This window comes from Syzygium oleosum, unplaced genomic scaffold, assembly GCF_021117445.2.
Source record: "Syzygium oleosum isolate NSW1041296 unplaced genomic scaffold, Sole_v2.1 Sole_v2.09, whole genome shotgun sequence".
Classification (NCBI taxonomy): domain Eukaryota; kingdom Viridiplantae; phylum Streptophyta; class Magnoliopsida; order Myrtales; family Myrtaceae; genus Syzygium; species Syzygium oleosum.
The window spans coordinates 2,049,689-2,121,777 of record NW_026607493.1 but is presented as its reverse complement, the minus strand read 5'-3'; the positions used below and the strand labels follow the sequence as shown (position 1 = coordinate 2,121,777).

The window sequence follows — 72,089 nt, the reverse complement described above, 5'->3', positions numbered from 1 at the left end:
TCCTCTCTCTCTCGATAACCTTTCTTCGACGGCGATTAACAATTGCGAGAAAGATCAAGAAGGAAGAGAGAACAAGGAATCCCAAGAACGAGAGAACAAGGATAATTAAAATTCTAGCTCCGCTGTGTCGATTGTGTTTCTTGCTCATGTTAGAAATATTGCATTTTTGTAATCCACTCACGCTCCCACACAGCCCTTTGTTATGCTGAACTGCTTCAAATGGAGCCTCCTTAAAAGCTTTGACATTTGGGAGAGGACCTTCCAATTCATTGTAGGACACATCAACAGAAGTTAATGCCAATAAGTCAGCAAAACTATGTGGGATGGTACCAGAGAGGTCATTGTGGGAGATGTTGAGAGTTTCCAGGACTCTCAGATTTCCTAGATCTGGTGGTATTCTTCCAGTCAATAGATTTTGACTCAAATCAAGAACGCTTAGGAATCGTGCGTTGCCTATCTCAGGAGGAATGCTTCTTTCGAATTTATTTTGGCTCAAGTTCAAGCTCAGCAAGTTGGTGCATAGGCTCAGCTGTGGCAGAATGGCTCCGCTCAGATTGTTTGATGCTACGTTGAGACGTTCCAGTCGAGATAAAAATCCAATTTCACTAGGAATATCACCTGTGATTCCATTGTTGTTGAGGATAAGATCTAGCAGTAGTTGCAAGCTTCCCAATTCCCTCGGAATCTTTCCGCTTAAATTATTTGAAGAAAGGTCAAGTACCTGTAACTGCGCCATCCTTCCAAATATCAAGGGTATTTCACCAGAAATGTTGTTGTTGGATATCCTTAAGCTCGTCAAATTGCAGCAATGCCCCCACTTCCATGAAAGTTCGCCGTGCAAATAATTGTGGCTCAAGTCTATAAAATTCAGCTGCGGATATATTCCAAATGCTTCCGTTACACTCCCAGTAAGTTTGTTTCCTTCTAGCCTCGCTCTAAATAATGAAGTACAATTCCTCAAGCTTTTAGGGATATGACCCGTGAAATGATTATTATGGACAATGAATTTTTGCAATGATCCCCCGAGGCATATATTTTCCGGCAGTTGCCCTTCGAGGGCATTACCAGCGATTTCAAAATACCTCAAATGAACGAGCTTATTAATTTCAGGAGGCAAGGAACCGTGAAAGTTGTTATCATTAAGGCCTAACCAAGTTAAATTGGCCATGGTTCCAATTGATGCAGGGATTGAACCAGTCAAAGTGTTCTCACTCAAATCTAATCTTACAAGAGAAGTTAGTTTCCCCATCTCTACAGGAAAATAACCTGAAAGTTGATTTGAGAATAGGTGTAAGAGATTCAGATTGCTCAAATTCTGAATAGATGAAGGGATATGCCCCACCAAATTATTTACAGAAAAATCTAATTCAATTAGAACGGTTAACCTCCCGATCTCTGAAGGTATGGATCCTGAAAGTTTGTTCCCCCATAAGTCAAGATACTTCAAACTTATTAGGTTACCTATCTCTCTTGGAATGGGCCCAGAAACGTAATTTTGTGCTACAATCAATTCCGTTAAGTTGCCTAATTTTCCAAGAGAAGGAGGAATGGACCCTGAAAATTGGTTTTGAAAAAGAGAGAGAAAATTTAGGCTGCTTAGGTTTCCTAGTGAAGTAGGGATAGGACCTGTGAGATTGTTTGTGCCAAAATGAACTTCCAAAAGAGAATCTAATAATTCAATCTCCCGAGGGATGTGTCCACTCAAATAATTTCCACATAGACCCAAAAAGTGAAGACTCTTTAGCATGCCTATACATGGAGGTATGTTTCCAGAGAGTCTATTCTCACAAAAATCAAGATGGTTCAGCTTGGAAAGATTACCAATACTCAAGGTTATCGGACCATAGATGGAGTTGTTGGAAAAGTCGAGGCTAACCAGGTTGGTCAAGGGCGAGAAGTCGAGACCATTTAAGGTTCCTCTCAGGCCAAGATTAGAAAGATTAAGATGGGCGACAAATCCGTAGTCGTTGCAAGTGACACCACTGAAGTGGCAAGAGTTGTTACCATGCCATGAAGATAGGAGAGACTGGCTGTGGTCTTCGAGACTAGATTTCCATTTCAGGAGAGCCTCCGCTTCATCCTTATGGTGGGTCGCATTGGAAGCGAAAAAAGTGGAGGAAGCAGAAACACCGATGCCATGAAATGGAGTGGAAACAAAGACGGTGATGTTGTTTAGGAAGAAGAGCGAGTAGAACAACAAGACGACGCCTAAAGAAGACGGTTTCCACAGAAATGAGGAAGAAACCATGATTTTGGGGTGGGTTTTGAGGACGTGAGATTGTCCAGGTTCGCATGTTCTCAGCAACAAGATTGGTAAGACATTTATAGATGGCAAATCATTATCTGATGGAGCCTCAATCGAGGTCACTATGTATTATGTAATCTTTTGTTTCCCTCGTGAAAATCTTTTCTTTAGGAGAAAAAGCGTTGGCAAAATGTTTAAATTAAATTTTCATTCTACGACATGCGGTTAATCAAAAATCGTGTTAGTGTTGCAATTCACATCAATTCCTATTGGCATAGGACTTCAAAATTTCGATGAAATAATTAACTTACGATGTTATCAATAAGTGTCAACGTGCAGATTATGCGAATCGTGTCATTTCATGTTAAGTCTTTCTTTGGATAATTCATGTTCTGTCTCTCGTCTCGGTTTACCATCAATTCGTGTTACGTAGAGTTGTTGGTTGGAGTATGCAAAATGACGATGCTGTTGAGAAAAGACTTGTGCTATGCATTATTACTAGCAGACAAATAATTCCCGGAAACGATCTTATCATCGCGGGGACCAAGAAGTTAACGGGTGGTTGACTCTGCATACTAAATTCATGACCATGTATATCGGTCTTCTTATCCGGTTTCATCGCATTCTGCTCAAAAGGCCGGCATTATCTCCGGAAGACTTCGAATAGTCTACACTAAACATAGCAGCCTTCGCCCAGACCAGGCGAGGGCACGACGGCGCTCGCCCAGACCAGGCGAGGGTCACCAGCCCTCGTTTGTGGCCGGCGATGGTCGGCCGGCGACCTCGCCGGCCACCGGTTTCTAAAAAAAGAAAAAAGAAGGAAAATAAAAGAAAAAAAAAGAAAAAAATATTTAAAAAATATGAAAAAATTGTTAAAAAATTATAAATTTTGTCCACGTCAGCGCTAGAGGTGCCATGTAGGACCGCTGGCATCCACGTCAGCGATTTCCGGCCTAAATTGGCCAGATGGATTGAATTGGTACCAATGCAAAAATGTTTATGACTAATTGGTCCAATTGAAAAGTTTAGGATTGAATTGGTACCGATGTAATAGGTTTAGGACTTTTGTGGTACTTTTCCCCATATGTGAGCATGCTATATGGCTCAACTTCGTGAGAGTTTTACCCACTTTTATACTAGGTTGATGCTCTCTGCTTGCACAAGAATGAATTTTACTTGGATTTTATTTGAACACTGTGCATAAGGCACTTGTTAAGTAACAAAATAACAAAATGTTACAAATTCTAATGCACTGAGTATCTCCGTGACATGCACAATTAATCATTTGAAAATCGAATGCTTCTACATTAAACATGTTTAACAGGTGTTTCCAAGGTAACTCATTAGCAAGATCTATTTTACTTTCACATGTTCACCGTCATCCATGTAGCTAGCGAAAAGTTACTCCACCTGTGGGCTTCAAGTGCCATAGAATGAAGGGGCAAATGGGGCCTTGTTCTGAAGAATTTTTTTCCTCATTGACAATATATTGCGAGAAAATCTTTCCTTTTTTTTATTTTTTATTTTAGCACACATTCAGACGTATGGGGATGATGAGTAAACAGCACAAAATGATGAACCTCAATCGTAGTAGTTATCTTGCTCTTCAGACCGAGAGGGAATTTTATGGGATCTTGATCATTTTCAATTCCCATGCTCGACTTACTTTAAAAATTAACCGATATAGTCAAGCGAATCTGCGGAAAAATCATCGATTTGAGTGTCGGTATGTTCAAACGACAAATTATTGATTTGCTCAGGTCATCAGTCGACGCGAGTCTATCAGGGCGATAGTCGGTGCCATCGGATGAATGATGATGCAAGTCTGGGGCCACACATTTCAGCTTGCCTTTTGTCTCATTTCCACACTATAGTACCTTCTCTCCCTTACGAATTGAATTCGGTTCAGTAAAAATTTATAAATTTCAATTGGGTCCCATGTAGGTTCTTTGCACACGTTAGCTGCTTACTTAACATAATCTTTCTTATATAGTAGTTTCATCAAGCGATTGCCGGATTAAATCACCATGATGAATGTCGTACCATAGAGAAGATCACATTTGCTCGTGCATCAAGTAATTTCTCATCAAAGACCGCACTTTGATTGTTACTTAATACTAGTATGTGTATATCTATTCCCACATGGTCGATGTATGCGTTGGATGGTCATGACCATCCGCGATTGATGTATCAATACAAGTACATCGTGCTAGTGATCAATTATCAATTACAACCATCCAAGAGATGGAAGAGATAGATATTATATTCCTAGAAAAAGAAAAATAGAAAGCAAGAGATACACTGTAAGATTGCTCCATGTCGAACTCGCCTAGCAAATATTGATGTCTATTCCGAAGAAAATTATTAGGTGCTCTCGACCCGCATTTCCAAACTTCCAACTTGCTTTTGGCCGCTCAAAAGGCAAGAACCATCCGGTCATCAATCAATAACCATCATGCAAATTCATTGTTGTTGAGCTACTATGCCAAACTACCAAAAACATTATCCTCATGTTACGTGAATCGATCGCTTATTGTTGTACTCCTATCCTCTGTTATAATCTTTAAATATTTGAGAGTAATTGTTGGCACACAAACTCGTGACATGATATGTAGAAAAACATTTTCAACAAGTTCTACAAATTATATGTAGAAGCAAAGCTACAAGTAGAAGGAAGCATCCTCAGATGTATTTGGACCGTTAGAGCTAGGAGAGTGGAGTAAGCCAGGTGGATAGGCCAAACCCCTACAGGTATGCTTCGCAATTCTTCTATATCTTAAGCTCCTTTATATTTCATTGATATAAGATCACCGTTTTGTATGTGCACTATTGTCTCTACAATACCAATGCACGGTCTTCGCTCGAAATTTTTTTATGTTTCCGTGGATTACGAACTCATCCCCTTCATGGTTGTCTGTGCCTAAATTATTTATCGATTTGCTCATATCCTATTGATATGTGAAAAAAGATAAATAATCCCATATCAGACTACACATTATTGTATCATAGTATTGAAACAAGTTCCATGGAAATTAATTCACGGAAAAATCAAGACGGTATTATATAAAGAAGAGTCGGATGAAAATGATAGCTCCATAAATATTAGTTCTAAGCGAGAGGACCAAAATCAACGGAAGGTTTCAAAGTTGATACTTTAAAGAAAATTTTTCATTGAAACATTATATCTTTTCCTTTTTCAATCAGTTTAGCATGTGTTTTGCTCTCAAGACAACCATGCTTGACTTACTTTTCCAAGTCTTCATTGAAATTGACATGTCAGGCAAATGTGTGGAAAATGGTCGATTTGAGTATCAGTATTCTTGAACCACTAGTTATTCAGGTCCATTCGTGAGTCTTCTCATCTTGCTCAAGTCTTTAAGTTGACGCCAAGTCCATTGATAATGATTCCTATACGGATTTTCGTTCCAAGTAATTTGATTCGCGGAATCGGATTCTCTTTTAATTATTTGAGTGATAAAAAATTTCAAATATTTAAAAAAAAAATTCTCAAAATCTTTCATCCATCCATTGGCTTGTTAAAATTGTGATTTCCTGATGGTGATGGGGCAAAAAAAATCTTTGGCTTCCCTCTTTCTGGGGGCTTTGTTATGAACTCTTCTGTTTGACAGAAATAAAAGCAACGGAATTGACATGAACCTTTCTGAAATAGGTCACAGCGTGTGAGATTCCATGTGTTATTATGTTTTCACCTTTGATTATATAAATTTATACAAACGCATTCAGTTTATATAAAAATCTCAAAATTAAAATAATCTTTACACTAAGAAAAGTATTATACAAAAAATTTAATTTTTTCCGCGCGCGTGCCATTTCTAGTTACCTTAGAAAGCGGCCAATTCAATTGGAGTCTTTGTAGGTTTCTTCTCGTATTATTCATGATGGAAAAAAAGGGAAGTCTGTGGTCACCCATTCCCTCTCAAACTCAATGAATGCATCTTGGCCGAAATCGCCCATGTGGTTGTTGGCCATCCTACGTGACACGATCGACGCTGACGTGGAGAACTTTTAATAATACTTCAATATTTTTCAAATTTTGTAATTTTTAATTTTTCCTTTTTTTCTTTTCTTCTTTTTTCCTTCTTTACTTTTTACTTTTTTTTTTCCTTTTACTCTTTTCATTTTTTTTTTCTTTTTCCCCTTTTCCCTCCTCCGGCCATGCTGGGCCTTGTTGATGACTAGCGCAGGCCACTAGCCTCAGGACAAGGCAGCCCTCGCTGACCTCGAGCGAGGGATGCCTAGAGCTGAGCTGGCGAGAGCAAGCCCGCACCCGATTTGGCGAAGGAGTGCCCTCTTAGGCCTCAGGTGAGGGTCTCCCTCACCTGGGCTAGCGAGGGCAAGCCTTACCCGAGGCCGGCAAGCCGGTGAAGGGCTGCCCTCACTAGGCCAGGCCCTGGTGTCCCTCGACTGAGGCCAGCGACCTCCACTGTCGGTGGACGGAAAAAGGGAAAAAGAAAATAGAAAAGGAAAAAAAAATAAAAGAAGAGAAAAGGAAAAAAAATAAAGAGAAAAACAAAGAAGGAAAAGAGAAGAAAAGAAAGAAGGAAAAATAAAAAAAATTAATAAAAATTCGAAAAATTATTAAAATATTATTAAAAATTATCCACGTTAACGTCGATCGTACCACGTGGTAGGGCCGGCGTCCACGTCAACGATTTCCGACCAAAATTGGATGATAGACCTAATTGGCAAAATGTGAAAAAAATTTAAGATTCAATTGATAAAAATACAATAAATTTAAAACTTTGTAGACAATTTTTCCTATTTTGTCTCTCGTCTTGTTTTACCATCTATTCTTGTTACCGTAAAATTATTGGAGCATAGAAAATGAGGAGGCTGTTGAGAAAAGTCTTGTGCAATGCATTATTACTAGCTGACAAATAATATCTGCAAAGGATGTTATCATCGCGGGGACCAAGAAATTAATGGGTAGTTGATACGGTACACTAATTCATGACCTAGAATTGATCTTGTCCTCCGGTTTTAATGCATTTTGCTTAGAAGACCGGCGTTATCTCAGTAAGACTTCCAAGAGTCTACACTAAACACAGCGACAGATTAGGATTCGTAAATCTTCACATATAAATTGACTATTAATTGAGTACGTAAGGTACATGATTGATCTTGGGTTCTAGATATTGTTAATGTTCCGCGTCTTGAATCCATCCCCTGCCATGTACATGCATTTAAAGAAGGGAGACAAATTGGACGTCGGAGACATGCACATGGGCCCTCGACTTACCTCTTTCTTTGACTAAAATAAATAAACCCATGTGCAGAAGATATTTTATCCTACTTCGTTTATTAGCCCCCCATCACAACTCTTAGTATTCTTGTTCGGCGATTTTAATTTTTCCGCGTTGGCAATAAACAACGGTTTGAGTCTCGTATATGGGCTTAAACTCGAGACATAATTTAATAGTTAAATTCTTTCAAAATCTCGCCGTGTGCAAATTTCTTTATAGTTAAAAAATGCTGGTTTTTCTTGTTAGAATCTATATATACGTAAAAATCTTTTTTAGAGCATTTATTACCAAAATATGCATAATTATATAAGAGAATTATGAATAAGAATTTATGAAAGTATACCAATAATAGATCAATCATCAATACATGCATAATACAACAGATGTAGAGTCAGAGATGTGTTAGGGTTAACTATTTGCTAAAGTGACCATTAAAAACAAATTACTGAGAGTTTCATACGTAAGGGTGCTATATGGCTTAACTTTGCGTGCGTTTTACCCATTTTTATACTAGGCTAATGCTTTGCTTGCACAAGAATAAATTTTACTTGGATTTTATTTGAACAATATCCACAAGGCACTTGTTAAGTAACAAAATAACAAAATATTGCAAATTCGAATGCACTGACTATTTCCATGACATGCGCAATTAATCATCTGAAAATCGAATATTTATGCATTAAACAGGTTTAAAAAGTGTCTTGAGGACACTCATTAGCAAGATCTATTTTATTTTGACATTTTCTTTTAAGTGGGTGGTGCAGTCAGATTTTCTCTAGTGGATCTGTCATCCATGTTGCTTGCAAAAAGTTACTCCACCTATGGGCTTCAAGTGCCATCGAATGAGGGGGCGAACGGGCCGGGCCATGTTCTGAAGATTTTTTTTTTTTTCTCATTGACTACACATTGCAAGATAAGTCTTTACTTTTTTTTTATTTTAAGCACACATTCAAGCGTATATGGATGATGAGTAAACAGTACAAAATGATGAATCTCAATCTTAGTAGTTATCTGGCTCTTCAGATTGAGAGGGCATTTTATGGGACCTTGATCATTTTAAATTCCCATGCTCGACTTACTTTTTCAAGTGTTCATTAAAATTGATCAATCTAGTCAAGCGAATCTGTGGAAAAACGATGGATTTGAGTGTCAGTATACTCAAACCACAAGTTATTGATTTGCTCAGGTCTTCAGTCGACGTGAGTCTATGAGAGTGATAATCAATGTTATCGGAGCACTAGTGATGCAAGTCTGGGGCCACACATTTTAACTTGCCTTTTGTCTCGTTTCCAGACTATAGTACCTTCTCTCCCTTAAAAAGGGCAGCAGTTCAACCTAATACTTGTACGAAGACCAAAAATTATGAATTTCATTTGGGTCACATGTAGGTTCTTTATATGCATTGACAGGTTACCTAACATAATCTTTCTTATACAGTAGTTTCATCATCATCGAGCGACTGCCGGATTAAATCACAATGATGAATGTCATATCATAGAGAAGATCACATTTGCTCGTGGATCAAGTAATTTATTGTCAAGGAGCGCACTTTGATTATTACTTAATAATAATATGTTTGGATCTATCCCCATATGGTCGACGCCTGTGTTGGATGGTCATGGCCATGGGCAATTGATGTATCAATACGAGTACATCGTGCTAGTGATCAATTACAATCATCCAAGGGATGGAAGAGATAGATATTATATTCCTATAAAAAGAAGGGTTAATACCACGAAAAACCCTAAACTGGTACACTTGTGACACATTTACCCCAAACTATTTTTTTGACCATAAAAAATCTCAAATTGGTACACCTGTGACAATTTTACCCCGAACTATTTTTTTGACTATCAAAAACCCCAAACTGGTACATCTGTGACAATTTTACCCTGAACTTATCACAAAAAATCCCAAACTGGTACATATGTGACAATTTTACCATGAATTAAAATTTTAATATTATTTTTTATTTTTTTCGATTTTTTATTTTTATTTTTTTCCTTTTATTTTTTTTTTCTTTATCTTCAACCTACGGCCGGCCGCCGGTCCCACTGTAGGCGGAAGCCCGAGGGCCGCCCCTCGCCGGCGTCGGCGAGGCGATCCTCACCGAGATCCGGCGAGGGCGACCCTCGCCGGCCGCGCGGCCGCCGCGAGGGCGACCCTCGGCGGTATCGGGCGAGGGCCGCCCTCGCAGGCGCCGGGCGAGGCCGTCCTCGCCCGCCCAAGGCAAGGGCGATCCTCGCCCGACTCGCCGCAGACGGGCGAGGGCGCCCTCGCCGTGATCGGCGAGGGCCGCCTCGCCGGATCTGGTGAGGGCGACCCGTCGCTGCGTCGGGCGACCCTTGCTCGCGTCGGGCGACGCCGGCGTCGAGCGAGGATTGCCCTCGCCCGACTTAGGCGAGGGCGACCCTCGCCCGACTTAGGCGAGGGCGACCCTCGCTGCGTCGGGCGAGGGCTTTGCCCTCGGCCCGCGAGCGGCCCTCGCTTGGCGGCAAGGACGGCCCTCGCCTGAGTCGGGCGAGGGCCGCCCTCGCTAGATCCGGCGAGGGTCGCCCTTGCTGAGTGGAGCGAGGGCGGCCCTCGCCAGCGGCTGCCGAGGGCGACCCTCGCCGGCTTTCGCCTCTGGCCGGTCGTCGGACCAGCGACCGGCCAGAGGTTGAAGTGAAGAAAAAAAAAAGAAAAGAAAAGAAAAGAAAAAATTCAAAAAAAATTCAAAAAAATAAAAAAATAATATTAAAAAATTAGTTGGGGTAAAATTGTCACATATGTACCAGTTTGGGGTTTTTTGTGGTATGTTCGGGGTAAAATTATCACAGGTGTACCAGTTTGGGGTTTTTTATGGTCAAAAAAATAGTTTGGGGTAAATGTGTCACAAGTGTACCAGTTTAGGGTTTTTCGTAGTATTAACCCTAAAAAGAAAAAGAGAAAGCGAGAGATACACTGCAAGATTGCCCCATGTCGAACTCGCCTAGCAAAGATTGATGTCTATTCTGGAAAAAAAATGATTAGGTGCTCTCGACCTGCATTTCCAAAATTCTAACTTGCTTTTGGCCCCTCAAAAGGCAAGAACCATCCCGTCATCAATCAATAACCATCATGCAAATTCATTGTTGTTGAGCTACTATGCCAAACTACCAAAAACATTATCCTCATGCTATAATCTTGAACATAACGATGTTATGATCTTTAAATATCTGAGAGTAATTGTAGGCATACAAATTGGTGACAAGATATGTAGAAAAACTTTTTCAATAAGTTTTACAAATTATATGTAAAAGCAAAGCTACAAGTAAAAGGAAGCACCTTCAGATGCAATAACATCTTAAGGATTATATAGTGGATTCCAGTATTTGTCTGGACTGTTAGAACTGGGAGAGCGGAGTAAGCCAAGTGGATAGGCCATAGCATTATAAATATGCATTGCAATTCTTCTATATCTTAAAGTCCTTTATATTTCATTGATAGAAGATAATTGTTTTGTATATGCACGGTTGTCCCTACAGCACCAGTACACGCTCTTCACTCGAAGTTTTTTGAAGTTTCCTTAGATCACGAACTCAGCCCCCTCATGGTTGTTTGTGCCTAAACAATTTATCGATTTGCTGATATCCTATTGATATGTGAAAAAGATATATAATCCCATGTCAGACTACCCAATATTATATCATAGTATTGAGACAAGTTCCATGGAAGTTAATTCACGGAAAAATCAAGACTGTTAAATATGAAAACGAGTGAGATGAAAAGTGATGGTTCCATAAATGTTAGTTCTAAGCGAGAGGACCAAAATCATCGGTTGGTTTCAAAATTAATACTTTAAAGCAATTTTTCATTAAAACATTATATCTTTTCCTTTTTCAATCAGATTAGCGTGTATTTTGCTCTCAAGATAGGCATGCTTGACTTACTTTTCCAAGTCTTCATTGAAATTGACATGTCAACCATATTTGTGGAAAATGGTTGATTTGAGTGTCAGTATTCTTGGACCACTTGTTATTCACGTCAATTTCATGAGTCTTCTCAACTTGCTCCGGTCTTTTAGTCGAGGCAAATCCATTGATTAAGATTCCTATACAGATTTTTTGTTCCAAATAATTTGATTCGTGGAATCGAATTCCCTTTTAATTATTTGAGGGATAAAAAATTTCAGATTTTTAAAAGAATTTTCAAAATTTTTCGTCAGTCCATTGGCTTGTTCAAACTGTGGCTTTCAGATGGTGATGGGGCAAAAAATATCTTTGGCTTCCCTTTTTCTGCGGGCTTTGTAAAGAACTCTTCAATTTGACAGTAATAAAAGCAAGTGAATAGACACAAACCCTTTCCGAAATAGGTCTCGGCTTGCAGATTATTTCTATTCAGTTGCTTCTTTTGACAGATGATATTCATGAGAGTTCGTTGGATTTGGAATTGGCGTTTCCATTTTCTGAGAGTCTCACGATTGTTGCCATGCTTTGGTGAAGCTCGACGACGACGGAAATGTCAATATGTCTCGATTTATGCCACTTAATCTCGGTAAATGATGGGTCTCGTTATAGTAGTCATTTTTTTTAATCGATAACGAAACATTTCATTCATTAAATATCAAAAGGATAACATAGGTCATGGGTTTCTGAACATAATAGATCCTATAGAGGTAAATATGGTGTTAACAACCAATTTTAGCGAAGGGCCTTCATTCTTTGGGTATTAGCAATCCAATCTGCGACCTGGTTGGACTCCCGTGGGCAGTGGGCCAACTCAATAGATTTGGACAAGCTAAACTTTTCTTTGCACTCTTCCAAGATGGCCCGCAGCTCCCATGGGCCCGAGTCCTGGCCCAGCACCCGAAATTGAATAATTGAAAAAGATATAAAACCCCAAGGGCATTTATGATGTTAGTGCTCTAATTAAGTTGTCATGTGGTTGACTAATGTTTTGGTCTTATTGGCCTATTCAAGTAAAGTCATCGTGAATTTTATTTCGATGCAAATCCCCAGTTTCAACGTGATGTGAGATTGGCCTTTCAGATCATAAGCAGTCCGGTCCATATGTTGGTTTAATCAAATTTTGAGGGCGCTATCAAGTATACATATTCGAAATTTTCATAAAGTTCCAACTTTAAAACTATCGCATCATCTTGTTTTCAGTTTTTTAAAACGTTTTCACAAGGTTTCTTACTCTCCATATTCACAATTCATTAAATGGTTCGATTGGTTTCGGAGTCACTATCATCCTTGTCATTCTCCATTAAGTTTTACTAAATCGGTGTCCCATGTCAGTTTATTAAAATTGTAGAGGGATTTGACAGAACCAATTGAAAGTTCGGTACTTATATTGCACATTGTACAAAAGTTGAGGGACTTAATTGAATCAACTAAAAGTTTGAATTGCACACTGGACAAAAAATTTAGAGACTAGTAGGGCCATTATTCCTTTCGAAATGAAAAACTACATTGAACGATGTCGATCCGATATATTTTGCAAATTCTTTTCTTATCTCATTGCGACAAAGCTGGAAATCATAGTGAAATAAGACCTGCAGAGAAGCCTTCCCACAATTATTTTTGGTGCCACGACTCCAAAGTACAATTGCCGACGCGGCCGTTTTCGAATAATGTTCACAGGTAAGCAGGCTCTGCATTGAAAATAATTTAGATGGCGGGATTGGTAACAACTAAGAAGATCATTAAAATTGTCGAATAAGATTGGCTCTTATAATCCTGATTAGCCCGCAAAAGAGGAGCAACTGTTCTTAGCAAGAGCACTAATTTTTTGCTAGTGACTTACATACCAAATAGACAAACAGTGCACCAGAAAAGCTAACTTCAAAACGTACAATCTCCTTCTGATGCTCAAAATTTCCTGCCTTTGTGGTCACGAAGTTGCCCCAACGTGACTGCACAGAATGGCATTTCCAGGGGTACTTGAACGCGGAGCCCGGGAAACTTGTCTCATGGCCCGTTGAAGCCACAGATCGGCTTGCAAACACTTGAATGCTAGCCGGGCAATAGAGACCACGTCTTCCGCATCTCGAAGTCGAACTCTAGAAGGCGAGAGACGTTGATCTAGCACATCTATCAACAGTACTGGCGACTCAATAGCGGCGGATGATGAATATTCCCAAGAGTCAGGATCTCCCAAGTGCTTTCCCATGATTGTTTCTAACGCGACGACTCCAAAGCTATACACATCATATTTTTCAGTTGGTACTGTAGAATAAGCCAGCTCTGCAAGTGAAGATTTCAAAACTTGTTCATAACCTCATCAGCTACACTTAAGTCAACGACATGGATTCCTCTTCATGTGATGGGCATAGGTAAAAAATTACGAGCAAATATCTTTTTGATTAATAAATTTAGTATCGTTGAACTAGCCAGATCAATTACTGTTAAAATATGTCTCGAGTTTGAGCCCAAAACAAAAATCTAAATATTCAGAATTGGATATTTTGTGGCCATCCGAAATTGAGCAAAGCAAAAGAGACGTGAGTTTCCTAATGAAGTTGGAGTCTATGGCTTGAAATAGGAAAGTCCATCGGAAAGGCCAACGTGGACCTTGAGATAGACATTGACCCAGTCAACGATGGATCAAAGAAAAGAAGAACGTATTTCTTCCCCTTTACAAGTTGGACTCGGTGAAGAAAGAAGACAAAATAGGAAAGTCAAAAGGTGGATTTTGGTTGACCGAATTATCTAGGTTTCCAATCCCATGTTGAGTCGGCCACGTTCTGTTCTTGGGCATGCGTATATTATTGTATTATAGGAAGAGAATTGGTGCAGCGCCACTTGTGCGAGTGCTTGGTGCAGAGAGCTTTCTCGTGAATTCTGTCCGGAAGTGCCGATCTCAACGAGTGCTTGATGCGAGTTTCTCTTCATGGAATTCGTGGAATCACATCAACAACTCAAGTGTTGAAGTCAAGTAAATTCTTGTGGTTAGAATATGTATATAATTCTTTTGCGAGATTGAGAGATTATTTCGTGAGGAATTATGGGGCTAAATACTGTGTGAGTTATTGAGTGTAATTAGAGCTTGGGAAACACTTAGAGTGTTTGAGTGTGGTTGTAATCTTCGTTGTATCGCTTGATCTATAGTGGAATTCCGTGCTGCTCTCCCCATGGACTTAGGTCACTACGACCGAACCACATAAATTTGGTGTCCGATTTATTTTCTTATTCTGTCAATTTTATTGTTCGATCGCTTGGCTTCCGCAACAATTACAATGCCTTTCTTGATCCTTAATGTCATTAAAATGGAAATAAATTCTGAAGGTCATAAATACCTGGAGCGATGTAGCCAATAGTGTCAGCTACTGCAGTCCAATTTGATGAATCTGGCCTCAATAGTCGTGCGGTGCCAAAATCGGAAACCCGAGCTTCATAATCAACATCCAATAGAACATTGTTACTGGTCAAGTCTCGATGAATTCACCGAGGAAAACAATCGTGGTGCATATAGGACAATGCATCCGCAACTCTTTGAACTATGTTTACCCTTTTGTCCCAGGCAAACTCTGACGCTTTCTCATCATCATTCAAAAGTTTTCTCAAGCTTCCTCTTTGGATGTACTTGTACACCAAAAAAGAATGTTGCGCATGAGAGCAAAACCCATAAAGTTTCATGATGTGGCGACGGCGGATATTTGATAAGGCTTGAATCTCCCTCTCGAAAGATACGAAGTAGAGGAACTCCTCTTCTGGGGATGAAGAAATTTTCTTGACAGCAACAATTTGACCTGTTGGTAGTTCCGCTTTATAAACAATGCCGTATGCTCCTTCTCCCACATAGAACTTGGAGTCAAATCCTTATGTGGCCTCCAGTATTTGCTTATAGAAAGCTTTGCCATCATAACTCAAAATGCGCAAACAGTCTAAATCATTGGATCGACCAATTTTCTCTCTTGATATTCTTTCTTGGGAAAATTCCAAATAAGGGCATAAAGTGGAACATGTTACGAATAAGGGCCCGAAGTAAGGCCCACCAAGTGAGTTTGCAATAAGAACATTATCCAGTGAATCACCGCCTGATTTCACCAATGATGAAATATTCCGACCGACGAGGTCAAGGGCATTTTCATCCAAATTTTTTTTAATTTTTAATTTAATTTAATTTTTTTCTTTTTTCCTTGTCTTTCTTTTTTCCTATGCTGTCACTCTCTTGCAACTGTCCATCAGCAGGAATTCCAGGAAGCCGCAAGTATATATCAATGAAATTTTGAGCAGAACTGCAGATCTTTACACGGTCCAGAATTTTTAGAATATCTTGATAAGCCACCTAGTATAGAAGGGCATTTTATTTCATTGTACATAACAAATAAATATTCAAGATAGGAGCAACAGAGCCATTGTAGTGCTATTACTTGTTTGTTGCTCTTCAAAAGAAACAGTGAACTCTCAGGAGAAAGTACCGGGTCAAAGTCATTCCGAATTTTGAGCTGCAATGCAGGACCAAAGTTAACCCTCAAAGAAGACAATTAGAACAAAGGAGCATCTAACAGTTCATATTCCTCCAAGGTAAATTATCTAGATGATAGAGCAAATTAGGAAAAATTCACTTAAAATTAAACATTTCGGCCTTATAATCCCAGATTCACTTACATGCGCATGAACAAGATGGGGCTCGATATGCTGTTGGAACATGGGGAAGACAGTCATCATGATCTCATTCTGAGACATGAAACAGCCCACTCTGCTTTTGTCCCTTTGGACTCGAGATATCAAATGTGAATGAAACGGAGTCTTAGTCCTAACGCTACGAGCCAGATAGACACTTAATCCGGATCGAAACAATAAGTACCCGACTGAGGTGAGCCAACAACCGATCCTTAGCCGCGCTGCTCGACCCACTCGACTTCAACAACGGCTTCAATCTCTCACCCGCGCGGCAGGCCCCAACCACTTGTATATCGAGCGCCTGTAGAACCCTATCCTCCCGATCGCTCCGCTGCATCAACAGATCTCCGTCGCCTCCCCGACGAAGACGTCCGTCAGCCTCTCCGCCATCCCAATCTCCTCGGCTGCCCCCTCGAAACCCTCGAGCTTGGCCCGCACTCCACCGAGGACGCATCGATCGACGAAGGATCGCCGGGCTCGTCACGGTCCGGTCGCGTCCGGCGGTTCTCGCCGTTCTCTCCATCGCCGGAGCTAGCCATGGCGAATCTCGATCGCACCTCGCCGAATTCAGGCAAAAACCAGAAAAAAAAAAAAGAAAAAAAAAAAAAAAAATTCAAAAAGTTAAAAGACGAAAATGCCCTCATCACAAGAAAAGTCAAGCCCTTATTTGAAATAGATATAGCCACTTCAGGTTCTTATTTGACACAAAATTCACTTCCAGGCCCTTATGGAGACTAACATGCAACTTTAGGTTCTTATTTGACACAAAGTCCACTTCGTGCCCTTATTTGAGAAAATGATGGCACTTCAGGCCCTTACTTGGAATTTTCCCTTCTTTCTTTGACAACATACAAAGATCAAGAGAATGATCATGATCGAAGCAAGAAGCAGAAATTCGTTGTCCACCATCTCCATCGCCTTTCTTGCTCATAGGAGAGTTGCATTTCTGTAAACCTACAACATTCCCACAGAGCCCTTCGTTATTCTGCATTGCCTCGAATGGAGCCCCATTGAAAGCCTCGACATTTGGGAGAGGGCCTTCCAGGTTACTGTAGGATGCATTAATGGAAGTCAAGGCCAACATATCACCAAAAGCACGTGAGATGGAACCAGATAGACTATTGTGGGAGACATTCATGGTTTCGAGGACTCTCAGCTTTCTTAGCTCTTGTGGCATTTCTCCGGTCAATAGATTCTGACTCAAATCAAGAATATTCAGGAAGCGCACATTGCCTATCTCAGGAGGAATGCTTCCCTCAAGTTTATTTTGGCTCATGTTCAATCTCAACAAATTCGTGCATTGAACAAGTTGCGCAGGGATTGATCCGCTCAAATTGTTTGATCCTAGGTTGAGATGTTCCAGTTTGGATAAAAGTCCCATTTCATTTGGAACATCACCTGCGATCCGATTATTGTTTGGGATGAGATACAACAAAAATTTCAAGCTTGCCAATTCCTTTGGAATATCTCCACTCAAATTATTCAAAGACAGGTCCAATGCCCGTATCCGAGTTAGCCTTCCTAATATTGAGGATATCTCACTAGAAGTGTGGTTGTTTGATATTCTTAAGCTTGTCAAACTTCGACAATGCCCCCATTTCCAAGAAAGCTCACCGTACAAATAATTGTGGCTCAAGTCTATAAAATTCAGCTGGGGATATATTCCAAAAGCTAGCGTTATGTTCCCCGTAAGTTGGTTTCCTTCGAGCCTCACTCTTATTAATGTACTACAGTTCCTCAAGCTTTTTGGAATGAGCCCTTTGAAATGATTGCTTGCGACAGTGAACTTTTGCAATAAATTCCCCTGGCATATTTCATCTGGCAATTGCCCTTCGAGTTCATTGTAAGATAGATCAAAAGCACTCAAGCGAGTAATGTTATTAACTTCAGGAGGCAAGGAACTAGAAAAGTTGTTGTCACCAAGGCATAATATAGTTAAGTTGATCAGGCTTCCAATTGATGAAGGGATTGCACCACTCAAACCGTTAATAGACAAATCTAATAGTCTAAGAGACACCAAATTCTCTATATCTTCAGGAATCGAGCCTGAAAGATGATTGGAGTATATGTGTAAGAGATTTAGATTGCTCAAATTCTGGATAGATGATGGAATGGGACCAACCAAATTATTTACAGCTAGATCTAATACAGTAAGACTAGCGAGCTTCCCTATTTCTAAAGGTATGGATCCAGAAAATCCATTTTCCCATAAATGAAGAACCTCCAAGTTCGTCAATTCACCTATCTCTCGTGGAATGAGACCGAAAGGGTTACTTTGTGGAATGCTCAATATTGTTAAGTTGCCTAAGTTTCCCAAAATAGTAGGGATTGAACTGACCAAATTATTTTCTCCCAAATCTAGTTCACTGAGAGATACTAAATTTCCTACTTCTCGAGGGATCAGGCCGGAAATTTCATTGTGGAAGAGGTTAAGAATTGATAAACGTGTCAAGTTTCCAATAGAAGGAGGTATTGAGCCGCTGAGATCGTTACTTGATAGGCCAAGTTCAGTAAGACAAGTTAGTCTCCCAATTTATGAAGGAATGGGCCCTGAAAGTTTGTTTCCGCAAAAATAAAGAAACTTCAAACTCCTCAGGTCACTTATCACAAAAGGGATGTGTCCACTAAGATAATTTTCACGTAGGTACAAATTGCAAAGATTTTTTAGCTTGCCTATACTTGGAGGAATGTTCCCATAGAGTTCATTAAGACACAAATCAAGATATTTAAGCCTGGAAAGGTTTACCGATACTCAAGGGAATTGAACTGTAGATCGAGTTGTTGCTAACATCAAGACTGAACAAATTGGTCAAGCACGAGAAGTTGGGGCCATCTAAAGTTCCTCTCAAATTGAGATGGGAAAGATTAAGATGGGCAATGGATATGTAATCGTTGCAAGTGACTCCAACAAAGTCGCAAGACTTGTTACCGCGCCACGAAGACAAGAAGAATTGGCTATGGTATTCGATGCTAGATTTCCATGTCAGGAGTGCCTCTGTTTGTTTCGGATTGTTGGCAGCAGAAGTGAAAGTTGAACGAGCGGGAAAACCAAAGCTGAAGGCTGGTGATAATTGAATAGAGGCTTGCCAAAGATTAAGGAAGAACCCATGGTTTGGTTGTGATTAATGTTGTTGAGACTTGAGATACTTATAGACGGTACCTGGTCAATGGATGACTCGATCAACTCTAGTGGACAGATTTCTGTGTTGTTTTCCCTCTCTGCATTTTGCACGAAACGAGGATATTAGCATTAGACTAATAAATCTTTTACAAAAAGTGGGAATGACGCGTTTAAAGAACCGTGAGTTGACTAGAAAACAAAAAGTGTTGGCCGAGGTCCGCCTCTGTGGGGCCCATGTAATTTGAAAAAGAAAAAAAAACGAGACAAAAAAGAAAAAAAAACGAGACAAAAAAGAAAAGTCAAAATGAAAAGAAAGAGTGGAGCGTTCGCGCGTGGATCCCGAGAGGAGGGAGAAGAGAAAAGTGATAGAGAGCACCGAGAAGAATACGCCGAGAAGAAGAAAAGGGGCAGCGATTTTGCGGTCCGAATCGATGGCCAAATGTGATCGGAATTGACTCAAATTTCGGAATGTTGGTTGTGAGACCGAAATTTACAAGTTGATTGGTTTCATTAGTTGAAAATCTTCTCCGAATTTTTTATTGTTTTCTTTAATTGCCGTTAGGATTTCTGGTTTGATTTGTGTTAATCTATGTTCATGGTGATGAAATACTGTTGTACGGTTGATATTAACCAACTAATGTGTGACTAAAGAAGAACCCTTTGGCTATATATAATAGTCAAGATAAAATTCAAGACTAGATAATTTATATCCTCTGTCCAAGATAGAATAAAGTCGAATATAAGAGCATTATAGTCCGGATAAAATTATTCCATGAGACAGGTGGGATAAAGGCATATATGATTTTTAATATCCATAATATAAAAATTATTTTTCTCGAATAACAAACTTCTTAAATTAATAAAGTTAAAATAATATTTGAACATAATTAATATTTGAATTCTAATATAAAAATTCAAAATATATAAATATTTATATTTAGTATTTATATTTATTACATATTTTAGGTATTTTATTATTTTAGGTATATTAGTATAGTTTACTATTTAATAAATTTTTATTAGAGAATGATGGAAGGGGAAAAAGAAATAAAAAAAGAAAAGAGATAAAAAAAGAGAGGGAAATAATAAAAAAATAAGCAAATAAAAATGAAGTAGGCAAAAGTATCGTGAGAGATTCTTACCATCTCCGTTTGTATAATTTTGAGGTTCATTTACATTGATATGACATTCATACCAAACAATGAACAAGACATGATGTGAAAATATCCGATTTTATTACTGCAATTCACCAAATAGTAAATATGATATAGCCAAATCCCTTGATTTCATATCATATCATATCATATCCAAACCTATCATGGCAAGAAATCCATATGACAAAATGCAGCTTAAGTATTCAAACTATCATTTCAATTACTTCCCATGACTCACATTATTTGCCCCATTTCACGCGTATCGAATAAGACATCATTCCTCTAATGAGAAGCATAACTCCCAATTAAAGTTATCCTCAGGGCAATTAGCAAGCATTCATTTCAAAACTCTTGTAAATTTTGCACGAACAAATCCCATCACATGCCAAATGGGAAATATTACTACTACGCCATCTGAAACCCTATATACCATCACAAAAAGGTTCTTGATAGATTAAGATATTTAGTGAAATCTCAAGTGTCAATCCATTGAGCGATAAATTTCAGAATTGATCTCTTTCGTATGAATTGGTCCGGATGACTAAGGTACAACCACGGTTAATGACTTTCTTCTTTATCAGTTTGTGTGGCAAAAAAGAAGGAAAAAGTTGCTCGGAAGAGAAACTCCAAAAGACAGAAAAGATGGTTAATGGCTTTCTTCTTGCTCAATTCTTACTCTTAGAATGTTTAAAAGAAAAGAAGAACTTGAAAGCCGTGCCTCTCAGGCCTTCACCGTTAGCTTGAAAAATGAAAAATCACAACATTCCTTATTGAGATAAGTTGAAACTTAGATCTATTACATTTCAATCTAATAGTGAAAGATTTTACGGGTACGGTATTTCTTCGAGACCATTGAATCATCTCATAAAATGATGTATTTTCACAATTCTAAACATATAACTATATCTATATCATTGACAACATAGATGAATTGTATAATCAACAACTTACATAGCCCGTGGTTAGCTATATAACTTTTTGACTACACAAGTCATGTTTGTTACTGTTCATTTGGTAGTTGGTTGACTTCTGAAACAGTATACCTTTTGACTTCTTGTAATTTTTATTTAACAGTCTCACACACGATAATTTTTTTATTATTTTTTCTTAAAGTGTTTGAATTATGGTTTCGATTTCTTCCCACGATGCCAGTTACTTGCCCTGTGTGGCGAGTAAAAAGCTAACGGTCAATTATTTTCTTCTTTATGAGACTTCGTGGCAAAGGAAATTTTTTTTTTGGTTTGTAGGGATTGGTGAGGAGGCCAGCTGCTTTGCCGGTGCCAACAGACCGACCGGCGACGACCGCCCAAGTCACGGTGACAAAGAAAAACGGAGGAGGTGGAGGTCGGTCCGAAAACAGAGCATAGAGAGAAAAAAAAATTGAGAGAGAGTTAGAGAGAAATAGAGAAGAGAGGGAAGGATTGGAGTGTTCCTAGGTTCCAGTAGCCTCGCCGTTGCCCGCGGATCAGCCGGAAATCCACTCTAGGCGCGGCTCCGGCCGGTGAGCTCTTCCAGTTCACCCCTGTTTTCCCCTGTTTGTGAACACGGTTTGACCGGGACTCGCGCCGACCGTTAGGCGCAAATCCCGGCCCATACCGATCCTCATCCCGGCTCATACTCACTGTCGGGAGTGAATCGTGGTCGTTGGAGTCGGCCGGAGCCTCGAAAGAGGTCAAAATTTCTTTGTTTCGATCGCGCACCCTAAGTGTTTGTTGAAATGCCTGAACGAGGCCAATTTAGTTTTGGCCGTTGGCCGGCGACCGGGTGGTCGAACGACGACTCAGGTGAGGTCGAGTCACGATCAGGGATGCCTGGGGTAACACCGGAGCGGGCGGTGCCAGGCTGAGACGAGTAGCGTCTCAACCGCCTTCGGCGAGCCCGTGGTTAAGAGGAAAATAGGGGAATGAAGCGGGTCTGTGAAGGGGGAGAATCGGGTCGGATCCGGGTCGGGCGAGGAAATCGATCTGGTCAACGACCCGGGTTGACTTCAACCCGGATCAGCCGATCCGACCCGGGTCAACGCCCTAGGTCGGATCCGTTGACCCGGGTCGGGTCCGACCGACCTGGATCCGCAGACCTGACCCGGTTTTATTATTATATTATATTATATTTTTAAAAAATTAATTATTACAAAAATTAATTAAAAAATTTAAAAAATATATAATTTTTTTTCTTTTCTTCTTCTTCAGTATTATTATTATTTTATTTTTTTTGAAAAAAAAATTCAATTTTTTTTAAAAAAAAGAAAAGATCTTTTTTTAAATTATGTGGTATATCTAAATGTTTTAATTTATTGTTGTATTATTATGCATGTTGTTATAATTGCATAAATTGTCATGTTTAAATTAAACAAACATATGAGGTTACGCGGTAGTATTTTGCATGTTACTTTTATTACCTGTTGACACCTATTTTAATTGACCCAAAAATTAATTACACAAAATTTAAGAGTTAATTTTCTTTAATTCCTAAAACAAAAAATATTTCTATTTCAATGCATTGCATATAGGAATTAGGCACATTTGTATCAATAGGGTCTACTAAAATTTTTTCAAAAAAAAAAAAAAAAATCGAGTCTGGCCGGGTCGGGGCCGGGCCGACCCGGCCCTTTTCTTTTTTTCCTTTTTTCCTTTTCGCCTTGCGCGGGCCCAGCCCGCCTCTTTTTTTTTTCCTCTTCTTTTCCCCGCGCGAGCTGGGCCTGGCCCGGCCCAGCTCCCCTTCTCCTTCTCTTCACCGTCCACGGTCGCTCTCTCTCCCCTGTTCACCCCTGCAGTCGGCCACAGAACGTGAGCGGCTGAGCGCCTTCGCGCCGTCGCTATCCGGCCAGAGGAAGGCCGAAGAGGCACGCCGACGGGACTGGCATTAATTGCCAGTCCCGTCCTCCTCGATTTCCCGGGCTCTTCCTTATCCCCTTCTTCCTCTCCTCCCCGTCTCTCGACACCTTCACTGAACCGGCCCCCCCTGCTCTGCTCTGCACCGGCCTGCAAATGGCCACGAAAGTCATGGGGTGGCGTAGGCCGGTGCAGGCCGTCGTCACGCCAACGCAGAGAGGCAGAGGGCGAGCGTCGTCGTCTATAAAAACCGGAGAGAGAGACTGAGAGGCGGTCGGCCGTTTTGCGAAAGAAACAGAGCAGAGAGAGAGAGACAAAGAGAGAAAAGAGAGAGAACGTGAACAGGGAGAGAAAGGGAGCTTCCGGCGGCCACCGCGCCTCAGCTTCAGTCATCCATCCCCGCCGCCGAGCCGACGGCGGCGACACAGAGAGCCAGAGAGCCTAGGTCGGCCGTTTTACGAAAGAAACAGAGCAGAGAGAAGCTGGGAGAGAAAGAGAGAGATTGAGCGAGACTGAGAGACTGAGAGCTCTTCCGGCGACCGCCGTGCTCGTACTGCGACCATAAAAAACCAGAGAAAGAGAGGAGAGGAGTCGGTCGGTCATTTTGAGAGAAAAACCGAGAGAGAGAGAGAGAGAGAGAGAGAGAGAGAGAGAGAGAGAGAGAGAGAGAGAGAGAGAGAGAGAGCGCAAACAGAGGTCACGCCGGAGCCAAAAGAGAACCAGTAGTGGTCGTCGACGTCCCCAGACCAGCCGTAAGCCCCTCAGAAGCGTCGCCAACCGGTGAGCCCCCAGCCGAGAACCGCCTCTGTTTTCCCCTGTTTTCCGGCGTGGTTGGGCTAGGACTCGCGCCGGCCGTTTCGCGCGAATCCCGGCCCATACCGACGTCGGTCCCGGTCCCTGCTCACCGTCTGAAGCGAACCATAGCCGTCGGAGCCGACCAGGTCGCCGGAAGAGGTCGAAATCTTCTGATTTTCATCGCGCATGCCAAGTGCTCGATGAAATGCTTCCAAGAGCCGGGTTTGTCTTTGGCCGCCGGCCGGCGATCGAGCAGTCGGACAGCAAGCCTAGTCGTCGGAACAGGTAGGTAGGGCTTGTGGGGTGAAGACCCAGGCCATGGGTGGCCTGGGTCATCCGGCGAGATCGCCGGATTTCGCCGGCGAAGCTCCCGCGTGCCTAGACACGCGGGAGCCATCCCCGGACCAGCCTGCAGACCGGTCTGACCGGTCTGCAAACCGGTCCAATAGGTCTGCAAGTAAATAGGGCCGGTTCGACCCGGTCGAACCGGCCCTATTTCGTCTTTTTCCACCGGACCGGGACCCAACCGGGCCCGATCCGGTCCAGACCCGGGTCAATGACCCGGGTTGACCCTTGACCGGGTCGGATCCGGAAATCCGACCCGGTCAAAGTAATCGGTCAGGTCCGTTGACCCGGGTCGGATCCGACCGACCCGAATCCGCCGACCCGACCCGGATCCGCCGACCCGACCCGGGTTTTAATATTATATTAATATTAATATTTTATTTTATTTAAAAAAAATTTAAATTTTTTTTTCTCTTCTCTTTTTTTTTTCTTCTTTTTTTTTCTCGATAAAAAAAGAAAAGTTTTTTTAAAAATTATGTGATATTTCTAATTGTTTTAATTTTTTGTGGTATTATTATGCATGTTATTGTCTTGTTTAAATTAGACAAGCCTGAGGTTGTGCGGTAATATTTTGCATGTTATTTTTATTACCGTTATATTATTATGCATGTTTTTAATACAATCGCATTAGTTGTTGTGTTTTGAATGTCATCTGACTTAGTTAAGGTTAGAACCTTAGGCTGCAAGAATTGTTGTGTTTCTGACTGCTGATCGTTTCTGATTATGCACTCGCTTGATCACCTCACATGTTAGGAGAAAGATCCTAAAATCAATCCAAACTGCCTGATAAATGTTTTCAAAAAATGAATAGGGTAAAATGGTACCGAAAGGGCATTAGTTATCCAACTAGTGTAACCAAGTTTCCGAACTCAGTTAATCTCTAGTTCGCAGGAATAGGGTGATTCTCCCATCACCCTATTTGGATTTCTAATCGGCCCACCCCAAATCGATTAGTGGCGACTCCTTGATATAATTCACTTGCATGTTAAAAACTTAAACCCTAAGTCGCGATATGGTATGGGCTTGGGAGAACCCAAGTTAAGTCTCAAACCTAGACTTAGCATGTACCAGGCGAGCCCCCCCTCTTTTGTTAAAAAAAAAGCGGGAGGTCGGTCGCGACAGACTGGCGACTCCGCTGGGGACCTGCATTTTTTTAAAGTGGACTTAGGCCAAAAAATTTTTATCCTGTTCAAAATGATTTTTATTTGGCAGCAAGGACTCTAGGTATGATCCTGACATTAAGGTGTTATCTGTGTTTGCAGGTTCAAATTGATTGTTTATGAATTGTTGTGCATGCTCTAATGATTTAGCACTACACTATTGCACACACAACCACGCTGCCAGACCTGGGCCGCAATAGGGCACTTTAGGATGGTGTTAAGAAAGATACGACCTCGAACGCGAGCCCGCGATGTAGAGGTTGCCTTTCTTTTCTCCGAAATTTATTTCTAAAAAATCGTAAAGAAATATCTTTAGCCGCTATTCGCGTGAATATAAGATATTCCTTTCGATTTGGCCGAGGTTAAAAGGACTTGACACCAACGCGAGGCTGCGACGGTCAGGCACCCTTTTAATTTCATTTTGCTGAACCAGTCTAAATAGAAATCGAACCTCACTCCTCATGCGCATGTCTCTGTGATTGCCATGGTTCCTGGTAAAGTAAGTTTTCTATTCATGCACTTTGCAATTTATTTATTTTTATATATCCCGGTCGGTCCATGATTAGTCTAGGTTAGTTGTGGATTTAATACCGTAATTGTTTTGGAAGAAATAGTTACTAAAACTTTTTTAGAATACTTACTTCCAGTTCGTACCTTTATTTTTATAAGTACATTACAAATTACTGTTCTCCTATACGATTTCTTGTCATTTTCAAAAGGGAGAAAATTTGTTATAAATATTTGTTTTGCGCTTTAATGACACCACCGTGGCCTTCGGCCCAGTGGTATCCGGGATGAGCGAAACGGTCCGAGGCGACCGGGGTTCGAACCCTGGGGATGCCGTTTGTAATGTTAATATAAATAAAAACCTTTTTTGCTTCCCTTATTTTTTTGCAAATAAAGAAAATACGTGATAGACAGATGCAATACTAGACTCAGTCATGGACTGATCATTTATGAGATTTTATACTCATTCGTTGCCATTTTTTTAACAGGTAATTACGAATTATACCAACCCGCCAAGTAAAAATGGCTGAAAAAAATATGACAACTCGTGTGGCGGACATGGAGACCGAAATGAAGCAAGTCTTCGCCTTTTTTCGACAACTCTCAAAACAAGTGGAACATCTGTCAGTCCTCTTAGACCAACTCACCATGACTCCGCTTTGCTATCCAAGACCAGGGATGATAATTCAAATGGAGCCCTCCAGTGTCAACCAAAAGGGTAAAGACGTCATAGCTGATAATGTCCACGAGTCCCCTGATCCTAAGGAATTGAGCACCCTATGCCCAAAGTTCATGCAATGTGAACAATACAAAACCGGTATCCCTCCACCCCAAAGGCGAAATAACAAAAAGCAGTTCACGCCACTTCCTTGGCCTATGTCTCAGATCCTGCTTATTCTCCTGGAAAAGAGGTTGCTTGCTAAGGAGCCAAAGCGTGAAAATCCTGAGCGTTTCCCCAACTACGATCCCTCTGTGGCATGTGACTATCATTTGGGAGAAACGGGGCATTCCGTCAATGACTGTGTTGTCTTGAAAAATAAGGTCCAGAAATTATTGGATGCAAAGATGTTTTCATTCCGCAACGCACCACCCAGTCAAGCAGGAGGCGCGGATGTCGTCATTGAGTAAACTGCAGACTCAATTTTCCTCCTTTAGAATAGAGGCATATTTAATAGTTTGAATCCTCCTATGTGGGAGCTTTTCTTGCTTTCTAAAGTCTCAGCTGTTTTCTAAGATTCCCAGTTTTTTGAATTTTTAATTATGCTTGGAATTTTAGTACTGCAATTTCCATTCCAACAAATGTAATTCGCTTGAATTATTCAAAAGAATTACAAATGTTTTGTTTTGAGGGCCTGAGGAAGTATCCCAAACCGGCCCGTTGATGATATCCAGCCACGAAAAGGAAAGTGTTCTGAGGCCCGGGCTTCCTCATGCTTCCTCGTTTCTAAGCTTTTGAAAATAAAACAAACGTTTTATCATTTTTCAAAAGACAAAAAAAGAACGGTGGTGAAAAAACGTGCATGCTCATAGCCCTATTTGTTTTTCTAACTCGCTCACTTCGTGTCTTAGAGCATACTCCTTTTTGATTTGTTATTACAAAGGGGACATTTGGAAATGACACAAACTGAAGAGCACATCAGACCCTGGTAATGATCGCAGACCAACTAATCCAATAGGGACAGTCCGAGCAAAGATCATCCAACCTTCAAATGAAGCATGGGGCAAATCTCATTACTACCAGTGGGTGACATCAGCCCCATAGAGTCAAAGAGAATGCTGAGCATTCCTTGACACCATGATGAGCGAAACATCATTTCGTACAAAAGTCGGGGGCAGATCAAGAAAAGATTACCCCTTTTGAAAGAAAAAGGTATGTCTTATTCCTAAACAAATTTTGGAAATGACATTCCATCCCTTTTCTTTTGCAGATAATGAACTGGGGAACATGCTAGACTCTGACGTGCTAGCGAGCCGGATAGAGCACCAATGTTGGAATCTCTCGAATGAAACATGCAAAGAAATGCTTAATTGGGAGAGTAGACTAGGGGGCATGCAATCTCCCAGTCCATCAAAAAGGGTGTATTTCGTTCCTAAAGTTCATCCACTTTAGCATGGAAATGACATGTCTTTTCCGTTTACATAGGACAAAATTGAGTAAACAACACTCATGGTAGCAAGTCTAACCGGAAAGGGTTTCGCACATGACAAACTTGCGTCAAGGCCGATCCTAGCAACCACGAAAGTCTCAATGGTAGTCATGCCCATACCCGTCAAAGACCTTTAAAGCAGAAATTAGCTTTGCTGCGAAGATCCCCATGCAAGCAATTGCACATGCCTGTGCAATCAGGAATCGGAACATTCATGAGAAACTCCTCAACATGCTGGAACCGCATTGACACAGCATGCGCTAACGATAGAACCCTCTATTTGGAAGCACTCCTAATTATAGAGGATTTCATTCGAGCTTCAAGACCAAGAGTATGAAGGAGCAGACTGAGACAAAGAAGGCTGAACAAAGTAAAGAGGAGAAAAGACTTTGCTAGCTTTGAAGGCAAAATGGAAGAAGGGTAATTTGTATCGTTCTCAGTTTACCCTCAATCCTCTCATTTCTAATATAAACTCCTGCTTGTGTCAGAAGGGAATTATCAACATCCGAGAAAACTCAAGGAGTTGTCAATTTAATCTCAAATGAGGGGAATCATGAAGGGTAATGTTGTATCGTTCCCAATTCCTGTCCCTCAAAGAGCCGTTCATAAACACGGTCTTTCTTATTGCCTTACAGGTTTACCTCGTCGCTGCTGCAGCATAAGTAAGTATTTCTTTCCCTTAAAACTTTAAGAGTTGAAAGAATCAAAAGAAAGAGGAAACATGTTAAAGCAAATGAATGTTTAACCTTTCCCCAAGTGCATTGCATATCTTTTGGAAAGAATTTCGCATGATAATTTTACTTGTTTAATTCACCAAATTTCTGTGAAAATTTTGACAATTCGACGAATGGTGTCAAACTGCTCCGATGTATTGAACGAGGTGTGTCAGGATGATGAGAGGCAATCCTTAGTCTATACACATTCTCACATACCAAACTCTTGCAAGATGAGTGAAAAAGTTTCATTTCTACAAGGTAAAGGGATTTCTCGCATAAGGTACGATAGTCAAAATGACGAGAGGCAGTTCATTTCTCTACCCCATACACTATTGTTGATCCTTTGCTTGACCATTTGAACTCATACACTTGAAGGTTCCTTTTAAATCACCCCTGTCAAGAACTGCCCCACATTGGGGCAGCTTGAGGTAAACCAGCATCACAGGGAGAATTCAAATTCAGAGGGAGCAAGAAGAGCGTCCCTCCCTTTTCGGTCACCGCCCCCTTGGCTTCGGCCTCGTCGTCTTTACGAATCCGGCAGTCCTCGACAGAGTCTTCCAAGACAAGCACACCATCGACGGCCGGACAGTCAAGGCTAAGAGGGCTTTGTCAAAAGAGAAGCAGCAAACTAAAGCCTATTCAAAATGCCAACATCTTATTGATAACAGTGATGTTTTCACTTAAGAACTGAGCAAGACAAGAAGGATGAGGAGTTTGTAATATCTAAAAATTTCTATGATCATCAGCTATAACAGATCGCACAAGGTGAAAAGATGAATAGAAATTTTCTTGCTCTCACTTGCATTAATCTTTGAATGTTATTATTGAAGGTGAACTCTCACGATAATTTAAGTGCCCTAGGATGACGAAGAGCAGTTCTTCTTCTATCCCATACACTTATATCCCTTGCTAGCTCAATTGAGCCGGTGATTCCATTTCGTATGAACCCAGTTGGTGATCATCCCCCACACCGGGGCAAGGCAAAAGTTACCACAATTTGAGCATCAGGGTCCAAAGTACCGAATGAAGATGAAGACTCCAAGAGCCTAATAACATTGTTCTGCTCAAACTTGTTTAGGCTAGTCCTGACAACACCAAAAGAGCAGCAAAAAAATGCTAAAAGCTAGGGGCATGAAAAAGCAGTGAGCCTGGTAAAAGCAAGGCCAATGCCCATGAAAAAAACAAAGAAAAAGAAAAAGGAGAAGAAGAAAAACGATGAAAAAGACGACCCCAAAGGGTTAAACTTGAGTTCTTCTTCGATACAAATTCCTACTTTAGGAACTCTGTCTTGACAAAGATCTGTCACATGATAGATGAAGACAAACCTATTCTTGAGAAAGCAATTGGAACAGAGATAGAATGGTATCCAGGAAAATGCTTGACGCAGAAGCTCCTCAAGAAAAAGCACGGGATTACCTAGGGAGTTTTCCAAAAGAGTCCCGACGGTGGAGAAGAAGGCTGGTGACAACGCTAAGATGATCACCAATTTTCACCCTTACACACATTTTTGAGCCTAACGATCCTTTCATTTCTCAACCTGTGAACTGAGCCCACGTTACATCCCTCATGAAGTCTCTTCTGATTAGGGCACTTGATTTAACATGGAATTTCAAATGTTTATAAACAACGCTCGAGGAAGTGCAAGCAAGACTATTTCTATCTCGTTTTGCAGGGTTCTTGACTTGTAAATCCGGAGATGATTGCAGAATATTTTCTTTCATGGCCTTGACTCATACAGTTTCCTTCGTTAAGCCATTGACCAAGCCTACATTACGACCCTGAAGAAGACCTCTCATATTGGCAGCGTCGTACTGCTTGCGAGAAAACTCAGACCCTTGCGGATGTGATAACGATCAGATTGAGTGTTTTCGATGTTCCCGCATTAATGGACGGGACAAATAGCCCTTTTCAATGATAGCGAGTGGAAAGTCCTTTCTGACTGAGGATCCCTCGTTCAGCATCTCGAGAAGTCCACCTCCCAAGCGAAAATTGTCTTGATTGACCCTCGGTAGATGTTTGGTGATGCAAACATGGCAAAATTATCATGCATGAACTTTCAAATACACATTCTGGGATAGCCTAGCTTGTCTATCCTTGATGAATGCATGCATGTTTGCGCTAACCCTCTTTGACAGGTAAAATATCCTCAAAGACTCAAAGAACATATGACCTTTGGAGCGTCTCCAAAGATGTCACAGAAAATTTCTTCCGCTCCCTAAGTGGAATTGACACAGCATGCTTTTGCAGCTCAGAGTTCTAATCCCCAGTGATAGAACACGAAAATTCGGGCGCTGGAGAAGCCCTCATTATCATCACAAAAGAGATGCCTTGAAAAAGGTTGGGTATTCAGCAGATGATACATCAAACCTCCGGGTAAGAAATCCCAGGTATTTCATCAGATTTCTTTTCAAACTACCCAGAAGGTAAACAGGGTGTTTCTTTGAAAAAGAAAAGCATCTTGACTAGCTGGTCAAGATATTTCATACGATATTCAAGAATAGCCTCAGTTGTCTATTTCTCCGATGAATACGTATGTCTTTGCACAAAAAACTTGTCTGACAGGAGACACGCCCTTAAGAGGCAGGAACGTGCCCAGGTAAGTATATTCTACCCATGCCCGGTTCAAAAAATCATGTACCTACAATTGTTATGGTACCCTTTGAACATATGATTGACCCCTTTGTTCACCCTCTGAACATCGGATTGACCCCGTTGTTCACCCTCTGAACATCGGATTGACCCCGTTGTTCACCCTCTGAATATCGGATTGACCCCTTTGTTCACCCTCTGAACATCGGATTGACCCCGTTGTTCACCCTCTGAACATCGGATTGACCCGGTTTGTTCACCCTCTGAACATCGGATTGACCCCTTTGTTCACCCTCTGAACATCGGATTGACCCCGTTGTTCACCAATTGAACATTGGATTGACCCCGTTGTTCATCCTCTGAACATCGGATTGACCCCTTTGTTCACCCTCTGAACATCGGATTGACCCCATTGTTCACTCTCCTGAGCATGGGACTGACCCCCATGTTCACATCAAATCCTCGGGCGAGGACCCCCAGGTGCTCATCGTTTGAGCTTTTCAAGACCTGCTGGCGAGGACCCACCAGGCAAACCATCAAATCCTCGGGCGAGGACCCCCAGGTACTTTGTCAAAGCAATCCCCAGTCAAGGCGACCGAAGAAAGGTTCGGGTCCTAGACAAACAAAATCCAATCAAGGCGACCGAAGAAAGGTTCGGGTCCTAGACAAAAGCAATCCCCGTCAAGGCGACCGAAGAAAGGTTCGGGTCCTAGACAAACCATTTCCCCCCGTCAAGGCGACCGAAGACAGGTTCGTGTCCTCGACACACAATATCAATTATCTGGAATTACTCTACCCTTCGGCAAGGTAAGTAGCCCCAGGTATGTTTTTATTTGCTTTAACATGCATCATCTTATATCGCATCATAAAAATGGGACACCAGTCTCGCCAAAAATAGCATTCATCGAGCATGCATGGGCCAAATTTAGGTGTCATTTTTATCTTTGAATGTAACCTCTACGAGCGCAAACTCTACGAGCTCACCTTCAAAGAGAGGCAGCTGTTGACACCTATTTTAATTGGCCCAAAAATTAATTACACAAAATTTAGGAGTTAATTTTCTTTAATTCCTAAAACAAAAAATATTTCTATTTTAATGCATTGCATATAGGAATTAGGCACATTTGTATCAATAGGGTCTATTAAAATCAAAAAAAAAAAAAATCGAGTCGGGTCGGGTCGGGGCCGGGCCGACCTGGCCCTTTTCTTTTTTTCCTTTTTTCCTTTTCGCCTTGCGCGGGCCCAGCCCGCCTTTTTTTTTTTCCTCTTCTTTTCCCCGCGCGAGCTGGGCCTGGCCCGGCCCAGCTCCCTTTCTCCTTCTCTTCCCCCGTCCATGGTCGCTCTCTCTCTCCTGTTCACCCCTGTAGTCGGCTGCAGAACGTGAGCGGCTGAGCGCTTCCGCGCCGTCGCTATCCGGCCAGAAGAAGGCCGAAGAGGCACGCCGACGGGACTGGCATTAATTGCTAGTCTCGTCCTCCCCGATTTCCCGGGCTCTCCCTTATCCCCTTCTTCCTCTCCTCCCCGTCTCTCGACACCTTCACTGAACCGGCCCCCCCTGCTCTGCTCTACACCGGCCTGCAAATGGCCACGAAAGTCGTGGGGTGGCGTAGGCCGGTGCAGGCCGTCGTCACGCCAACGCAGAGAGGCAGAGGGCGAGCGTCGTCGTCTATAAAAACCGGAGAGAGAGACTGAGAGGCGGTCGGCCGTTTTGCGAAAGAAACAGAGCAGAGAGAGAGAGACAAAGAGAGAAAAGAGAGAGAGATTGTGAACCGAGAGAGAAAGGGAGCTTCCGGCGGCCACCGCGCCTCAGCTTCAGCCATCCATCCCCGCCGCCGAGCCAACGGCGGCGACACAGAGAGCCAGAGAGCCTAGGTCGGCCGTTTTACGTAAGAAACAGAGTAGAGAGAAGCCGGGAGAGAAAGAGAGAGATCGAGCGAGACTGAGAGACTGAGAGCTCTTCCGGCGACCGCCGTGCTTGTATCGCGACCATAAAAGACCAGAGAAAGAGAGGAGAGGAGTCGGTCGGCCATTTTGAGAGAAAAATCGAGAGAAAGAGAAGAGAGAGAATAGAGAGAGAGAGAGAGAGAGAGAGAGAGAGAGAGAGAGAGAGAGAGAGAGCGCAAACAGAGGTCACGCCGGAGCCAAAAGAGAACCAGTAGTGGTCGTCGACATCCCCAGACCAGCCGTAAGCCCCTCAGAAGCGTCGCCAACCGGTGAGCCCCCGGCCGAGAACCGCCTTTGTTTTCCCCTGTTTTCCGGCGTGGTTGGGCCAGGACTCGCACCGGCCGTTTCGCGCGAATCCCGGCCCATACCGATGTCGGTCCCGGTCCCTGCTCACCGTCTGAAGCGAACCATAGCCGTCGGAGCCGACCAGGTCGCCGGAGGAGGTCGAAATCTTCTGATTTTCATCGCGCACGCCAAGTGCTCGATGAAATGCTTCCAAGAGCCGGGTTTGTCTTTGGCCGCTGGTCGGCGATCGACCAGTCGGACGGCAAGCCTAGTCATCGGAACAGGTAGGTAGGGCTTGTGGGGTGAAGACCCAGGCCATGGGTGGCCTGGGTCGTCCGGCGAAGCTCCCGCGTGCCTAGACACGCGGGAGCCATCCCCAGACCGGCCTGCAGACCGGTCCAATCGGTCTGCAAGTAAATAGGGCCGGTTCGACCCGGTCGAACCGGCCCTATTTCGTCTTTTTCCACCTGACCGGGCCCGATCCGGTCCAGACCCGGGTCAATGACCCGGGTTGACCCTTTGACCCGGTCGGATCCGGAAATCCGACCCGGTCAACGTAATTGGTCGGGTCCATTGACCCGGGTCGGATCCGACCGACCCGGATCCGCCGACCCGACCCGGGTTTTAATATTATATTAATATTAATATTTTATTATTATTTTTATTTTTTAAAATAAAATTAAAAAAAATTAAAATTTTTTTGTCTCTTCTTTTTTTTTTCTTCTTTAAAAGTTTTTTTTTTAAATTATGTGATATTTCTAATTGTTTTAATTTTTTGTGGTATTATTATGCATGTTATTGTATTGTTTAAATTAGACAAGCCTGAGGTTGTGCGGTAATATTTTGCATGTTATTTTTATTACCGTTGTATTATTATGCATGTTTTTAATACAATCGCATTAGTTGTTGTGTTTTGAATGTCATCTAACTTAGTTAAGGTTAAAACCTTAGGCTGCAAGAATTGTTGTGTTTCTGACTGCTAATCGTTTCTGATTATGCACTCGCTTGATCACCTCACATGTTAGGAGAAAGATCCTAAAATCAATCCAAACTGCCTGATAAATGTTTTCAAAAAATAAATAGGGTAAAATGGTACCGAAAGGTTATTAGTTATCCAACTGGTGTAACCAAGTTTCCGAACTCAGTTAGTCTCTAGTTCGCAGGAATAGGGTGATTCTCCCATCACCCTATTTGGGTTTCTAATCGGCCCACCCCAAATCGATTAGTGGCGACTCCTTGATATAAATCACTTGCATGTTAAAAACTTAAACCCTAAGTCGCGATATGATATGGGCTTGGGAGAACCCGAGTTAAGTCTCAAACCTAGACTTAGCACGTACCAGGCGAGCCCCCCTTCTTTTTGCATGTTCGATAAAAAAGGGAGCTCGGGAGGTCGATCGCGACATTACCGTTGTATTGTTATGCATGTTTTTAATACATTTGCATGAATTGTTGTGTTTTGAATGTCATTTGACTTAGTTAGGATTAGAACCCTAGGGTTGCATATTTATTTTGACCATTAATCATTTCTGATTATGCACTCACTTGATCACTTCGCATGTTAGAAGAAAGGTCTTAAAATCAATCCAAATTGCCTGACAAATGTTTTCAAAATGAACAGGGTAAAATGGTACCGAAAAGGCATTAGTTATCCAACTAGTGTAACCAAGTCCTCGAACTCAGTTAATCTCTGGTTCGTAGGAATAGGGTGATTCTCCCATCACCCTATTTGGGTTCCTAATCAACCCACCCCAAATCGATTAGTGGCGACTCTTTAATGTAAACCACCTGCATGTTAAAAACTTAAACCCTAAGTCGCGATATGGTATGGGCTTGGGAGAACCCGAGTTAAGTCCCGAACCTAGACTTAGCACGTACCAGGCGAACCCCCTTTTTGCGATAAAAGCGGGAGGTCGGTCGTGATAGTTAGGGATCAATTCGCTGCTGTCACACGAGTGGATCGCGGGTGATTCCGCTTGACCACAAGATGTGTTGACGAATGATCCTAAATCTATACCAAACGATCGCGCCAGTCGGAACTAGCGATCGATCCTCGCGATTACATGACAACCGAGGTCGTCACGATTCGAGTGAACTTAACGTGGCTTGACTCAGTATCGAACACGGATCGAAAGTGCGAATTTCCCCAAAAGTCACCTGTTAGTTTGAGATACGCTCAAGGTACGTTAATTAAATTTAGTCATTAATTAAAGACCAAGATTGGGCATTGGAAATTATGAAGGTCACGACAGGATAACTGGACGACATTGTTATTGGCTTAGTCAGCCTCAGATTTGTCCGAATTCTTCAGAAAATTCGAATTCTGGCAAGAAATGGAAAATGACCGTTTTACCCCTAGGACTTTGTTAAGGCCAAGTATAATGTGAGAGGGGCATTTTGGTCATTTCACACTAACTTTAGAAATAGAAATTTTGGGACAATTCTGCCCTTGAAAATTTTGTGAAATTCCAATTTTGCCCCTGGAAATTTTTGGTAAGGATTGATCTTGGCCGTCGATCTTAGGATAATATCATAAAGTGGTCGTTGATTTGGAATTAGAGAGGAGGGTAGGATGGTCATTTACTAAGGTGCTAGACACCAATTATTGGCCCTTTAGACTATTTCTCCCATTTTCTCTCTCTCCCCCTCACTCTCTCTCTCTCACTCTCTCGGCATCTCTCTCCCTCTCTCCCTCCCGGCCGAACCTCCTCCTTCTCCCACCGTGACCGTGGCCAGCCGCCCAGGCCAGCCGTCGCCGCCGCTCCCCCGCCGTGCCGGACCGCCACCGTCCGGTCGCCCTTGAAGCCACCACCACCGCCTCATTGTCTCTCTCTCTCCCCTGTTTTTCCCCCTCACCGAAACACCATCTCAGCCACCCTTTTTCAGCCAAGAGCAGCCAAGAAAGCCAGCAGCCAATCGCCGCCGTTCGCCGCCGCTCGTGACCGCCGGTGAGTTGCCGATAACCATTACCGCCTATCGCCGCCGCCGCCGTCGCTGTTTCCTCTCTGTCCAGCCACCGTTGAGGCCTTGATTTCGCGTAGTAATCACAAGTAAGTGATATCCTAACCCTCGCCTAGGATAACGGGTATTTTCGGGTTAGTTCGGGCCCGTTTTAGCTAGTTTTAGGGGTTATTCGTAGAGGAATGGTTGGACTACTTTGGCTAAGTTGTTGGGATGAAATTGTAATGATTTTTGAGGTGGATTGGAAGTTAGAATTGATTGATTTTGTGATTGGAACGGTTACGAGTGATTATTACAGCTTATTGTGCGAAAAACGGGCCTAAATGTGCCGTTTTTGTGATTTTCTATGGTGGCCGAATTACTGTTCATTCTATGGCCGAATTGATGCATATTGGTGATTAAGATATAGTACGTGTTGGTTTGTGGGGGGGGGGGGGGGGTGTCGGTAGAAGTACGACGCCCGTGAATGGTGAAATTTGGCTTTAAATGCCAAAAAAAAAAAACTCAAGTTTACTTGTGCGCGTGTGAATGGAATTGGATTGGTTGGAAAATGGGCCATGTTTGTGTGTTAATTGAGCATGTGAAATGTGTGGGATTCAATGCGAGCATGGGTTGAATTGGATCGGTTGGTAATTTGGCATGTTGGTGTGTAAATCGAGCATGTTCGTATGAGGTTTGAGCGAATGAACGAACGAGAAATTTTATGTACGTCGTGCGTATGGTCACGAAAGTCCCTGAGGCGTGTACTGTAACACGGGGAAGTGAGCTGTCCTGAAGCGTGTACTTTAATGCGGGACGATGCCCGGTATTATCGGAAGACTACCAACCTGATGCGTGTACTATAACGTGAGTTGTGCCGTAGGTGGATGATGTTGAGCCTGAGGCGTGTACTGTAACGCGGGCAAGAAACATAGCCTGAGGCGTGTACTAGAACGCGGGCTAAGGAGTATTGTGAATATGAGACGGTCATGTGAGGACCATGAATTGAAAGTGGACCTGAGGCGTGTACTATAACGCGGGTCACTGGCAAGTTAATGAAAATAGTGTGGTGAGACATGAACGAGTGTGTGAAATGTGGAATTGGAAATGCCATATGTTCGACTTGTGTTTCGAGCATGAAATTAATTTGCAATGTGCATGTGATTGGAATTTGTGAATTTGAGACTAATCTGCAGATTGCGCGTATCAAAAGCCCAGGTAAGTGCAATTGTGTGCCTGGTAAGTGGTAGTTGAATGTGATTGTGTTTGAATTTTTCTGGAGGTACGTGTTAGCCTAGGTGGGGTTTAGGGTATTTACTTGCTGAGATGTGTCTCATGGTTATTTCAACCAAACCATTTCAAAACCCCGGGCCGAACCATGAATCTCCCACCGCCGCCGCCTCGACGTTTTGGTATTTCGATACACACCGACCATAACGTGGTAGAGTACCCGATAGACGAGAATATGATCTGGATCAAGCATACTACCGTAGTCTAGGTAGACATAGGGCAACCCCTTTGGCAGGCCCACACCTATAGCGCCTGGTGTTTTCGGGATGGGATGGACGAGTTTGGTCCTGTTAGAGGCTTTGATGTCCCTTTTGACGGAGTAGGGGATTGGGATCTGTCGGCCATACCCCCTCCCGATGGCGAGATGACTAGCCTGGATACCAGTCTCGCACAGTCAGGACATCAGCATGTACCTGCAGTACCCGAACCTTCAGTGGCTAAACCTGATCTGGAGCCGGAGGAATCACAGGCAGGGTATGATCCTATGGATGTGGATCTAGATGCAGTGCCAGAGGAGGAACCCGGAGAAGAAGACCCCGAAGAAGAGCCTAAAGAAGCACCGGAAGACGAACCAAAAGAAGATCAAGAAGCAGGGCCAGAAGAGGAACCATAAGGAGATCCGGAGTTAGAACTAAAAGAGGAACCTGAGGATGAGCCAGAGGAAGAGCCAGATGAGGAGTTCGAAGAAGAGGGGCGGATTGAAGTTCCGCTAGAGTCGGGTGATGAGGACAACCCAATTGAGATCGAGGCGAACTCTGAGTCCTCAAACGAGCAGGTGGCTCAGGGGAATTCAGACTCGGGTTCTGGAGAGTCGGACTCGGAGTGGATGCCACCCAGGGGGCGTAGGGGCTAGTTTAGGGGTAAAGTGAAGGTTTTGAAGTGTCCCATTTTTGGAGTTAGGGTATGCCCAGGCTACTGATCCTTTTTGACGTCGGTGGTGTAAACTCTAGTAGATCGGTGTGCATGTATATATATATTCTCCCTATTACCCCTCTCCAAGTATTGTCTGGGTGTGTTACTTTCGCTAGTGCTTTATCTCTGATGTGTGGGGGTCGGCGACATCCTAGGACATCGCAATATTCGACCAATGAGGTATGTCGCGAGCTTGATGGGGTTCGGGGTGTGACATTGTCACTTGAATTTGATCCCTTTATGTTAACCAGAAGGATCTCATCCCCTGGAAATGGGGGCCCATCTCTTATGAATTCAAATGTGTGGCCACAACAGCACCGTCAAAAATTAAGATAACTGCACCATTATGCTAGCCAGACCGTTCTGTAAAAAAAGAGTAATTTTTATTTTTGAGTGGAAATTTCAATAGTTTTTCCCTTTTTAGCTAATGGGTAGTTTATCCATTTAAAAAGTAATGTATAGTTTTCTCGACCGTTTTATAATTTTAATCTTTAAAAGTGACAAAAATATATAAAGTTTTCATATAGATTACCGTAGACACTAAAATCTGACCCCAAAAAAAGAAAAAAAGTAGACACTAAAACGGATATCTCTCCCTTAAAAGATGATATGGACATGAATAGATAAAAATCCATTTTATCGATACATCGGTTGCTCTCCTGAGCATGAATAATGTAGTAGATCAACTAAGAGAAGATTTGGGTAATGGGCAGCGCAAGTAGGCTCCACCGCGATAAGCCTGATAAGAACAAACAGGGAAGAAAAGGACTCAATAGCATAATCAAATTAACCTTGCTCCCTATTTAACTAATGAATTAAGTTGCAATATGCCTATAGGCAATAACAATAGAAGACGTGGGTGTCTTCGTCTGGATCCGCTCTTTTTACGTTGTTCTCATTTCAAGAACTAACAAAGTGATTGCTTGCTGGAAATACCTAAAGAACGCGTGAAATGAAAACCACTACTCCGCAGCTCGACTCCAGCAGAAATTGTCGCTGCTTCGTAAATCAGAAACCAAAGCTCCTTCAAGTTCTAAGTTTTTCATTGTGAAAGATGAATAAAAGGAGCATCGCTAAGTATCAAGCTGAAAAATGCAAGAGAGGAACGAATACCTTAAGCCAGTCAAGAAAAGCCAACATGCATTCATCTCAACAGATACTACTGAAAAAATCCGAGTGATTGCCAATGGTTTATTTCTGCATCATCCAATGTAAAATTTATCCTGTTACGGCATAGAGGAAGCCTGTCTTCTCTTGACAATCTCATACAAGGTAACCTGGCAACAAAAAAGTTGTATATGAATTGATCCCTTACCAAGCATAACTTTTGCCAAGCTACTTGACCCTTGTCCTGTTTGGAGTTTTTGGACCTCTGGGCTTAGTCACTCATTTATAGCAGAAGCAAGACTGAAAAGTGATACACTGAAGTTATTGAAGCAACAGAGTGAGATGGAAAAACATGCAGGAGAGATCCGGAGGATGGAACTACCACAATCATAAATGAACGAAAGAGAAGCCATTGGACAGTCTTCAGCACAAACAATTTCAAGTGCAATCTAGTATTAGCCCTTTCGAAATAGTCTTCCCATGCACAAGTTTCAAGTGCAGTCTAGATTAGAAGCCCTTTCAGGTCCTGCACATATATATGCGAACATAATGTCCATAAGATAAATTCGATTATAATCTTTTCCAAAAAAAAAATTTCACATGTCAGATGCCCAAGAAATATATTATGCTTTGCATTCAAGCAACCTCAGCCTATTACTTATCCAAGAAAAAAAAAGCATCCTCACCTTATGTGAAGATGAAAATTGCAATTTCAATCTCAAGAAGAAAAGAAATCATGGAAAACACGTTTGGCAGCAATTTTGGCATGACATCCCAGTTCTTGTGAGTAAACTTTGAAGCTCAATAGCTCTCAATAGAGACGTTAGCATTAGGGGTACAACTAGAGATGCAATGACAGTGTAATCCCTTAAAATATATAACCGACAAAAAAACAGCGCATATTTACCTCATTTCCAACTCAAGTGGTTGCGCATGCCAAACATGTCTCTGGAAACTCAATATATAGCAATGAAACAAGTTCGGTCGACTGCATAATCAATTTCATGCTGAAGTGTAGACTATGACTAAAAACAAATGTAATGTATAAAGTATTCACATGCCCTGCAAACCATATTTTCCGCAAGCGGCATCCACATCTATAAGTGCACATACGCACTAAAGCAAGATACGGTAAGTCCAGAATCATCTCTGTCTTTGATAAAGCGTAGACCTCATCTTCGAATTCTAACGAGGCTAAGGACTAGTGTTTCTAAAATCAATTTGATATTATAGGAACTGCTTAATAAAGTCAATGAACCAAGATCTATCTACGAAGAAATAAAGAGTCCAAAGCACACTATAAAACTTCTATTCATGAACAAATAAGGTTATGACATGCCATTCTAAACCTTTGTACTTTGACATACTTTAGAAAGTCCAATTTTACTAAGGTTTGGTCTTCGAGGCAATAGATCTATGAAAATTTTGGTGTGCATCGCCAGTAACAAAGAAAATGTAATATACATTCCTAGTAATGACCGATCGTCATGCGGATTTGTAAATGCTTGTACTTACAATGTAGATTCATTTTTATGAGGTCTTAGTCATTGGATATGACGACCTGTCCTAAACCTTCAAAAAACATGGTGCTGCATTCGAAAATCCAAATGCCAATCTGCTTACCTATGCAAGCTGTAGTAATGGAAAAAGTCTAATTGATGCCATTTTGATGTCGTAAATATAATAGGTGAGTGGCCCGGTGAACAGAGTCTCCATGGGTACGAATTTCTTTATTGACCGTTAAATTACGTCTGTATGTTCAAGGACCAGTCCATTGGCATGTCCATACAGCAAGGTGTAGTCCAAGGAATCCATTCTGGTTATCTGTGTGGGCGTGTGCTTCTAATTTTCCAGTTAGTTTACCGCAGGTAGAACGTCTCGTCTTGCCACGAGCTCAGTTGGTTCGACGAAGCCGTTGCGAGTCCCCTGATATGATTCGGAGGGGAAAGGCCGGTGAAGTAGGGGCGGCGACAGGCTCCCCCCTTTCATCCAGTGTTTTATGGTACTAATACACACGCCAACCTCGAATGACCACGCTTGAATAATTTCGTTAATTATAATTACCAAAAAACAACAGTAGTTCATTCTTCAAATATGCAGTAATTCATTTTTCATTATGCTTCGAAAGAAAACAATTAAGTTTCTAGAACATTTTAGTCGCAGAGGTTTCAAAGTCATTATCCTTATTCTTCATGGGACAAAAAACCTAAAATTTTTAGTGGCAGATAGTGTGTTGAGAAAAGAACAAGTTTTCTTAGTGAATAGTGCACATATAAAAAAATACGGTATTATAGTTTTGCTATTTCAAGTTTTATTGAATTGGTATCCATGCCATAGTTCATTCAAATTAATTAATGCAAGGATGACAATAAACATGTGAAAACATATTAGGGATCGAATTGGAACAATTGAAAGTTCTCAGAAGACATTACACATTAGTCAAAACTGATTTAAATGAAAAAATTGAAAATTCGAGTATAACACTACAAATCGATAAAAGTTTATAAACTGCTAGTACCAATTGACAGGAGCTGTTGACACGGAATTTGATTGTAGAGAAGTTCGAATATGCAAGTCAATTAACTACGTAACTTAATCGCCGTGTTGGTGTTGGTCAAATATGTGAAAAGGCAAAGAGTTTTATTTCGTAAACGAGTATCTGTATTTGACGGAGAGATGTTAGGGCCCTTCACGTTTTTGGTATAAATATAGATGGGTTGTTTTCTATCTTTCATGCCTTTATATACTCTGCAAGTGTAATATCCGAAATTTTAACACCGAGTGGCACGTTGACGTTTATTCGACGTCTTACGTGGGTATGATGATAAGTGCCCCAGTACATAATTGAATGAGATAGAAATTAATTTTTATCAATGTAAGTCCTAAATAACTCGTTTGGAAAATTGCATAAGTGGCACATCTCCAATAACGAAGAGTTATGAAATATGTAGTCACCTTCATGAAGCGAACATGCAGAGGCAACGGGGGCGATAATGAGTGCGGAGACGAAGAGGGATGATGCTGAAACCAGCTCCAGCCTTTGACAGGTTTGACAACAATGAAAATGGTAAAGATACACTCACAGTCAGGTTAATTTTCTCATTACCCAAGATAATGAAATGGCCTTACGTAAACGTCAATTTAGAATGGTTCAAAGATGCTAATTTGACGTTTAATGGCTCCATAAGTATGAATGATCAACTTATGTTTATTGAATCTGGAAATTAGGTAGATCCAATTATCGTAAGGAACTGAACCATTTAAAAATTCTAGGATAGCATTGCATATTAGTCAAAAGTGATTTAATTGAACTAATTAAAAGTTCAAGTATGATATTGCACTTTCATAAAATTTCACAGACAACTAGTATCATTATCTCTTCCAGAAGCAAAAACTACAAGTTGTTTACATTTCGATTAAAAGAAGGCAATATATGTCGACCCAATGCATTTGCAAATTCACTTCTTGATTGCTCTACAAAATTTTTGAAATAATTGTGAGATGAGATCTCCCGAGAAGCATTCCCATAATTATTTCTGGTTCCACGACTCCAAACAATAAAGATCACACTATTCCTATAATGTTCAAATAGAGGCTGGCTCTGCAGTGAAAATCATAAATCACATGGTTGGGATGAGTGAGAACTAAGAAGATATTCAAAAGGCCATCGTCATCATTATTATGAACCAAACAAAAAAACACATGAAAAGTAAATTCAAAACTTACCATCTCTTGTGAATGCTCCAAATTTCCTGACATTGAGATCGCAAAGTTGCTCTAAGCTGACCGCAGAGAGTGGCATTTCCAAAGGTACTTGAATGCGAAGCTGACGCGAGACTTGTCCCATGGTTGGTCGAAGCCGCGGATCGGCTTGCAAGCAAGCAAATGCTAGCTTGGCAATTGAGACCACGTCTTGCGCATCTTGAAGACGAAGTCTAGAAGGAGAGAGACGTTGATCCAGCACATCCTTCAATAGCATTGGCGACTCAGTTTGGGAAGATGATGAACATTCCCGAGACACATGATCTCCTGGATGCTTTCCCACGATTGTCTCTAATGCGACGACTCCAAAGCTATACACGTCACACTTTTCGGTAGGAATTGTAGAATAAGTTAGCTCTGCAAGTTGAAAAATCCGATTTTTTATAACCTCAATCACAAGCTATATTCAAGTTGACAACATTGCTTCCCATTACATGATGATTACAAGTACGAATTTCTACTTAATTTACACTTACATAACTGATTTGAGCATGAGAGAATATGCTTTGGCAAATTTCAAAGGATTTTGTTTGATGCTTCAAGTGCCAGCGTCATTTAGGTAATGTGAACTTAATATCCTTGAAATGGATCAATTATGATGTTTTTCCTCATTAGCCAACTCTTCCTTATCAGGGAAATCGGAAGACTTTCCGATCAACATAGAACTTGAAAGCTCTAAATTAGTAAACTAATTTCCATAAGAAGATTAAAAAATCAAAGAACCTAGTGAAAGTTCAATTATAAAAGGGTTGTCTGACACTGAGTGCCCATTGAAATTTAAAAAATTACGAAATACCTAGAGCAATATACCCGATGGTGCCGGCAATAATAGTCCAATTTGATGAATTTGGCCTAACAGCCTTGCAGTGCGAAAATCAGAAACATGATGTCACGCCCCGAACCACTACGAGCTCGCGACATCCCCTGCTGCGGTCGAAATGATGCGACGTCCCAGGAACGTCGCCGACCCAACCCAAACATCAGAGCCACATGCGGAAGCGAATAACAAAACCCCGGACAGAAAGATGACGACGACGGGGTAGACCACCATAACAATCAAACAACATATTCATACAGCACCAAATATACAAACATTATATTACAAACAGATATAGCAAACTAGCATTCGCAACCACCGACATAACAAAAAGGATCGGGTGGCTTGGTTAACCTAACTTCACTATAGGTCGATCTATTTTACACACCTCCTAGAAACTACCCTAGGGAAGCTACTAGTCACTGTCTTCCACTCTGTTCCTGATTCTTCGGGCTTGAGCCTCCGGAAACTCATCTGCAGTTCCACTGGGCACCAAAAGCAGCTCCCCGGACTTCCAAAAAGAGGAGGCGGTTCCCTGGGTTTATGGCTAGGGGTCTGAAAGTGGCGGTTATACAACCGTGAGACGAATCTCAATAAGTGTACAACCCCAAACCCTACGTAGGCACTCACGTACCGCCAGACGAAAGCACGCATAACACACAACGATTAGCCAAACTAACAATCACACGCGACCCTACTTGGAATTCCTCATGCACGTCCCTGCACGTTAGTCAACCACACAGCCAGTATGCCACATAAATACATCACAGCCGCGCGCGTGCCCCGATTATAGAGCAAAATCCACTTGGGCAGTTCGCATGTCCCCAAGTTCTCCCTTAATATGCTGTTGAGGGTCGAAGGATGGGCCAATGTGTTCATGTTGTCCATGAACATGTGGTGGTTGAGGGTTGGATGAAAGGGCAGGGGAAGAGGAGAGGGATGGGGACGAGGCCGAGGAAGCAGAAGGGGCTGGTCTTCTTTGTGAAACCACACCACGCATGTGACCTCCACGTTTATACTGACAAGTAAAAAGGTTAGACAAATATATTAAAAAATATGAACATGTATTAGGGCTGCTTACCATTTTGTTTCAGAGAGCAAGAAATAAACTTGAGAAAATGAAACAAACAGACTATCGCCTCTGATAAATAGCAATCTCTGGCTCTCGTCGGAAGAACCTAGTGAAATTTTGACCACATCAGATTCCACTAAAAATATAAGGAAGCATATTAAATGTGCAAAACGAATTACAACAAATATCAAAATGACCCCCCGCCGGAATCGCGGCCGCGAACCCCCCCGGCGGGAATCGCGGCCGCGACCCCCCTCCCCCCCCTGCCGGAATAGCGGCCGCGACGCCCCCCCTCCCTAGAATCGCCGCCTCGACCCCCTTCCCCAGAATCGCGGCCGCGGCCGCGACCCCCTCGCCCTCCCCGGAATCGCGGCCGCGAGCCCCCCGGAATCTCGGACAATTCAGTATATTTATTCAAGGAATGGAGCTTGAGTACTTACCGCGCCGGGCGAGGGTGGCGATGGCGAGGTGGACGGCGAGGGTGGCGAGGGCGAGGAGGACGAGGACGGCGAGGTGGACGAGGACAGCGAGAAAGAGATTTGGTTGGGCCAAAATTAATCGGTAGACGCGAGGTGGACGGTTGAAGAATATTAATCGTGTCTATCGGTAGACACAAAATTGAGAAAAGCCGCTCTACTGGGAAATTTGAAATTCATTGGAAAATAGTACATAGTGTAATAATTGCCCCAAAATTTTGCAAATTCGTGGCAAAATTCGTTGGAAATTTCCAACGAATTTTGCCACGAATTTAAAAATGACTCCCCCATACGGCTTTTTTTATTTTTGTTGGAAAATTCATGGGAAATTTCCCACGAATTTTCCAACGAAAATAATACATAGTGCAATATTTGCCCGGAAATTTAAAATTCGTGGAAAAATTTTAAAAATGACACCCACATACGGCATATTAAAATTTCGTTGGAAAATTCGTGGGAAATTTCCCACGAATTTTGCAACGAAAATAATACATAGTCCAATAATTGCCCGGAAATTTCAAATTCGTGGCAAAATTCGTTGGAAATTTCCAACGAATTTTGCCACGAATTTAAAAATGACTCTCACATACGGAATTTTTTATTTTCGTTGGAAAATTCGTGGGAAATTTCCCATGAATTTTCCAATGAAAATAATACATAGTCCAATAATTGCCCGGAAATTTCAAATTCGTGTCAAAATTCGTTGGAAATTTCCAACGAATTTTGCCACGAATTTAAAAATGACTCCCCCATACGGCATTTTTTTATTTTCGTTGGAAAATAATACATAGCGCAATAATTGCCCCGAAATTTCAAATTCGTGGCAAATTTCGTTGGAAATGTCCAACGAATTTTGCCACGAATTTAAAAATGACTCCCCATACGGCATTTTTTTATTTTCGTTGGAAAATTCCCACGAATTTTACAACGAAAATAATACATAGTCCAATAATTGCCCCGAAATTTCAAATTCGTGGCAAAATTCGTTGGAAATTTCCAACGAATTTTGCCACAAATTTAAAAATGACTCCCCATACGGCATTTTTTATTTTTGTTGAAAAATTAGTGGGAAATTTCCCACGAATTTTCCAACAAAATAATACATAGTCCAATAATTGCCCGGAAATTTCAAATTCGTGGCAAAATTCGTTGGAAATTTCCAACAAATTTTGCCACGAATTTAAAAATGACTCCCCCATGCGGTATTTTTTATTTTCGTTAGAAAATTCGTGGGAAATTTCCCATGAATTTTCCAACGAAAATAATACATAGTCCAATAATTGCCCGGAAATTTCAAATTTGTGGCAAAATTCGTTGGAAAATTTCCAACGAATTTTGCCACGAATTTAAAAAAAGACGTCGGAAATATAGTCGCGTGGCTTTTTCCCGACTATTTCAATTCCGTGGTTAAATCTGAGGCTAATTAGCCACGGATTATAATAATAAGAACAACGACAACAACAGCAACAATAATTATGACAACAACAATAATAAAAATTGTGACAACAACAAAAAACACATGTCCCAATAATAATAATAATTACACATAATTAATAAAAAGTCTCAAAAATCATAATCTTCATCTTCATCTTCACATTCGTCTTCGTCTTCATATCCGTCTTGATCTTCATCTTCTTCATGAGCATCATTTTCATCCTCTGTCTCAAAATCAAATTCTATACCCACTTCAAAATTTGCTTAGCGAATTTTAGTTGGATCTACATCGATCATCGCTCCACATGGATCTCGTAAAGTTGGAATGTTATATTCATTAGTTTCAATCATGTGACGAACTTCCTCTTGTTAATATGCTATATCCTTTCAGTGTTCCTCAATTTTTTTTCGTGCTTTGATTTTACATACAGCCCACCAATCGGTTTTGTCACGTTTCAAACTAGGATATGATGCATAATATACTTGAATTGCTTGTTGTGCCAAGACAAATGGTTCATATTTCATATATCTTTTCTTGTGATTTGTTTCAACCAAATTAAATTTCGTATGCACATTCATTCCTTTGACGGGGTCGAACCACATACACTTAAATAACACAACCCGCATTAATGGTCCATGGTACTCTTGCTCTACGATTTTATCCAACAAGCCATAAAAATCATCTTTCGAACTGCCACCATTGGATGACTGAACACACATACCACTATTCATTGTGGCTTTTCCCATTTCATATTTTCGAGTGTGAAAATTATACCCGTTTATGAAATATGCTGGCCAACTTCGTACTCTTGACTTTGGACCCCACGACAGATGATATAGCAATTCTTGCCCTCCAACATAATCTTGATTACTGTGAACCTAAGGACACACAATAATATATATTTTAATATATGATGTATAAAAAATTCGAATAACTTGAATTTCGTCCATATACAACTTACATATGTTTCCAACCATGTTGCAAATTGTTCCTCACACAAACGGTCAAACTCATTCGGTGGTAGTCCAAACATTGAATTTTGGAAAATCCTATTAACAAATACCATTTATATATTAGCAAATATTTGACACACAATACATATACTTACAAATGTACACTTACTTGAAGTGTAGCTCAACTTCTGGACAATTCAGTAAAATATATGTATGGGTTGCCTTCTTTTCTTCACCTGTTAAGTGACGAAACTTACATGCGCCGCTTGGTCGACCCAAATAATTGAAAATAGAGAATGATTTGCAATTGGGATCAATGGGGCCCTCATCATTTCTTCCTGCTCTCTGCCTCTTGCACTGCACGTGCGACTCAAAATGGTATGATGCAAATGTTGTCACTTCTTCCACAATATATGCATTACAAATTGAAACTTCGACACATGCCTTATTCTTCACTTTTTTCTTCAAATGATATAAGAACCTAGTTGCAACAGAATAAAATTTATCGGAACATAATATATAATGAAGTAATTTCAAATTTATTTAAAAAAATTTTACCTCTCAAATGGATACATCCATCGAAATTGGACAGGACCTGCAACTTTGGCCTCGTAAGGCAAGTGAACTAAGAAATGCTCCATTGAATCAAAGAACGATGGAGGAAATATCCTTTCTAAGTTGCAAAGAATAATTGGAATATCTCTCTCTAGTTTCTCCATATGTGATGCCTTCAACGCTGTTGAGCAAATATCATGCAGGAAATTACTTAATTCTGTAATGGCGCCCCAAACAAAGTTTGATAGAAGTTCCTTGAAGGCTATTGGAATTAGTCTTTCCATAAATATGTGACAATCATGACTCTTCAACCTGTCAACTTGCATTCATTTAAATCAACGCATCTCCCGAGATTAGAAGCATATCCATCAGGAAATCGCACCGATTTCAACCATTGACAAACGACTCGTCTCTGCTCCTTGTCCAATGTATAAACTGCTTTTGGTTTTGGTCCCATGCTGCTTGAATCCGCATCTAGTGTTAGCCGATCGCAAATATCCATCATATCTTTTCTTGCGTTCAAGTTATCTTTTGTTTTTCCAGTAACATCCATCACAGTATTTATGACATTGTCAAAAACGTTTTTCTCTATGTGCATGACGTCAAGATTATGATGAATAAGATGTGGCTTCTAATATGGTAAATCCCAAAATATACTGCGTTTAGTCCACTTATGTGTACTTCCGTACCCAATAGTTGTGCCGTGAGGGTTTTTAATAACAGTTGGAAACTCTTGCACTCGCTCCCGAATTTTATGACCGGTCAACCTCAATGGTGGATGTGTTCTTTCGATCCTATTCTTGATGAACTCTTTTTTATTCATTCTGAATGTATGATTTAGCGGCAAAAATTGCCTGTGACAACCAAAATAGCTGGGCTTCTTACCATGTTTTAATCTGAATGCCTTCGATCTCTCCATACATATCGGACATCCTAAGATCCCAGTTGTACTCCATCCAGATAACATTCCATAAGCTGAAAAGTCATTTACCGTCCAAAGAAGAGCAGCCTTCATTACAAATGTTTGATCGATAGAAACGTCATACGTAGGGCACCTTCATCCCATAGCCGTTGTGACTCTTCAATCAATGGTTGCATATAAACATCTATCAACTTTTTCGGATTTTGCGGGCCAGTCACGATCAATGTCAAAAACATATAAGGTGTCTTCATGCACATACCGGGTGGAAGATTGTACGGAGTTAAGATAACTGGCCAACATTAATAACTTTAGCCTGATTTCCCAAATGGGGTAAATCCATCAGCACACAGACCTAACCTGATGTTTCGAGGCTCTATCGCAAACTCGGGGTATGTTCTATCAAAATGTTTCCATGTCTCTGCATCTGAAGGATGACACATTAGATCCTCTTCAGTTTCATAATTTGCATGCCAAGTCATGTATTCAGCAGTGGCTTGAGACGCATAAAGCCTTTGCAACCTGGGGATTAAGGGAAAATAAAACATTTGCTTGTATGGTCTACGCTTCTGATTACGACCCTGCCTCCTGTTAATCTTGTACTTGGGTTAGCTACAGAATTTGCATGATTCTGCATTTTCATCGTCTCTCCAATATAACATACAACCCCTACTACATACATTAATCCTTACAACTGGAAGACCTAAGTTATCCACTAGCTTTTTCATATCGTAAAAGTCACTTGGCATGATGTTATCACGAGGCATTGTTTCCCGCATTACTTCAACAAAAGAGTTGAAGCAATCCACAGACACATTATGCTTTGCCTTGATATTTAACAGTCTTGCTGTCACTAATACCTTCGTGTGGTTGTCACAACCTGCCCATAAAGGTTCACTTGCTGTTTTCAACACTTCCCAGAACTGATTAGATTGAAAAGTTCCATCACACACATTCTCATCAAAACATGTAACTCCTATCTCTTCCAATTGTGATGCATGACTAGTTTCCACTTGTTCAAGTGTAGGAGTAAAACTAGTACTTGCATGATTCGATTCCGAAACAAAATTATGACCGGCTTCATCAAACACCATCCCCTGATATGGGTTCAATTGGTCATAATAGCTACATTCTTCCCTAACTAAAAATTGGTCGCTTATTCGATATCCGTCATTAGATATAAATGGTTCACCATGGCAAATCCAATTATAATAGTTCGGAGTAAACCCAAATCTATAAAGATGTTCTCTAACTTTGTCAATGTCTTGAAATTTTCCATTACTGCACTTTCTACATGGACACCTTAATTTATTTCCATCCATGAACTCATATTTATTACTAGCAAAGTCCAAAAATAGTTCCAACCGATTCGAAACTCATCAGTCAATCCTCGACGTCCAGGTAAGTTCTTATTATACATCCAACCCCTGTCTCTTTGCATTGTGTCTATATAAAAATAAAAATTTCTCGTACAATATTAAAAATATCAAATCTATTGTTTAATATTGTTAATTAAAACCATAAATTTCTAACAATTACAATTTTGTTTTTTACAAAACAATTACTTTCAACTTGAAAAAAAATGAAAAAATTACCATGTCAAGAAGACTTACCAAGTATTTGACTGAAACCTTTGTAGTAGAAAATGGTCTATTTGATGAGAATTGCAACGTTCACTTGGATTGCGAGACCTTCAAATGGACATGTACCTAAAATAACAACAAATTACTTAAGATTCATTTTTTAATTATCTTTTATTTTTTTTCTCTTTCCTTTTCTTTTCCCTTTTTTTTTTTCCTTTCTTCTTGGCCGGTCGCCGGTCTGGTGATCGGCGAGCTCACCGGCCATGGCGAGCTCGACCCATGCCAGTGCCGGCGAGGGCCAGCCAAGCCACGGGCGAGCTCGAGCTCGCCCAGAACTTGTGCTGGCGAGGGCCAGCCAAGCCGCCGGCAAGCTTGAGCTCACCCAAAACTTGTGCCGGCGAAGGCCGCCGGCGAGCTCGAGCTCGCCCAGATCTGGGCGACCTCGAGCTCGCCGGCCATGGCCAGCTCGGCCCTCACTAGTGCCGGCGAGGGCCAGCCTCGCCGCCGGCCAGCTCGAGCTCGCCTAGATCTCGCCCAGATCTGGGCGAGCTCGAGCTCGCCATGGCCGGCAAGCTTGGCCGGCGAGCTCGAGCTTGCCTAAATCTCAAGCTCGCCGGCCATGGCGAGGCCCATGCGAGGCTAGCCCACCTGGGCGTCGGCGAGGTCGACCGGCGGCCATGGCCAGGCCACTGGACCTCGCCCCATGGCCGGCGATGTCTCCGGCGACCGGCCAAACCAGTAAGGAAGGGAAAAAAAAATTTCAATAACACCAACAAATACAAATCTAGCGATGAATAATTTTGCGACGAACCGTTTTCGTCGCCAATTAGTCACGAAATTAGCCACGACACTTACCGGCGGAAAAGCTTTACCGAGATTGATTTGCGCGTGCACAGATAGGTAAATCGAGAGAAATGAAAGAGAGAGACGGAGAGAGAACAGCGAGGGGATAAGAGGAATCAGTTGACAGAGAGAAATTGGGGGTGGGGACGGATATCAAAAAAATTATTTTTCGTGTCGCAAATTTGCCACGAATAATTTTTCGTCGCAAAGTTCGTCGAAAATTTGCCACGAATAAATTTCTGTCGTAAAATTCGTCGAAAATATCCGACGAAAAATTTTTCGTCGAAAAAATTCGTCGGAAATTTGCGACGAAAAATTTTTCGTCTCAAAAATCGTCGGAAATTTGCAACGAAAAATATTTCGTTGCAAAAATCGTCGGAAATTAGCGACGAAAAATCTTTCATAGGAAAATTTCGTCGGAAATTTGCGACGAAATTTTTTTCGTCGCAAAATTCATTGGAAATTTGCAACGAAAAATACGAAATTTGCGACGAAAAATTTTTCGTCGCAAATTTCCGACGATTTTATTTTTCGTTGCAAAAGTCGTTGCAAATTTCCGACGAAAATTTTTTCGTCGCAAATTTTCGTCGGAAAATCCCGGTTTTTTTGTAGTGAAGAGAGAAGGAGAAACCCCAAGAACGAGAGAATGAGGATAACTGTGATTCTAGCTCCAATATATCGATTGTATTTCTTGCTCCCAGTGGAATTGCATTTCGGTAAACCAACAACATTTCCACAGAGCCCTTTGTTATGCTGAACTGCCTCAAATGGAGCCTCATTGAAAGCTTTGACATTTGGGAGAGGACCTTCCAGGTTATTGTAGGATAAATCGATGGAAGTTAAGGCTGACATTTCACCAAAAGTATGTGCAATAGAACCGGAAAAGCTGTTGTGGGAGATAGTTAAAACTTGTAGCATTCTCAACTGTCCAAGTACTCCCGGTATGTTTCCGATTAATAGATTATGACTTAAGTCAAGAACCTCAAGGAACTGTGTGCTGCCTATCTCCGGAGGAATACTTCTCCAAAATTTGTTTCTGCTCAAGTTCAAGCTCAACAAGCTTTTGCATGAGCCTAGCTGCACCGGAATCGATCCGCTCAAATTGTTTGATGCCAAGTTCAGATGTGCCAGATGGGATAAAAGTTCAATCTCAGTCGGGACCTTTCCCATAATCAAGTTGTTGCTTAAGTCGAGTTTAAACAACATCGATATGCTCCCAATTCCCTTGGAATCTCTCCGCTTAAATTATTTGAAGAAAGGTTTAGTTCTTGTAACTGAGCTATCCTTCCGAATATCGTGGGTATCTTACCAGAAATGTTGTTATTCGATATCCTTAAGGTTGTCAAATTACGACAACTCTCCCATTTCCACGAAAGTTCGCCATTCAAATGATTGTGGCTCAAGTCCATATACTCTAGATGCGGATATATTCCAAAAGCTTTTGTTATGTTTTCAGTAAGTTGATTTCCTTCTAGCCTCAATCTGATTAATGTGCTACAGTTCTCTAAGCTTGTTGGGGTGGGACCCGTGAAATGATTATTGAAGGCAGCGAAATATTGCAGTGATCTCCCACGGCACACATCTTCCGGCAGTTCCCCCTCGAGTTCATTATTAGATAGACCCAAATTAGTCAAACGTGTTAACTTATTAAATTCAAAGGCAAAAAGCCAAATAGTTTGTTGGCATCAAGTTGTAATACAGTTAAACTGGACAGGCTTCCAATTGATGCCGGGATTGGACCGGTCAAATTATTATAAAGTACTTGTAAAACCGTAAGAGAAGTGAGCCTCCCTATTTCTGAGGGAATGGGCCCTGACAGTCTATTGTCCCATAACCTAAGATACTTCAAGCTCCTCAACCTTCCTATTTCTGAGGGAATGGGTCCTGACAATCTATTGTGCCACAAGCTAAGATACTTCAAGCTCCTCAAGTCGCATATTTCTTGTGGAATGGAACCAGAAAGAATATTTTTTGAAATGCGTAATTTGGTTAAGTTGCCCAATTTTCCAAGAGAAGTGGGGATGGGACCGGCCAAACCATTTTCAGACAAAGCTAACCTTTCCAAAGATATCAACTTCCCTATTTCTTGAGGGATGCATCCACTTAGGTTGTTTGAACATAGGTCCAAAGAATGAAGACTCTCCAGCATACATATACTTGGAGGAATGTTCCCAGACAGTTCATTGCCATAGAGATGAAGAGAGTTGAGTTTGGAAAGGTCACCGATACTAGAGGGGATGGAGCCATAGATCGAGTTGTTGCCAAGTTCAAAACTAACCAAATTGGTTAAGCACGAGAAGTCAAGGTTGTCTAGAGTTCCTCTCAAACCAAGAGACGAAAGATTTAGATGGGTGATGGCTTGAGAGTCATTGCAAGCGACACCAGAAAAGCGGCAAGGATTGTTGCCTTGCCATGAAGAGAGGAGAGATTGGCTATGGTTGTCAAGAGTAGATTTCCAATTCAGGAGAGCCTCTGCTTCATCCTTATTCTGGGTCACGTGGACAGTGGAAAAAGAAGTGGAGGAAGCAGAAACGCCTACCCCATGAAATGAACTGGTGTCGACCAAGAAGAGCGAGAAGAAGAAGCGGAAGACTCGTAGAGGAGACAGGTTGGAAAGCAGTAAGGAAGAAACCATGGTTTTGGGGCAGATGGATGGTTTGTGGAAGGTGGGAGATGGTTAAGTTCTACGTAACGTTAACAAGACTGATGACATATTTATAGATGATGGAACATCATTCCTGAAGCTCCTCAGTGGAGGCCAATACCTTTTACAGCTGGACAGCATTTTATTTTTTTTATTTTATTTTTTGTGATTGACGATATATGGTAAAGATAATATCTTTTCCTACCAGCACCGCTCTGGAGATTCTCCACCTAAGCCAGTTCACGGGACCTTCAATTGCGTGCGTCCCGTCCACAACTGCTCGCACAGTTCCCCCGCTCGGAACGGTTCTCGTCGACTCGCTGAAGTTCAAGTCCCTGACAACAGCCGTGACTCAAACCGGCGTTTCCGACTGAACTGATGTCTCACAATCGGACAAGGCGGCGATCCTGTACTCGTCGGGGATGATGACCATGGGGAAAGTGAAAGGCATGGCGCTGAGCCATCAGAACTTGATTGGACCAGTTTAGTACAATATGGCAATTGGGAGAATGCGGGGATTAGGGTCATATCTTAGAGATTTTGGGGATTAGGATTTGATTTGGGAAATTAGGAAATTGAGTTCCTGATTTTGGCCTTGTGGTGCAGAAAATCCATGATTAAGAAAAAAAAATGGAAACTGTGATATCAGTTTCTTCTCTATTGATTCTCTTCATTGACAGAAGAAATGAAAAGAAAATGTTTCATTTGTACTATTGTAATGTTCATATGACGATCATGTGATTTTATTAAAATTACTCATATATATATTTACTTTTTGCTCTTTACTTCGGAAAAATTTTGAGTTGAACTAACTTTCACTTTTTCTTAATCCGATACGTTCGTTAATTTCACAATTTATGAATATTGATACGTAAATTCACATATAATTCACCTTTACTTCTACTGTTTCTTTGAATCACAAGCAGATGCTCCTCGCAATCCTCTCGTCCTCTGGCTCAATGGAGCTTTCTCTTCCCAAGCTTTCTTTTTTTTTTTGTGAAATTTACATTCCGAAAGTAGTGCGACTCATGAATTTTGGTCTTCTCCCCGTTTTTGTTCAACCAGTGCTCACCTCCTGGAACACTCATGAACGTATGAGCACATCAAATCCTTATAGACAACAAAATCAACATCAGCTTTATCTTTCTTCTGCCCCAGTTTTCTTCGAAAATTTCTTTTTTCTGTGCTTCTCTCTCTCTCTCTCTCTTCCAATCAATGTCTTAATCATGTGGAGGCCTTGATGATGAAGTCCTTAACTTTTTCACCTCCTTTTGAATTCCCCCCTTAGAATGGTCTAATTATGTTATTGTTAGTTCAAAGCTATTCAATTTAATAATCTGATTGAACTCAATTATTAAAGTAGTGACAATCAGGGATCCAATTGGAAGGAGTTATCCTGCTATCTTGTCCTCAATTATTTTAAGTTATCGTTTCCTTTTTCTATTTTCGACCCATAGCTGCTTGACTTACTTTTGCTGTCTTCATGGGCATAGCTCCTCCTCGTGAGTCATGGATTCTCATCATATCACGCGTGATAAGCCTAAACAAAGTCTGACCCCCACTTGAAAATGTACATACACGTAATTTTATGATGAAAGGACTTTCTCATCATGTTACACGTGATGGCCCAGATAAAGTTTGAAGACTTCAACATTAGATCGAAAGGTAAAAAATCACAGCTAGATTTGTTGAATGACTAAGATTTATTGTATTCCAATTTGACAGCGAAGGATTATACCTCCTAGAAACCACTATATACCTCATATATAATTAATTATTTTCACAATTGATATTGATTTTTAAAACTTGTAACTATATCTATATCAATCGCAAGAGAGATGACTGGTGTAGTCAACAACTTAACCAGCCCGTATAGCAAATATTAATACTAAAATAATGAACTTTTACAAGCTACATGTGACATTTCAAATTTCGACCCATTTTTGGGATTTATAAAACGTGTAATTCGTCAGTGTGCTTATAGTAAAATCTCGCCCGGGAACTGATCAGTCTCGGTTATTATTTTTAAATTAGAGATTTCGCTAGAATCGCACTCGATCGAATTTGGCCGTTATTTAGAGCCCAAATTTTGGTGTCGAATTTCCCGGAGTTCCGGGACGAATTTAATTGAATGATGTCGATTTTATTGTGGCCAGCGTCGATATTGCCTGGAATATGTGAAAAGTGGATTTTTGACCAGGTGCGGATTTGGACTAGTAGACCTCCCTCGTAGTGTGTTTTGAGTTAATTTCTTTTGGCCCTTTTTCCTATATTATTGATTAGGATTTTCGTGGGCCGTTAGATCGTTTTCGAGTTCGAACCATGACCGTTGGATCGTAATCATCGCATTGACTTTTGAGCTCTCTCTCTCTCTCTCTCTCTCCTCCCTGCCGCGTCTGGCCCCCCTGCCGCGCACGTCTCCTCCACGCACGTCCCACCATCTCCCTATGCAGACCTGCCTCTTCTCTCTCCTCCTTTTTCCTTTTCTTTTCTTTCTTCTCTTCTTCTTCTTCGTTGGTCCTCTTCGCCGCTGCTTCTGCTTCTGCTTGCTCGCTCGCCCGACCGCCGCTCACCCCAGCCACTGTTCGCCGGACCATCCGCCTAGCGCCGCCGCCCCGCCTGCCGCCGCGCCGCCGCCACCACGAGCCCCCCACTCTCCTTCTCCTTCCCCTGTTTTCCTTCGCCGAGTCGAGCCCGCCCCTGCCCAGCTCAGCTCACCGCCATGTCTGACGCAGCCAGGCTCCGCCGGCCAGCTCGTCCGGCCTCGCCCCGTCGCCCGCGACGCCGCTGTGCCGCCTCCGGCCACCACGCGACCTCCCCTCCCCCTATTTCTCTCTTCCCCAGCGCCTTCCCCTGTTTCGGCCCCTGGCTTCGCCGCCGCCGCGTGCTGCCGTTCTAGCCGCCGCCGCTGCTTCGTCCGCCACCACCTAGCTCCCCAAAGACTCCGCCGCCACCAAGACCCGCCGTGCTCGCCTCGGAGATGCACCAGGGCCACCCAGCCTCGGCCTTGGCCGGACCGTCCCGGCCGTGGCCGAGCCTCCGCCGCCCAGCCGCCGTCGCCGTCGCCGTCGCCTGGCTGCCCTCCGGCCATGAACCCAGCAGCCGCTCCTTCTTCAACCCCCTGTCCGCTTTCTCTCCCGTGTGGCAGCCATCCATTCGTCGCCGCCGTTCGCCGCCGCGCGTTCGCCGGAGTTGCGACTGGGCCGAGGTTGCTGCCGTTGCTGTTCCAGCCCACCTCGCTACCCTTGCTCGGCTTGTTCTCGCTTAGGCCTGAGGTAAGTAACTCCCTAAACCTTGTTTAGGACTTTGGGTATTATTAGAATCGTTTAGGGGTTGTTCGGTGTGAAATTAGCGGCTGATTTAGAGGCTAATTAGGGGCTGTCATTGGCTGGTTCTTAGGTTGAAATGTCGGCTTTTATATGTTGAAATGGTGGGCTGAACAGTGACGAATTGTGTGCTGTCGTGGGGGCTGTTCAATGATAGAAATTGTGCCCAATTAGTGGCGGGTCATCGAGCCTAAGGGTGTATCGATTGAGAATGAAATGGGGACTGATTTGCGGGGGTTTTTGACCGTTTTGTGGCTGAGTTTGGAGCGGAATGATGCTGGGTTTTGTATCGCGATTAATGATCGTTTGCATGTGATTCGATGTTCGATTGGCGGTGGTTCGCGTTGATTATTCGTGGTTGGATTGATGCATGTTATGTGAGCTTTGGCTTGGCGTGATTGAATGAGGAGCCGAGAGTGTTTGAATGGCGGGTTAACTTGTGATGGTCCATGTGTGACTTAATGCTTGAATGTGAATTTGGTGGATTGGCTTTGGCGTGCGATTGAGTATTATATGAGTTGAGTTGGCGGATGATTGTGATTTGCCTAGTGGTGATTGTATGTGCTCAATGAAATGTGGCGTATGCGCTTGTCTGAATAGCCTGAGGCGTGTTTACGCGGGCTGTGGAAGGAAAGTTAGACCTGAAGCGTGTTTACGCGGGTCATTGGACAAAGCCCGGATTGGCCAGAGGGCTGCCAGCCTGAGGCGTGTTTACGCGGGCTGTGAAAGGAAGGTTAGATCTGAGGCGTGTTTACGCGGGTCATTGGAAGATGTTGAGCCTGAGGCGTGTTTACGCGGGCTGTGAGGATGGACCTGAGGCCTGCTTACGCGGGTCGTGCGATTGGGCCTGAGGCGTGTTTACGCGGGCTGTGAGAATGGACCTGAGGCGTGTTTACGCAGGTCGTGTGATTGGGCCTGAGGCGTGTTTATGCGGGCAGTGAGAATGGACTTGAGGCGCATTGACGCGGGACGTGGATAGTTGGTTGGACACGTGTGCGTAATGTGAATGGTTGGATTGGCCGGATGAATATGTGGATGTTTGGTCGAATTGGTTGAATGTACGTGTGGATATTTGGTTGGATTGGTTGAGTGCGAGTGTGGATGGCGCTCGAGTGATTGTGTTACATTATCGGGATATTATCGAATTACCATGATTTGACTAATGTGCAGAGTTGGCGTGTGATTTGAAGCAAGGTAAGTAAATTGTGTGAAATTTGTTATGTGGATAGTTAGGTTGCATGTTTAGACTCGTCTGGGTACGCATTGGCCTAGGTGGGGTTTAGGGTGTCTGCTTATCGAGAAGTGTTCTCATGGTTGTTTAACCAAACCATTTCACATCCGCGACCGTGATTGATTGGAGACGCTGCAAGGATAATCTCGGGGATCGAGGACGGGTCAAGTACCCTGTATTTTGAGTGCCCCTTTTTGTAGAGTAGTTAAGTTTACGAACCACGGTCTCTTTTGATTAAAGTGGTTCTGTCGTTTGTGGCCTAGCTGGCAGTTGTCTTTTGTGAACGTTGTATGTATCTATCAAGTGTACGAATTGCAACTATTGATTTGAGCTATTGCTACCCCTTGTCATTATTAATTGTCTGGGTTGTTTCTATTTGTTTCCGCGCATGCCTAATCTCTGATGTTTGGGTTGGGTCGGCGACATGCCTGGGACGTCGCATTCAATGATCGACCATCGAGGGATGATCGCGCGCTCGTAGGGTGCAGGGCGTGACATCCCAGTTGATTTGGTATCAAAGTAAGGTCAGCTTGAACTAAGATGGTCGAAGCATGGAGTGATAAGGAGCGATGACTTTGGGGTAGCCGGTTAGGGAGACTTATGGGCCATGTGTTACCCAGACTGCTCGGTTGTGATTGCTGAGTGATATTATGCACTAATACGTGAAATGCAGGTGCGATAGGACTTGAGGTTAGTGCACGATTCCTATTCTTTGTGATTGAGTGATGTGGTGATTGGCTGCCTGCTAAGTGACTTGCTGTGATTTACTGCCTAGGGCTTTAGACTGGTGTAGTTGGCCTAGGTCTTTAATTCCTGAGGGGAATTATAGCAGGTAAGTAGGTGGTGTGAACCCTGTGAGTTTGAGCGGTCGAGGTAGAGGTCGAGGTCGAGGTCGAGGTCGCGTAGGTCCGCGAGTTGAAGTTGTGGGGATCCCAGATGGGATGAGATTTTGAGGACATTCGAGGAAGTTGGAATTTTATTGGGAAGACAGACTGAGGAGCGAAATGTTAATGTTGCTACTGATGCTGAGGCCACTGTTGCCGCCGCTAATGGAAATAACGAGAATCATGGGTATAATGGAAATGTTGGGAATCAAGGTCAAGGGCAAGTTAATGCAATCAGACAGATGCGTCAGTTGGTTGGAAAATTTTTGAAATTTAAACCTGCAAGGTTCGATGGGAAGAGGTGACCCTGAGTCTACATTACTTTGGATAGAGGACTAAAAAAAAAAAAAGGGGGCTTTTAAGGTATTCAGGTGCACTGATGAGGAGAAAGTGCTCCTGGCTGTATATCAACTCCAAGGAAATGCAAGTGATTGGTAAGAGGACCCCAAAAGTAGGATATTTTGAAAGGGCATAATTCCAAGCTGGGGTGTCGTTTTCGAGGCCTGCAATGAGAAGTACATTCAGAGAGTGCGCGAGGACAGAAAATGACATAGTTTCTTCGGCTTTGCTAAAATTGGATGTCAGTCGATCAGTACGAGGTCGAGTTTGTAAGGTTACCTAAGTACGCGCCAAGGATGGTCAAGAACCATGTGGATAGGACAAGGAGGTTTCGGGATGGATTGGAACCGGAATTCCGCAATCAGTTAGTACTTTTAAGTGTTAAGGGATTACAATGAGTTGTATGAGAGAGCTCGATGGTTGACACAGATATGAGTGAAAGGGCTGCCGCTTCTGGATCGCGGTACGCGCCGTCTAGGGACAATAGGAACTTTGGAAAGAAGCCTATGATAGAGAATCAGAGATTTGTCCCTCTATTAAGAAAGAACTTTGAAAAGCCGAACTACTACTCTAACGCCGCATGTCAATCTTATGGAAAGAGGCATAGGATTGGCCATTGCCAAGGTAGAAGCGGAGCATGTTGTGGATGTGGACAGTAAGGTCACCAAGTGAGAAATTGTTGAACCGACAAGTTAGGTCACTAATGCAATTGCAGCAACCGCAAGTAGGACATTAAGCGGGAATTGCCCCGCAGGATAATCAGAATCGGCTACAGACGTAAGAAAATGTGTATGTTGTGGTTGGGAAGGAATCAGAGAATTTGTCTTGAAAGCCTGGATGCATTATGTGATGTACGACGTATAATTGCTTATAGTGGGTAGGCGCAATCGGTTTAAGGATTTCTAAATTACTGACGATATTCTTGGACGAGTTGGGAAGGATGTGAGTTGCTTGGAAATTTTGGATTTTGTAAAGGACCTAGGAGGTCATGAGAAAGTTGGCTGGACCACGCATGTTGCATAGTGTTTGATTATGGGGTGAATATGGCTAGGCATGGTATGGGATGTGCCCAAGTGGTTTTATTTTATAATCGAGACACGTGTGAGTGTTGTTGTATGATGCATGAATATCTTGGTATACTCAAAGAGTTCCGCTGAGTATGAGTTACATTTGGAAAAAGGTTCTACAGACTTTCAGAGAACATGCACTCTACGCTAAGTTTAGTAAGTGTGAGTTCTGGCTTCATCGAGTGGCATTCTTAGGACATGTGGTATCCGGAGAAGGAATTGCAGTGGACCCGGCGAAAATTGAAGCCGTCATGAATTGGCCGAGGCCGACAACGGTGACCGAGGTTCGGAGTTTTTTTGGGTTTAGCGGGTTATTACCGACGTTTCGTGGAAAGGTTTTCGGCATTGGCAATGCCGCTGACGCGGTTACTAAAGGAGGAAACGAGGTTTGAATGGACGGATAAGTGTGAAAGGAGCTTCCAAGAATTAAAATAGAGGTTGACGACCGCGCCAGTGTTGACGATCCCGTCAGGTCCAGGAGGATATGAGATTTACAGTGACGAGTCATTAAGAGGATTGGGATGCGTGCTAATGTAACACGGGAAAGTAGTGGCATACGAATCGCGACAATTGAGGCCACATGAGCAGAATTATCCGACGCATGACTTAGAATTGGCGCGATTATTTTTGCTCTTAAGATTTGGAGACACTATCTGTGTGGGGAGAAATTTCAGATTTATACGGACCATCAAAGTTTAAGGTACTTGTTCTCCCAAAAGGAATTAAACATGAGACAACGCCGTTGGATGGAACTCCTTAAGGACTACGACTGCGAGATTATGTATCACCCTGGAAAAGCTAATAAAGTAACGGATGCATTGAGCCGGAAATCGAGCATCGCGCATATGATGGTCAAGGAGTGGACTCTGTTGGGGGAGTTCGGGATTCGGAATTTAAGTTTGAAGTGAGTCATGTCTCAAGTCTGCTTGCCGCATTAAGGATTGAGCCGGAAATTCAGACTAAGATTAAGGCCTTACAGTCGACGGACCTAGAGATTCAAAAAATTCTGAGTATGGATGTCACAAAGAGGAAATCGGACTTTCAGGTATCCGAGGATGGGATTCTGAAGTTCCGCGAACGGTTGTGTGTACCCGGTGATGCAGAACTCAAGGAAGAGATTTTGTCTGAAGCACACCGTAGTAATTGTAGTATTCACCCGGGTAGTACAAAGATGTATCAGAACTTGCGACAACATTATTGGTGGAACGGCATGAAAGTGGATGTAGCCAAACACGTGACCAAGTGTTTCACATGTCAGCAAGTGAAGGCACAACATTACAAGCCGGGTGGAATGTTGCAGCCATTGGAAATCCCCGAGTGGAAATGGGAACACGTCACGATGAATTTTGTAATGGGATTACCGAGGAGTCAGAAGGGTCAGGATTCGATTTGGGTGGTAGTCGATCGATTGACAAAGTCAGCACATTTTCTGCCAGTGCGAAAGGACTTCACTTTAGAAAGGTATGCCGAGATTTACGTACGATAAATAGTCCGGTTGTACGGAGTGCCAGTGACGATTACCTCGGACCGTGATCCCAAATTCACTGCCGCTTTTTGGAAAAGTCTTCATACGGCATTAGGGACAAAGTTACAATTTAGCACAGCCTATCACCCCCAAACGGATGGCTAATCTGAAAGGACAATTCAGACCTTGGAAGATATGCTACGGGCATGTGTATTGGATTTTAAAGGTAGCTGGGAGGAACAGTTACATTTGGTTGAATTTGCCTACAACAACAGTTATCAACAGAGTATCGGAATGACCCCGTTTGAAGCGTTGTATGGCAGAGCTTGCAGAACACCGGTGTGTTGGGACGAAGTGGGTGAGAGGAGCATCACGGGTCCAGAGTTGGTTCAGCAGTCAGTCGAGACGGTCAAGGTTATCCAGGACAGACTTAAGACCGCTTAGAGTCGCCAAAAGAATTATGCAGACCGGAGACGTAGGCCTTTGGAATTTCAAGTGGGGGACCACGTTTTCCTCAAAGTATCGCCAATGAAAGGACTGTCACGGTTTGGCAAGAAAGGAAAGTTGAGCCCGAGATACGTGGGTTCATTCGAGGTTTTAGAGAGGATCGGTACTCTGGCCTACCGTCTTGCACTACCGCCAAATTTGTCCCAGGTTCACAACGTATTCCATGTGTCTATGCTAAGGAAATATGAACCGGACCCGACCCACGTATTGAATTATGAAGAAATAGAAGTGGACGATAGAGTGTCGTACGTGGAAAGGCCGGTCAGGATTGATGACAGAATGGAACGAGTGTTGCGGAACAAGACAATTCCGATGGTCAAGGTGATTTGGGAGCACCATGGAGCCGAAGGTGCGACGTGGGAAAGCGAGGAGTTGATGCGACACCAATATCCCCATTTGTTTGAATAGTTGGGTTGGATTGTAAATTCCGAGGACGAAATTTTTGTAAGGGAGGAAGAGTTGTGACATTCCGAATTTCAGCCCATTTTTGGGATTTATAAAACGTGTAATTCGTCAGTGTGCTTATAGTAAAATCTCGCCCAGGAACTGATCATTCTCGGTTATTATTTTTAAATTAGAGATTTCGCTAGAATCGCATTCGATCGAATTTGGCCGTTATTTAGCGCCCAAATTTTGGTGTCGAATTTCTCGGAGTTCCGGGACAAATTTAATTGGACGGTGTCGACTTTATTGTGGCCAGCGTCGATATTGCCTGGAATATGTGAAAAGTGGATTTTTGACCGGGTGCGAATTTGGACTAATAGACCTCCATCGTAGTGTGTTTTGGGTTAATTTCTTTTGGCCCTTTTTTCCTATATTATTGATTAGGATTTTCGTGGGCCGTTAGATCGTTTTCGAGTTCGAACCGTGACCGTTGGATCGTAATCATCGCGTTGACTTTTGAGCTCTCTCTCTCTTTCTCTCTCTCTCTCTCTCTCTCTCTCTCTCCTCCCTGCCGCGTCTGCCCCCCTTGCCGCGCACGTCTCCTCCGTGCACGTCCCACCATCTTCCCATGCAGACCTGCCTCTTCTCTCTCCTCCTTTTTCCTTTTCTTTTCTTTCTTTTCTTCTTCTTCTTCGTTGGTCCTCTTCGCCGCTGCTTCTGCTTCTGCTTGCTCGCTTGCCCGACTGCCGCTCACCCCAGCCACTGCTCGCCGGACCATCCGCCTAGCGCCGCCGTCTCGCCTGCCGACGTGCCACTGCCGCCACGAGCCCCCCACTCTCCTTCTCCTTCCCTTGTTTTCCTTCGCCGAGCCGAGCCCGCCCCTGCCTAGCTCAGCTCACCGCCATGTCCGACGCAGCCAGGCTTCGCCAAGCCGCCGGCCAGCTCGTCCGGCCTCGCCCCATCGCCCGCGACGCCGCTGTGCCGCCTTCGGCCACCACGCGACCTCCCCTCCCCCTGTTTCTCTCTTCCCCGGCGCCTTCCCCTGTTTCGGCCCCTGGCTTCGCCGCCGCCGCGTGCTGTCGTTCCGGCCGCAGCCGCTGCTCCGTCCGCCACCACCTAGCTCCCCCAGCAGCTCCGCCACCACCAGCAGCCGCCGTGCTTGCCTGGACAGACCGGGCCAACCCAGCTCAGCCTTGGCCGGATTGTCCCGACAGTGGCCGAGCCTCCGCCGCCCAGCCGCCGTCGCCATCGCCGTCGCCTGGCCGCCCTCCGGCCGTGAACCCAGCAGCCGCTCCTTCTTCAGCCCCCTGTCGCTTTCTTTCCCGTGTGGCAGCCATCCATTCGTCGCCGCCGTTCGCCGCCGCGCATTCGCTGGAGTTGCGGCTGAGCCGAGGCTGCTGCCATTGCTGTTCTAGCCCCCCTCGCTACCCTTGCTCGGCTTGTTCTCGCTTAGGCCTGAGGTAAGTAACTCCCTAAACCTTGTCTAGGACTTTGGGTATTATTAGACTCGTTTAGGGGTTGTTCGGCGTGAAATTAGCGGCTGATTTAGAGGCTAATTAGGGGCTGTCATTGGCTGGTTCTTAGGTTGAAATGTCGGCTTTTATATGTTGAAATGGTGGGCTGAACAGTGACGAATTGTGTGCTGTCGTGGGGGCTATTCAATGATAGAAATTGTGCCCAATTAGTGGCGGGTCATCGAGCCTAAGGGTGTATCGATTGAGAATGAAATGGGGACTGATTTGCGGGGGTTTTTGACCGTTTTGTGGCTGAGTTTGGAGCGGAATGATGCTGGGTTTTGTATCGCGATTAATGATCGTTTGCATGTGATTCGATGTTCGATTGGCGGTGGTTCGCGTTGATTATTCGTGGTTGGATTGATGCATGTTATGTGAGCTTTGGCTTGGCGTGATTGAATGAGGAGCCGAGAGTGTTTGAATGGCGGGTTAACTTGTGATGGTCCATGTGTGACTTAATGCTTGAATGTGAATTTGGTGGACTGGCTTTGGCGTGCGATTGAGTATTATATGAGTTGAGTTGGCGGATGATTGTGATTTGCCTAGTGGTGATTGTATGTGCTCAATGAAATGTGGCGTATGCGCTTGTCTGAATAGCCTGAGGCGTGTTTACGCGGGCTGTGGAAGGAAAGTTAGACCTGAAGCGTGTTTACGCGGGTCATTGGACAAAGCCCGGATTGGCCAGAGGGCTGCCAGCCTGAGGCGTGTTTACGCGGGCTGTGAAAGGAAGGTTAGACCTGAGGCGTGTTTACGCGGGTCATTGGAAGATGTTGAGCCTGAGGCGTGTTTACGCAGGCTGTGAGGATGGACCTGAGGCCTGTTTACGCGGGTCGTGCGATTGGGCCTGAGGCGTGTTTACGCGGGCTGTGAGAATGGACCTGAGGCGTGTTTACGCGGGTCGTGTGATTGGGCCTGAGGCGTGTTTACGCGGGCAGTGAGAATGGACTTGAGGCGCATTGACGCGGGACGTGGATAGTTGGTTGGACACGTGTGCGTAATGTGAATGGTTGGATTGGCCGGATGAATATGTGGATGTTTGGTCGAATTGGTTGAATGTACGTGTGGATATTTGGTTGGATTGGTTGAGTGCGAGTGTGGATGGCGCTCGAGTGATTGTGTTACATTCTCGGGATATTATCGAATTACCATGATTTGACTAATGTGCAGAGTTGGCGTGTGATTTGAAGCAAGGTAAGTAAATTGTGTGAAATTTGTTATGTGGATAGTTAGGTTGCATGTTTAGACTCGTCTGGGTACGCATTGGCCTAGGTGGGGTTTAGGGTGTCTGCTTATCGAGAAGTGTTCTCATGGTTGTTTAACCAAACCATTTTAGATCCGCGACCGTGATTGATTGGAGACGTTGCAAGGATAATCTCGGGGATCGAGGACGGGTCAAGTACCATGTATTTTGAGTGCCCCTTTTTGTAGAGTAGTTAAGTTTACGAACCACGGTCTCTTTTGATTAAAGTGGTTCTGTCGTTTGTGGCCTAGCTGGCAGTTGTCTTTTGTGAACGTTGTATGTATCTATCAAGTGTACGAATTGCAACTATTGATTTGAGCTATTGCTACCCCTTGTCATTGTTAATTGTCTGGGTTGTTTCTATTTGTTTCCGCGCGTGCCTAATCTCTGATGTTTGGGTTGGGTCGGCGACGTGCCTAGGACGTCGCATTCAATGATCGACCATCGAGGGATGATCGCGCGCTCGTAGGCTACGGGGCGTGACACTACACAATCAACTGGTAACTACATAACTTTTTATTATACAAGTCATGTCTGTCGCTGTTCATTTGGTAGTTGATTAATTTCTAAAATGGTAAACTTTTTTGCCTACATGTAATTTCTTTTCAATAGTTTCACTCACGATACACTCGCACGGGACATTTTGTATATATTTTTTAAGTGTTCGAACTATTGTTTCAATTACTTTAGACGATGCATCTTATTTGCGACCCGTCACGTAGACATCATTCATAAATCGAGGAGCATGGCTCCCAATTAAAGTTATTATTGGGGCAATTAGCAAGCTTTCATTTCAAAACTCTTGTACATTTTGCATGGACAACAAAATTACCATCTACCACCACATAAAGGCTTTCGATATATGATATAGGGACAAGGACACCATCAGTTTTCCACGGGGCTCACTTGAGGCCGAAATTTTTTTTCTCAATCTTTGGAGTGCTATGACTTCTTAAAAATGCCCACCTGGTGCCATAACTTTCAATTATTCACTTGATTTTCATAACTTTTTAAAGCATTTACCCCAAGGGTTGGAAATCTAAGGTGGCGTGTCACTCGCAGGGGAAAATTACCAATCGGTTATAAACCTATTGTATAGATGCCAATTCAGTTATAGCTACCTTAGAATTTCGCACAAAGGTTTAGAATTAAATTGGCAAAATTAGAAAGTTTAGAACTGAATTGATATCCGTACAATAGGTTTATGACTAATTGAACAATTTTCTCCCAACTTGTCATGAACATTTTTAAAAAATTATGGCACTCAATTGATCGATTAAGAATTTGTACGGCACTCCAGTGATCGAAAAAAAAAGTTATGACATTCAAGTGAGCGTCGTACAAAAGTATAACACTCAAATTATTGAAAAAAATAAAGTTATTGCAGTTAAACGAAAGCTATGCTTCGACCCCAAAAAATGAAAGCCTTACAAAAATTATAGCACTTGTGGTGCTCCTTTTTTGATGAAGATATTTAGTTAAATCCCAAGTGTTAATGCGGTGAGCGATAAATTTCAATTAATCTCTTTTTACATAAATTGATCCAGATAATTGTAGTTCCACCGCGGTCAATGACTTTCTTCTTTATCAAGTCTTTGTGGCAGAAAGAAAAAAGAAATTGCTCAAAATGAAACACCAAAAGACAGAAAAGATGGTTAATGGCTTTCTTCTTCAAGCGCGGTGAAGGGGCCACACCTTACAGCTAAACGCATGTAGAGATGCACAGTCCCTGGTTTGTGATTTTCTTCTTGCCCAATCCTTATCATTGCAATATTTAAAAGAAGAGAAGAGCTTGAAAGGCATCTATAAACTGATAAAACCCTTTATGGTCCGCAAGTTTGATTGCCAACTGAAGCTTTCATCGGATTTAAAAACTCTGTTTTAGAGTCCCACGTACATCTTCACTTTTCAAGCAAATTCCTCACCTCATCTAGGCTTAATCTTTGGCCGTTAAAGACAAAACTCCCTCAATTCTATGAGACTACTTTTTGAGTGGATATTTGGACAGTTTATCTGTTTTTAGCTAATGAGTAGCTTATGGATTTAAAAAGTAGATGGTATGGATATGGATAGATTAATGGATCGAACTATTGATCCCTCTCTCGAACATGAACAATGTGATAGATTAGCTTACACAAGATTCGGGTGATGGCACCCCAAGCAGACTCCACTGAAAGGAAGGAAAGAGACTCAACAGCGTAATTAAATTAACCTTACTCCGTATTTAAGTAATGAAATGTGGTGTGATATACCGATACGCAAGAACAATAGAAGACATGGTTGCCGTCGTCCAGCTCTACTCTGTTTACATTGTTCCCATTTCAACTCAAGATATAAGAGGGTGATTGCTTACTGAAAGAACACGCGTCAAATCAAAACCGCTACTCCACGGTTTGACTCCACCAGAAACTGTCGCTACTTCGTAAATCAGAAACCAAATCTCCTTGAAGTTCCAAGTTTTTCATCGTGAACGACAAATAAGAGGAGCGAAGCTTAAGTATCAAACTGAAAAGGCAAGAGACGAACGAGTACCTCAAGCCAGTCAAAAAAAGCCAACATGCATGCATCTCAACGGATGCTACTGAAACCCGTGTGATCGCAGATGGCTTATCGTTTCTTCACCATCCAGCGTACGATTTTTCCTGTTACAGCATATAGGACTCTCAACAATCTCATGGAAGGCAACTTGGCAACATGACGGTTGTCTATGAATTGATCCCTAACAAGCATAACTTGTGCCAAGCTATTCAACCCTCTTCCTGTTCGGAGTTTTTGGACCTCTGGGCCTAGTCACCCGTCAAACATTTACACCAAAAGAAAGACCAAAAGTAACAAACTGACACGTTATTGAAGCAGCAAAGTGAGATGCAAAAACAGGCAGGAGAGCTCCGGAGGATGGAATTACCACAATCATAAATGAAAGATAGAGAAGCCAATGGACAGTCTTCAACACAAACAATTTCAAGTGCAATCTAATATTAGCCCTCTCGGGATAATCTTCACCATGCACAAATTTCAGATGCAGTCTAGATTAGCAGCTCCCTCATGTCCAGCACATATTTTTGCGAACATAATGTTTGGAAGATAGATAATTTCGAATATAACCTTTTCTTTTCAAATTTGAGTTCGAAAAGACCGACCACAGGACAGCAGCATCAGCAGCAACAAAAAAGCCGGACATGCACAAAATCCACGTATTCTCCATCAAACATCCGCTTTATTAAATTGGTGTCCATGCCATAGTTCATTCAAATTAATTAATGCTAGGATGACAATGAACATGTTAAGATATAATAGGGATGAAAGCAGACCAACTGAAAAATTCTAAGAAGACATTGCACATTAGTAAAAAATGATTTAATTGAACAAATTGAAAATTCAAGTATGATACTACGCATTGATAAAAGTTCACAAACTACTAGTACTTACTGACAGTAGCTACTGACACGAAATTTAAGCTTGGAGAGTCTGATTATGCAAACCAATTAAATACGTAGTTTAATTACGTGTTGGTGTTGGTCAAATATGTGAAAAGGCAGAGAGTTTTTGTCACGCCCCGGCCCTATTCCCTGAAGTTCGGGAGCGCAACACCCCTCTTACATAGGTCATTTAATTGCGACGTCCTAGGAGGCATCGCCGACCCATCGCGTTATCTAACAAACTAGCACATGCGGAAGCGTAAACAACAACAACAACAGAGATAACCAGGAAAAACACAATCACCAAAAGCATACTTGATAAATATATATGCATTGATAACAATCGAACGTTAGCAAAATACAAATCCGTTACTACGGGCCTTTTCCTATACAACAAAAGGGCAGGGGTCAGACCTAGCTTCTCTATTCACGAGGGCTATCTCAAAAAGAACACCTCATTGACCCAAATGGTCATCATGTACTCCTCGTACACGATGCCGGTTCCCGGTGCTACAAACTCGACCACCTCAACGTCGTGGTCCACGGGGACACCAAAGCGCACAGTCCGAATATCCAATCTAGAGGCCTGAAAAGAGGTGAACAATAACAAATGAGTAAAACTCAATAAGCGGAACTGCTAAACCTTGAGTAGGACGGTACCTCGCCTTGGAAACATGCCAAACACAATCCAATAGCCGCACGTGAATTCTTACCTCCTGTCGGCACATAATATTCACACAAATAAATCACACGCGAAGCCTCGCTTCTAAATGGCATGAGACAAGTACATATTGTAATTAAGAACACTTCATATCACATAATTATGCACAATGCATCCACATGTGTTCCGATTATTACGACCGCTCAGGGCCACGATTGACACTCACGTCGGTGGTCTTCTGGCGTAACCTGGCATTGTCCCGCCCCATCGGGCACGGCTTCATCAATCGACCTCACTTGAAGATGGCATTTAATTAAGAGCTTCGTTCCAAAATCCATCCGCGAACGGCAACCGAAATCCATCGGGCATCGTCCCTCACAATAATATGAGTACAGAAGCATTTATGTGATCAAGCAAGCATATCATGTCACGTCCCGAACCCCAACGGGCATGCGACACCCCTTACCTGGTCGATAAGTGCGACGTCCCAGGAATGTCGCCGACCTCAATAACCATAAGAGATTTACAACCACAGCGGATACTAACAAATAATCCCAGACAATTAAAACTGGGGAATCGATCAGGGAGAATGAACATATTCGTTCTCATTGCCAAACTTACACCATAATATTTACAATATCCATTATTATTACAAGCACACCGAACCAGTAATTATTAACTTCCAAAATACAAAAAGGATCAGTATCCTAGATCAGCATTATCCAAAAATGGGGCCCTCTCAATTTATTGCCTCGCTCCCAGAACTAGTCCCTACGCCCTCTCGGAGGCGTCCACTCTGACTCACTGTCCTCGGCATCACCACATGAATCCTCCTCAGCTGTCTGTTCACCCGACGGCTCCGAGTCGGCCTCAATATGATCATGGCTCAGGCGGGGGTTCTGAAATGTTGGTTGAGACAACCATGAGAACACTTCTCAGCAAGTTCACCCCTAAACCCCACCTAGGCTATCACGTACCTCCAGACAATCACACAGACACACGTGCATCCGTACACATCAAGTCATCACATCGCAGGCACCTCAAATAATA

General features: G+C 42.6%; 2 protein-coding genes and 2 pseudogenes across 2 annotated transcripts in view; all 4 read right to left on the bottom strand.

Annotated features, from left to right (window-relative positions):
* The window catches only part of LOC115665508 (MDIS1-interacting receptor like kinase 2-like), a 3,626-nt gene extending 1,339 nt beyond the window's left edge, over positions 1-2,287 (bottom strand). Inside the window, exon 1 of the mRNA XM_056314345.1 lies at positions 1-2,287. This exon is cut by the window's left edge and continues 615 nt beyond it. Coding sequence (XP_056170320.1) covers positions 1-2,248 — 2,248 coding nt within the window. The 5' untranslated portion in view covers positions 2,249-2,287.
* A 10,734-nt stretch (positions 2,288-13,021) lies between these two features.
* Positions 13,022-15,395, bottom strand: LOC115666584 (MDIS1-interacting receptor like kinase 2-like; annotated as a pseudogene).
* A 510-nt stretch (positions 15,396-15,905) lies between these two features.
* Positions 15,906-44,136, bottom strand: LOC130138920 (MDIS1-interacting receptor like kinase 2-like; annotated as a pseudogene).
* Positions 44,137-53,997: 9,861 nt separating this feature from the next.
* On the bottom strand, positions 53,998-54,993 carry LOC130138919 (probable leucine-rich repeat receptor-like protein kinase At1g35710). Its single transcript, XM_056314507.1, has one exon. The coding sequence runs from the start codon at positions 54,991-54,993 to the stop codon at positions 53,998-54,000; it is 996 nt and encodes a 331-aa protein (XP_056170482.1).
* Between the last annotated feature and the right edge of the window lie 17,096 nt (positions 54,994-72,089).

Bases quoted from the DNA above. Each gene is read 5' to 3' on its own strand.
- LOC130138919 (XM_056314507.1), bottom strand. From the start codon at position 54,993: ATGGTTTCTTCCTTACTGCTTTCCAACCTGTCTCCTCTACGAGTCTTC.